The sequence below is a fragment of the Fundulus heteroclitus genome, unplaced genomic scaffold, assembly GCF_011125445.2.
Source record: "Fundulus heteroclitus isolate FHET01 unplaced genomic scaffold, MU-UCD_Fhet_4.1 scaffold_42, whole genome shotgun sequence".
Taxonomy (NCBI): domain Eukaryota; kingdom Metazoa; phylum Chordata; class Actinopteri; order Cyprinodontiformes; family Fundulidae; genus Fundulus; species Fundulus heteroclitus.
This window is the reverse complement of record NW_023396835.1, coordinates 216,519-288,337: the sequence shown is the minus strand read 5'-3', so window position 1 is coordinate 288,337 and position 71,819 is coordinate 216,519. Positions and strand designations below refer to the sequence as shown.

Sequence of the window (71,819 nt, the reverse complement as noted above, 5' to 3'; positions counted from 1 at the left end):
GATAATCAGACTGAATATCCATCCCCGGCCACCGACACCAACGATGGCCACAGCCGAGCTGCGGCGTCTCTGAGGGCTATGAATGTCTGACTCAGTGTCCCGCCCCTCTCATGCTATGATTGGCCAGCAAGTTACCATGAGCCGTTGATTTGATTGGTTAAATTGTATGATTGACACATCAAAAATACTACTAATAGGACGATGGCCACTCCGAGACAAAAACCCCCCCAAAAAAACAAAAGACAGCTTTCAGTCCAGGGCGGGCACAGCTGGCTCACAGGGCAGGCACGGCCCCCCAATGCCCGGCCATGCCGCCGGGTCTGGGAGGGGGTACTGGAGAGAGGCCCTCGCTGCACGTTTATCAGACATGACAGTTTCCAGAATCAGCTTGGGTCTTTTCCCGGGAATTATGGAATATCTGTGATGATACGTGGCAGAAAAAAGAAAAACAAAAGGATAAACAGGAACAAATACTTGAAAGTCATTAACTGTCAGATGCAACCTGCCACAGAGACATCATCAACCACCAAATGATATAAACTAGGTTTATTAAACATTAGATCTCTGTCAGGAAAATCCCTTTTAATTAATGACTTTATTATTGACAACAATCTTGATGTTATGTTTTTAACAGAAACATGGTTACATGAATCTAATGAAGAAGTTATACTGATGGAGTCAACACCTCCAAACTACAATTTCCTTTGTGAGAGCAGACAGCAAAGGAAAGGTGGAGGAGTAGCAACATTGTTTAATGATTCACTTAAGTGTAAAAAGGTGTTTTTGGGAAAATTTGACTCTTTTGAACATTTGGCTCTCAAGGTAAAGAGCCCGGTACGAACTATGTTTCTGAATGTTTACAGGCCTCCTAAGTCCACATCAAACTTTTTTAAGGATTTTAGTGACCTCTTGTCTGTGATACGTGTTGATTATGACTGTTTAATTATTGTGGGAGACTTCACCTTTCACGTCGACAACCCTGAAGACAGAAGTGCAAAAGAACTGTGTGACACACTTAGAAACTTTGGTATAACTCAGAATGTTAAACAGCCAACACACAAACAGGGACATATTTTAGACTTGATCATCACTAAAGGTCTAAACATTTCACAGGTCAATGTAACTGATGTTGCCCTATCCGATCACTTCTCCGTTACCTTTGAATGTATCATTACCAGTGACTCATTTAGCCGAAGGGACATCATAAGAAAACGCACCTTTAAGGACAACAGTCTAAAGTCTCAGACATCATTGACTGCATTGCTCCAGTCAAAGTGAAGGTTTTTTCCGGGAAGAAAAAATCTCCTTGGAGAAGTGCTCCAGCAGTTAGAAGTGAAAAAAGGGAATGTCGGAAAGCTGAATGCAGGTGGAGAAAGAACAGACTCCAGGTTCACCATGACATCTATTAAGAGAGACTCTACAGATATAACTTACAACTGAAAAATGCAAGAGAATCTTTCTTCTCTGAGATCATTAAGAAAAACATTAATAATGCTCGTGTCTTATTTGCCACAGTCGACAGGTTAACAAATCCTCCTGTGTCAGTGGCTTCCGAACTCCACTCCACCAGGGCCTGCAACGAATTTGCAAACTTCTTTACTGAAAAAATCCAAAAGATTAGAGGATCAGTTTGTACATCCATACTAAGTTCAGTACCAAAGTTGTCTCCTACCAGAATTGATTTTGACCAAATGTCCCAATTCAGCCAAATAAACTCCAAAAGCTTAGAGCAGATCATTCAGCAGCTAAGTTCCTCCTCATGCTGCCTTGATGTTCTCCCCACAGCTTTCCTTAAGAAAGTTTTACCTGTCATAGCGTCTGATTTGACTCAGATAATAAACGCGTCCCTTCTGTCAGGTGTTTTCCCCCAGTCCCTAAAAACAGCAATTATCAAACCACTGCTGAAAAAGAACAATTTTGACAAACTTCTACTCCAGAACTACAGGCCCATCTCAAACCTCCCCTTTATCAGTAAGATCATTGAAAAAGTTGTATTTCAACAATTAAACACCTTCTTAACTACGACCAGCCGCTTAGATGTTTTCCAGTCAGGTTTCCGTGCTCACCACAGTACAGAGACCGCCCTTATCAAGGTGTTTAATGACATCCATATAAATACAGACTGTGGAAGAACCACCGTGCTGGTTCTATTGGACCTCAGTGCAGCATTTGATACTGTCGATCACTCCATTCTGTTAGAACGCCTGGAGAACTGGGTCGGCCTCTCTGGTACAGCTCTCAACTGGTTTAAATCCTACTTAAAGGACAGGGAACGTTTTGTATCAGTAGGTAACTTTACATCAAAGATGACAAAAATCACATGTGGGGTTCCCCAAGGGTCCATCCTGGGTCCCCTCCTGTTCAACATCTACATGCTCCCTCTAGCTCAGATAATAAAAAACAACAACATCAGCTACCATAACTATGCAGACGACACACAGCTCTACATCACCATGTCACCAGGTGACTATGAACCCATTCAGGCACTGAGTAAATGCCTAAAAGAAATCAATAAGTGAATGTGCCAACATTTTCTTCAACTGAATAAAAACAAAACAGAAGTAATAATATTTGGACCAATAGAGGCGAGATCAAAAGTTAGCACACAGCTTCAGTCGCTTCAGCTAAAAACCACTAATCAGGCCCGAAATCTGGGAGTAGTGATGGACTCAGACCTGAACCTTCAAAAGCATCTAAAGACAATTACAAGGTCAGCTTTCTATCACCTGAGGAACATTTCTAGGATTAAAGGATTGATGTCTCAGCAGGATCTGGAAAAACTAATCCATGCGTTTATTTTTAGTCGAATTGATTACTGCAACGGTGTTTTCACAGTTCTTCCTAAAAAGTGGATCAGACAGCTGCAGCTGATCCAGAACGCTGCTGCCTGCGTCCTCACTAATAGTAAGAAAGTAGAACACATCACCCCAGTTCTAAAGTCCTTACACTGGCTCCCTGTATCTCAAAGAATAGACTTTAAAATACTTCTGTTAGTCTATAAATCCCTAAATGGCTCAGCACCTAAATACATCACAGACTTGTTATCGGTGTATCAACCCTCCAGACCACTAAGGTCTTCTGGCTCCACCCTACTCTGCATACCCAGAACCAGAACCAAACATGGAGAATGTTACTGTTTCACCGTGCCGTGTCTACGGTGAAGCACCCTCGGTGGACCCAGTTCGTTTTACCCAGTCAGGCGACCCCCACTTACTTATTACCTTGAATGTAGGACGCATAAAACAGACAAGTATGCTTTTAGTTATATTTTATCTAGGTAAAGACAGAGAAATAGTTACAGTCACACCAGCGCTGATGGGCCCCTGATCGGCAGGAGGCCCCGAGTGCTCATCACACAAACATTATAAAGGGATCTCGGGACACACCCATACAAGGGCGGTACACATCCAAACTGTGACATCAGCAGGGAAGCTGTGTCACCTCCGGGGTGGTATCTGATAGATATGTGCCGGGATAAACAGCTCGTTCCACTTGACCTTGTTGATATCCTAACAAGAAGCAGCATTTAGTTACTATGCTCCACTTATCTGGAACAAACTTCCAGAAAACTGTAAAGATGCGGAAAGCCTTAGTTCCTTTAAATCAAGATTAAACATACATTTGTTTAAAATTGCCTTTAACTGTCCTAGTTAACTGAATCACCACTTTTTTGTTCTATTTTCTATCTATATTTTATTCCTACTTGCTTTTATTCTGTTTTATTTTGCTATATTTTAATCATGTAAAGCACTTTGCATTGTCTTTGTACTGAATTGTGCTATATTTATATATAAAAAAAAAAAAAAAATTAAACCATATGAGTTATAAATTCCCTCCAAGATCCATAATTCTGGATCTTCCTGCGGAGAAATTACACCTTCTACAGCCTTTCTGGCTTTTTCTAACGACCACGGACAGAAAACTAGGATTGTTTGAGGATGCTGTGTTCCTACATTAGCATTTGCGGCCTGCACCATAGGATACAATCCTTTGGACCGGTCTGTAGATAACGAATGATCTGATTTACTCAGTCCATCCAGGTCTGGGTACAGATCTGAAATATCCCTGGGGGGGTTTAGGAGATTATACGGTGGTGGTCTGCCTTCTTCAGTTGCTACCATAGTTTGCGTTACTTTAGTATTGTTCTGGCAATTTCTTTTCATTTAGAGCCTAATTTTGTGGGAGATCAACAGGTGATGGGGGAAGGTTGTCAGCCAGACGCGGCGGTGCTGCAGTCACCGCCGTTCCATCAGCCAACCCAACCCCTCCTGCTGCACGAGGCTGTCTCTCATCCTGCCTATTTTGTGCTTGAATTAACTTACAGCGCGCAACGTCAAGCCCTTATATAGCTATAAATATATTTATATACATACATACACACAGGGTCCGAAATTAACACTCGCCAGTCGCCAAATGCGAGTAAATTTCCCGTTTGGCGAGTGAATTTCAGAGGGCTAGCTGCCACATGGCGAGTAAATGTTTGTACCAAATAAAATAAAAGTAACATAAAAATAACAAAACCCATACGATCTGTTCACAGCTCTGTCCATCCAGAGCTCAGTCTAGACCCGCCTTCTGCGGTGCTGGTTCAGCTTCTTTCACATTCAGAACCAGTCATGGCTGCACGCTGGATCAGAAAACAGATCTGCTAACCAGATACAGTCTAAAACGCCAATTAGTCTGTTTATAAGTTTCGTTCTTATTAATTCGGATTTTTTTTAACTACCTGCGCTGCGGCTCTGTGCTTCACCGCTCTTACTGCGCCTCCCCCGCCCCCTCTCGGAGCAAGGTGCTTTTATCAGCGGCCAGCCTTCAAAACGTGAATCGCTACGTTTAATGTCCTTCCACTCGTACCAAAATGTCCCAATTAAAGTCAGTAGGAGAGTCGGTAACTGTTTTTCATGCTCTTTTGTTTTTAACGACACAGGACCAGCGGTGCTTCAGTGCGCAAAATTATGTTACATGTAACCTGTAACATCGGGGGCGCAGCGCACAAGGGTAAAATCCAGCAGCGAGATCAGCGTAAAGACGCAGCGTGAACCCTGAGTGCTTTAAGTGTTGCAGCTGAGGGGAAAATTTTGAACCATACACAGGGGCGGTTCTGAACAGGGGCCAACAGGGGCCTATGCCCATGTAGAACTGTTCCTGGCCCCTGTTATGGCCCCTGTACTAAAAACATGATGTTAAATTTCTTAGGATGATAAATGCTGACAAAGATAACGTGACTGACTGGTCATTTGGATCAGTTGCATTTTTTTCGTTTATGGTTTTACCCAATAATAAAATAACAAAATAATAAAAAAAAATATATTAAAAAAATAACAATAATTAAAATCAAGCTGTTTCACGTTAAGCTCCCGCTGTATTGAGAAAAGATCAGGGGTCTGCAACCTGCAGTTCCAGAGCCACAATTGGCTCTTTGGCTTACTTAATATTTTAAACGATGAAATGTTGACCTGTTAAGTTCCCCCCCCCCCTCCCAAATCTTTTGTTCTGTGCCCCTGTGAAAAAACACTGGCCCCACCCTGACCCCCCCTGCTACATTTGGTCTAGAACCCCCACTGACCGTACAGGCTTGATGAAACTCTGCTTCATTCACAAATAAGGCCAACATGGATAGAATAATGATAATCTGTAGTGTTTTTTATCGCCTGGATGTGAATCTGATAATTCATATTGTGTCTTTTATAATCAACTACAATATATATATTTTTTTAATTCAGGAAACAAAGATTTCTCTTCCAGGTTCCAGTCAGCCACGCCCCCAACCACGCCCCCCCATAATTAACATAATTTCACTCTTAATTTTTATAAAAGTTGAGGTCTGGTCAAAATTAATATTTTGGCCGGTAAAAAATATGCCTGGCCGGTTGATTTTTACATCTACCGGCCAACTTGGCCGGTGAATAACAAAGTTAATTTCGGACACTGCATACACACATAGACATAGACATACACACACACATTTTTTATTTCCCCTCTTTCTTTCTTGGCGCTTATTTTTAGCCGGCACACAACGTTTTTCCATTGATTCACCTTCAACACACCATCTGTTTTATACTTTTTCTTCCACTTCTCCAAGTATTTTTTAATATTAAGCAATATATATGATAATATTTATTGTAATAACATTTAAATTTACTTGGATACACAAACTTTTCATCCCCTCTGGGATTTCCCCTTCTACTTTGTCCTGAACTCATCCTAATTACTTTTGCGTTGTGTTTATCTACCTTCCAGGACCTTAATCCTTTTTTTTTCTTTTAAGGTACCGTTCAAGACTTTAACCTGAGTTTTTTTTTTAGCTACCTTTAATTCTACGACGGACTGAAATCCGGTCGTATTGCTTCGAGGGACTCAAACCTCTCGATTTAACTTTTCGGGGATTTTTTTTCTCACCCGTTACAAGGGACTAAAACCGCTTGCACAACTGTTCGGGGAACTTTTAATCACCCGAAACCCTGAACGATGGACTTTAACCGGTCGTTTTGCTTCTTACTTGCTGTGGTGTGCTATTTCTCCCGGTCGGATCCCGTCAATCCCTCGTTGGCGAAAGGAGTTAACCTACGACGCTGGCCCAGCGAGGAAATTACCTCCCGGGACTTTCGACAGGTCCTTGACTCAGACCACCGGTGGGTTTCAGCGTGTCCGCTCCTCTCGTCAGCGAGCTGATATGTTGGGATCCGGGTCACGGCACCAGGCTGATAGGGTTATTAAAGATAACCCCTTTTATCCTAGAATGAAAAGCACACAACGCAAGTTTCAGACTCTTCTTATTGAAGAGGACAGAGGATGACCCAAACGGAGAACTGCACTCCCTGAAAGTTTGGTATCGTCTGCGCTGGGTCATTTCTGTCCTCTTGCTTTTATTTTCACACATCAGGAGAAAAGGGTCAGGGGGGTTGGGTCAGGAGGTTACAACATGAGGGTTGAAAAAGGGTCAGGAGGCTTCAGGAATTTACAACATGGGGGTGGAAAGGAAAGAAGGGAGCAAGGGATTCCTTATCTGAGATAATTATTTGTTATTCCTGTCTAAGGTTAAATACAACAGAACCTTCCTGAAAGCAAACTCTTAAAACAAACCAAATACCTGTAACTTGATAGAAATAAAATGATTACATTCACATATATTTATATTTAGGAAGTTTGTGGGTGAGGTTTCCTTTGTTAAAGTCACCAAGGACAATAACTAAAGAGTCTGGATTTCTCTGCTCCACATTCAGTATCTGGTCTGCCAGCGTGCGCTGTGCGACCTGCACGTTTATGGAAAGCCGATTGAGCATTTATTCTGATATCTTGATATCAGGCATAATTGTCATGTACATGTAAGCCATTTTAGTCAACTAGGTAACTAGTGATCCATGTTTCTGTGAACTAGTTAACTAGTGAGGGCCAAAATATGCACACTAGTTCACTAGTGGGAGCCAAAAGGCTCACTAGTTAACTAGTGAACACATTTTAGCTTCACTAGTTAACTAGTGAGAGCCAGAAATGTCCACTAGTTAACTAGTAAAGGCCAAAATGCATACCAGTCAGCTAGTTGAAGGCTTTTGGGTCTCACTAGTTAACTAGTGACAGCAAAAAATGTGCACATGTTTACTAGTGAAGGCAGAACACCTCACTACTTAACTAGTTGCAGTAGGTCAATGTAACTAGTAAACTAATGAACCATGGCTTACTAGCTAGCTAGGTGATGGCAGTAGGCTCACTAGTTAACTAGTTAATGCATCATTTGTCCAAACTAGTTAACTAGTGAGGTCATATATGTATTCTAGTAAACTAGTTCAAGACAAAATTCACACTAGTCAACTAGTGGCGCAGAATTCAAATTAGGAGGCAGAGAATTCTGGAAATTGAGGCTTTCTATTGGCTCCCTATGTCCAAATAGAACATGACAACCAATCACAGTGCAGACTTTCACGAAATCCCACCCACAACATTTGCATGTGGCACACAAGTTAACATGCTGGCCAAAGGTACTCTAGCTAGTAAACTAGTGGCTCCAGTGTGACACTTACATGTAAACTAGTGAAAGCAGAACTGCCCACTAGTTAACTAGTGAGGTCTAAAAAGTGTCACTAGTTTACTAGTGTGCCCCAAAATGCCCACAAGTTAACTAGTGAAGGCCATTGCAGCCCCACTAGTTAACTAGTGAGATGCCAAAACGCTCACTTGTTAACATGTAAAGGCCAAAATGCCCACTAGTTTACTAGTGAGGGTCTTGTGGGCCTTACTAGTTAACTAGTGGCATGCATATTTTGTTCACTAGTTAACTAGTTACTCCTAAAAACACAAACAAGCTGACCATTTATGTCCACTAGTTAACTAGTTGAACAATGATTGGTTGTCATGTTCTATTTGGACATAGGGAGCCAATAGAAAGCCTCAATTTCCAGAATTCTCCGCCTCCTAATTTGAATTCTGTGCCACTAGTTGACTAGTGTGAATTTTGTCTTGAACTAGTTTATCAAGATATCCGAATAAATGCTCAAGCGGCTAGCCAAATTACATAGAAGTTAACAAGTGGGAATGTGACATTCAGAAGTCAGCTACTAAACATTTTTGTACCTTACTAGTTGACTAGTAAAGTACAAAAATGTTTAAAGACTAGAAGTCTTTAAACTAGTTAACTAGTGCACATTGCAATGTCCACTAGTTAACTAGTGAACATGCAGAGCATTACTAGTTAACTAGTAAGATATGAAACATATGAACTAGTTAACTAGAGAGAATTTGGGCCTTACTAGTTAACTATTGGGCATTTTGGCTGTCACTAGTTAAGTAGTTCACAAAAAATTGGCTCACTAGTTAACTAGTGGGCAGAAATGGCTTGCATGTATGTGACAATTATGCCTGATATCAAGATATCAGAATAAATGCTCGATCGGCTTTCCATACAGCTGCCTTATAAACACGCCAGTCCAGTACACATGAGAGAGCATGAAAGCCCCTAAAACCACTGGATGGCTACAATTATTTTATATCGGGACATACGCACCAGCAACCCCCGCAACCCAATGAGGGATTAAGCGGGTCAGAAAATGGATGGATGGACATTCAGACATGTTTGTCTAACAGCAGAAAGCGGAGTCGGACACAGACAGCGCCTCAGCAGAGAGGAAGAAGCGCCGGTAGGTTAAAAAAAACATTGTTCACTACGGATTATTTTGGTGTTTTTGTCTTATTAAAATGGGTGGGGGTGTCGGCGACGTTGCAGCGTAAACACAGACGTACTAGCGCGCGTGAAGGGGGGGTGTAATGGAGCCCTGATTATGACTCCTTACCGTACTGCTAGAACTGTCTTCTCAGAGTCTTCTGTTGGCAGAAAGGTGCCGTCTCCTTTAATCTGAAAGCAATAACTCACAGGAAAAACAAAGTGTTAGTAGCATGCAGTCAAAATCTGAGATTAGAATTAGAATTTAACCCTTCAGAAGCTCGCTTTATTTTATTTATTTTATGCTGATATTCTTTTCGTGCCGTAACTGGATAACATAAGATGATTTTGTAACTGACGCGTTTAATGTGGCCTTCTGATATTTTGACGCTTCTCAAAATTCCTCTTTAGCTGATTCAAATTCTAAGTGAAAAGAAATAAACTAAATTAATACAAAACCCTTAGAAAAGCAATTCATATTTAGTTCCATACAGTTTTGTACAAAGCCAAAGCACAGTTTGTTTTACACCTATTTAAATCAAATATCATGTACATCTAAACTTCTTTTAAATGGACTGGTTTGTGATGAATCATTATTGTTACAAGCAATAACATCTCAGCAATTTTATATTACTTTAGGGCTAAAAAAACAAGTGGTAAGATCTTTCCCAAATTTTGTAAAACAGTAAACTCAACAAGCTTTATGTATGGCTTATTACCAGTTCCAATTCTGTAACATCTCACGATGCTGTCTCGTCTTCTTGTATTTCCTTTTCCTGCATAAACCTATAACAAAGTTCATCTGCAAGTCGCAGAATGAACTTTCGTCGACTGTCTTTAGACCCTGTGCCTTCCTTGTACAAAACATGCATGTTTGTTGCAGCCATGTAAAGTTGGTTGTAAAAGACAGCCACGGGCCATCTCAGTGTTCCTGCACGCACTGAGTAAGTCTGTAATTTCTGGTCCATAATGTCCACACTACATTTCAAGTGGTTATAGTCAATAACAGTGTTTGGTTTCTGTTTTTGAGTCTCCCTAGTCTCCACTTTCTGATGCATGGCGCTCAGCAGACAAACAGATTTCTTCTTTTTTGTTGCATACACTATCAGTAAGGTACTTCCAGATGTGAACAGCTGTGTAGAATACAGCTGGCTTCCTGAAGTTTCTTTTGCTGTTGCTGGTAGCTCCTGCCGAATTCTGTTCATGGTGCCAAGAAGAGTTGTGTTCCTCTGAAGGAGCCTGTTGGCCAGAGACAGAGACGTGAAGAAATTGTCCATAGTTGCAGTCCTGCCCTGGTCCATAAATGGCTCCATCAGTTTCACAACAACATTCTCAGACAGCCATTCTCCTGTGGGGCGGGAGGGATCCTTTCCCAAATAGGGGATAGCATTACACATGTATTTTGTGTCCAGATCCACTGCAATCCAAAACTTAATCCCAAATTTATCAGGCTTGGATGCAATGTATTGTAGAAAGGGACAACAAACCTTTGATGGAAAAACTTGCTCATCAACAGTAATATGTTCAGAATCAGAATCAAGTTTAATCACCAAGTAGGTTTGCACATACAAGGAATTTGACTTGGTGTTGATGGTGCAGACAAAAATAAGAATACAATAAAATAAAATTGAATAAAATGGATATTTATACAGAATCAATATACATTCAGTAAACTGTGCGTTAATGTAACACAGAAGCTTGTAAGCCTGAACGGGGGAGAAAGACAGTGTCCAGTGTCACAGGCGGCTTTTGGCCTTGTTCATCAGACCGGTAGCAGATGGAAAAAACTGTTCTTGTGGTGTGAGGTTTTGGTCCTGATGGACCGCAGCCTCCTGCCAGAGGAAAGTGTCTGAAATAGTCTGTGACTGGGGTGCGAGGGATCCGCCACAATCTTCCCTGCACGCCTCAGAGTCCTGGAGGCTACAGGTCCTGGAGAGACGGAAGATTGCAGCCAATCACCTTCTCTGCAGACCTGATGACACGCTGCAGTCTGCCCTTGTCCTTAGCGGTGGCACCAGCGTACCAGATGGTGATGGAGGAGGTGAGGATGGACTCAATGATGGAGGAGTAGAACTGCACCATCGTTGTCCTTGGCAGGTTGAATTTCTTCAGCTGCCGCAGGAAGTACATCCTCTGCTGGGCTTTCTTGGTGAGGAAGTTGATGTTCAGCTCCCACTTTAGGTCCTGGGAGATGATAGTTCCCAGGAAGCGGAAAGACTCCACAGTATCGATGGTGGAGTCACAGAGGGTGATGGGGGTAGCTGGGGCTGAGTTCTTCCTGAAGTCCACAACCATCTCCACTGTTTTTACAGCATTGAGCTCCAGGTTGATCTCCCTGCACCAGGTCACCAGATGGTCAGCCTCCCACCTGTAGGCAGACTCGTCACCATCAGAGATGGCTGATGAGTGGAGTGGACTGTAAGACAACACACAGTTCTGTACAAACTGTTGCCAAATGTTTGAAATTGCAGCAAATTGTAATATTCTGTCTTGGTTCCTGTTTATGTTTTAGGTTCTGGGGTTCTGTCATAGTTGGAGTTCTGTCTTAGTTTTGGTTTGTGTCTTAGTGTGAGTTTTGAGGTTTCTTTTACAAATATTGTTTTAAGTGTGGTTTCTGATCTGGTCTTCTTTTGAGCCTCAGCACTGATGCCTGGTCTAATTACTTACTCTGCACACCTGCCTTACTCCACCCCTCCTGCAATCACCTCTCACCGGTTTCACCTGCTTCCAACTCCATATAAACTGTTGAGGCCAGACATCAGTGCCAGGTCGTCTTGTTGAGTTATGGGTGTGCCTCCTCAAACAAGGTTCTGTTTATGGTTTGCTTTTGGATTTTTGAACCCCTTTGTCTCTAGAAACCTGAGCCATCCTGTTCTGTCTGTTCCTGCCTTGTCTGCCCTGCTAATCTGTTTATTTTTTGTGCCGTCTTTTGGTTTGACAGTCTATTTGGCTTTTTTCTTACTTTTGATTTTTGTTAATAAAAGAAGAACCTGATCTGAACCTCTGCTGGTCTGGCTGAATTCTGGGTCCCCTGCCTCTGATCGTTACACAAATTTGTCAGTTTTCACACGTTCCAAATCAGTGTCTTTGTATTCGAAGCGCAGATATTTCATTATATCTTGAAACTGGTTTCGAGGCATTGTGGCTTTGATGTGTGAATCCCCAAAGTCTTTGGACCACAAATCCCGCATGGCGCCAACACTCCCCTGTGCTGCCTTCATAAACAGAATTGCAATGAAAGCCATCAGCTCATACATACTCATTTTCCAGCCCTGTTCTGTTCTGCGACCCAGCTGGGCTGTGCAGTCTCTGATTCTCATCAGCATACGAATATCCACCAAACAGAGGAAGCTTTGGAGGTGACTTGTAGTTTTCCGTCTTGAAAACTCAGTTGGCCCTCCAGTCCCGCTGAATTTCATCTGCGTGGTTTGCTGAGAGGTGAAGTCCTGAACTTTTCGCTGGAACCACACACTGCCATCTTTTGCTTTCTCTGTGTGTTCTGGTGTTGTGTCCATATTGGAAACCTTTTTGCTACCAGGAGAGTTCTAATCCTCATCTGATGTAGCCTCCTCGTCTGTGCTGTCCTCCTCAAAAACAACACAAACTTTCCTGCTTTTTCTTGGAGAAAGAGGAATATCTGTTGCAGGAGGAGCGGTCACATTCTCATCAAATGAAGATTCTGCATCTGTGAAGTGTAAAGATCAGTTATCAGCTGATCGCTGTGCGGGTGGCTCCTCTGTCTGAAATCATTCCGGTTTTTCAGACACTTCCCTGTGCTGCATTCATAAACAGAACTGCAATGAAAGCCATCAGCTCATACACACTCATTTTCCAGCCCTGTTCTGTTCTGCGGCCCTGCTGGACTGTGAAGCTTTGGAGGCGACTTGAAGTTTTCCATCTTGCAAACTTAGTTGGCCTTCCAGTACATATATACGCACGCGCGTGTTTGTGTATGTGCACTCCGCTGTGGAGGAGAGATCGCGCTGAAGTGACTTGAGTTATATTTGCCCCCTAGTAAATATGGCAGATGGTCATTATTGTATAAATATTCTTGCGTTCCCTCTCTACAGCGTTCCAGCTCATGCAGTTATTTTCATTGTACAGATCAGTTGTCGTCTGATCGCTGCGCTGGTGGCTCCGCTGTCTGAAATCATTCCGGTGTTGGCGACACTGATGACGTAGACCTAGTTATATTTAATTACAAATATGATATTTTCCCCCCTGCTCTCAGGTAAAACACTCGTCAACAGAGGCTTGAGCTGAAACCGAAAGGGGGGTGGAATGGTTCTCGACAGCGCTAATGGGGCATTTACATCTGAAAAGGGATTCATGAGTTGTGAAGTACTGTTGGGGGACTGGAGGCTGACGAAAATTCTCGTATCTCTGGGACTTCTAGTGTTAATCCAATCATTTATGCATGTCATGCTTCTACGCCCCTACCTTTCCAGCATGAAATCGAACGTCTCACCCTGGGGCAAGGCTTGACCCTGGTAACTCTGCCTTTCACCCATTATAATGACTACTCAGACTTTCTTTTTTTATTATTTTTAATTTGTCCTCCACGAGATCAACCAACTAAATGAAAGGCCTCATATCTGATGATCGTTTAGATATAATGGGCGAGATCTCTTCTAAAATCTACATACGTCTAAATAGAAGTCAGGCACTTCAGCATACCTTCCGCTCTCACCCATTACACTAGTGGGCAGCCTCTGTCCAACCTTGACTAGAGGACTTCCATTGACCAGCTGCAAATCGCTCAGCCCGGTTTTCTGTTCCCCAGGTAAAAATCATTCTGCCCCTCCTCCTCCCAGCATGAGAGTCCATATTTTAGCTAAAAAACATATTTTAATTAATTTTGAATGTTAAAACCTTAGTCAACTGTTCTGTATTACAAATCCTGTTTGATTTGCCTTTAGGATTAAATATAATTTATTATTTCTACCGGCTTTTACTTATTACTACCTATAGGTTTACAGTTTTATTTTGAAATTTCTTGCGGTATTCTTTAAATGGGGTTTTAAATTTTAAAAGCTTGCAAGCATTTTTTGAGCATTTGATATTTTAAAAAGAGTTGGAAAATAATCCCCTTACCGTCTGATGAAAGAAAGGTTCGGATCTTCGCGCCGATGCCCCAGAGATGCTCTGAGACCAGGAGCTCCTCCACATCCCTTCAACCTTCGGGGTACTAGAGGCCGTATAACTTCTCCGGGCCGGCCAAAGCTGCACCTGTCTCTGGACTCCCCGGCTTGTCGGTCGGAGATTCTGTTCATTGATGCCAAATGTGAATGGAATTCTAAACAATAATACTGAATTCCCATCTTTAATAAATGAAGAGACTGCGGTGATGAAGTTCCAGCACCTTTATTGAGAAACCGAGCAGAGATCCTATAGATGGAAAGTAATCGCACCCCACGGTCCCTCTGCAGTCTGCGTCTGCCCTGTCTCTGCCCATCTCGCTTTTTGGCTCTCCCTAATACTGCACAGTGGCCTTGGCATGAGACAAAACAGAGACAGTCTATCCTAGACAATAGTGATGGGTCCGGCAACACCGATGCGTCGGCGCATGTGTCGAGCTCATAGAGCAAAATCCGTGTTGATGCGCGTATCGACACGGGAAAGTCACGTGACCGATACAGGAACTGTTTCGAACTGACTGACGCGGCAAACTGTTTCTGTTCCCTCTAAGCTGCACGCGTGTGCATTTGCGCACAGCAGCGCGCACAGCAAAGCTATGCTGCTCAGTAAATAAAATCCAAGCTGAACTGTAAACAAAATAACGGTTAATAATGGTTAATTTTTAACCATTTTGCAACTCTGGTGTGATGGTGTACCACAGTCTCGCTCTGTGAGCGCCAGGTGCTGATCGGAGCGCACCACTGATGGATGGGTTTGGCAGACGCCTTTATGGTTAGGCGGGTTGCGCTGTGCGTCTTTGTTCTGAGCGTCGTTTCAGAAAAAACGGCTGATCTACCCTTAGTAGAAAGCTGCTACTCTGAGTAGTTCTTCCTCCCTTTGTCATACTCAGCATGTCCGATTTCAGAACAGATGATATCAGTCAGGTAACTAAACACAGCGCCCGATCAACCATTTGTAAAAAATAAAAAAGCCAGTCCACAAGCATCCTCCTTCACATTATTTATTGACTGTATCAAAAAAAAAAATCAAATATATGTTTAATTCAAATGAAAATATAAAATAATACAATGCAACATACAATTATTGAAATTGTATTTTGTACTTGGTCATTAAATCAGTGTCAGTTAACTCTGTCAACCAGGTTGCCTGTAGGGATTTTTAAGGTCCAGCAGGTGTCAGTATTCAGTGACACAGTATCGGCACAGTATCAATACAGTTTGGCAATGTGTCGAAACGCTTCATGACGCCCCATCGACCCATCACTACTAGACAATAATCATTCTACGCAGCATGTACGCAACATTTGGCTTTGCAATCAGCAAAAAGTGGATCTTATACACAGCCATCATGTCCGCAGGCCTCCTATGTCTGAGTGGTCTGAGGCCATAGTGACTTCAGAATAATATTTTTATAACACCATGTCAGAGCCAGAGGAGATGATTTGCAATGCTCTACCTAAGAGGAAACAGTAGTATGCTTTAGTTTATTGGGGAAAGAACAGGTTTTACATGTTTCTCTATAAAGTTGAATGACAGCCTGTATAGGTCTAAAGGTTTTTGACTAATTTCTGTAGAAGCAGGTGTGTCTCATCAACTCTATTTATGAAAACAGGTACGACTGTGAATAATTACACAACTTCTCGAAAAAGAGACTTTAATAAAGAGAAAAGAAAATGAAGTGGAGCAAAAAGTTTTCAAAACAGAAAGGTTATGAGTAAATACAATCTATAGGACAGAAAGTGTTTTCATAGAAAGGGTTAAAAATTCCTTGATACCAAAACACTTACTGATATTTATGATATTTATGCATAGCCTGTTACCATAAATTAATAAGGAGATAATATTGAAAACAAACACTCAAAGTTAAAAGCTGAATACAGACTATACATTTTAAAATGTATAGTGTGTAGTCAGGCCTCATCCACAGCCTGTAGCCAGGCCTCATCCACAGCCTGTAGCAAGGTTTCTTCCATTGCTGAGTCCGAGTAGAGGTAGTCGGGCTCACCTCGACGCATGGCTCTAACTCTGGAACCAGTCTCCTTGAGAGGGGCTGGACATTCTTCCACTCTGGAGTTGCCCTCGGTGAGAGGCGCCGAGCTGGGGCGGGCATACTTGTTGCCCCCCATCTCGGTGCCTGTACGTTGGGGTTCTCCCCGGTGAACGAGAGGGTGGCCTCCCTCCTCATTCGTGTGGGGGGGGGGGGTTCTGACTGTTGACTCCCACCTCCAGGAGAAGTTTGAACACGTCCCGAGGGAGGCGGGGGACATTGAGTCTGAATGGACCATGTTCCGCGCCTCTATTGTTGAGGCGTCTAGTCGGAGCTGTGGCCGCAAGGTTTTCGGTGCATGTCGCGGCAGCAACCCTCGAACCCGCTGGTGGACACCAGCGGTGAGGGAAGCCATCAAGCTAAAGGAGTCCTATTGGGCTTTATTGGCCTGCGGGACTCGGGAAGCAGTTGGTGTGTACCGGCAGTCGAAGCGGCAGATGGCTTGGCTGGTTACCAGGGCCTGGGAAGAGTTCGGAGAGGCCATGGAGACTTCCATACGGCTTCGAAGAGATTCTGGTCCACTATCCGGCGTCTCAGGAGGGGAAAGCAGTGCAGTACCAACACTGTTTATGGTGGGGGTGCTGTGCTGCTGAGCTCGACTCGGCACGTTGTGCTTCGGTGGGCGGAATACTTCGAAGACCTCTTTTTTTTTCTTTTTTTTTTCCCAGTGTCCTGTCTAGCAATATGGCAATAGGAATTGATATCTCAATGCCAGATAGAGCTCGACAGATTTTGCTTTTACAAGTGGAGCAAACAGCTTTCGCCATAGTGCTCCACTTGATTTATGCTTGTAAATAGCTTTATTATGATTCCTGCAAGGAGAATTTCAAATTATATGGACATGACAATGGGAGAGTAAAGGAAGAACAAAAAGTGAAAGAAAAGAAAAAAAAGAGTAGAGGTGAAAGAAAGAGGAGATAAAAGGAAGAGAGTGATAAAACGTCCTCTGTCTGCTCCATCACCTGGAAAGAGACACAAAAAGAACAGCACAACCAACAGACATAAAGCAACAGATACACTCGAATAACACCTAGATGCCATTGCTAAATCATATATATTATTATGTAAGCTGACATGTGTAATGTGATATTTGAAAAAAGAAAGTGAAAAAAACATAAATAAATAAATAAATAAATTATAAGATTACTGTATATAAGTGAACACTTAATACCTGGGACCCAGCACCTGTGGGAGATGTGAAAGTGCACTAGTTTAGGTGAAGATTATCCAGAAATAGCTTGATAGTGATTGTGGAGAACCGAAGACCCACCTTCCCCGAGCACAGAGGCAGGCGTCAGGGGACCCGTAACCCCAGACTCCCAAAGGGGTCCCTAAAGCAGGTCGCCCAGGAGGGGCCGACACAGGATATCTGCAACCCCCCCCCCCCCCCAAGGAAGGAGCAGAGACGACCCCGAGGAAATCCCCCAGCCACCGCAATGCCGACGCCCTCAAGAGCCGCGGAGACGAGCCCGTGGGCTCCGCCGGCAGCTAGCCCCGCTGAAGTGGTCCCGGCCATGGGCCCTGAGGGCCAGAGGCCCCAGGGGCGCCCCGCCCCCGCGACGAGGGCCCCGGCCGCCCCCCGGGGGGCCAGGCCCCGCGAAGAGGCCGCCGGGAGTGGGCCGGCGCACGCCCGGGAACCCGCCCCAAACCCGAAGCCAACCAATGCGCCAGGGGGCCAAGGCGCCCGCCAACGAAGTGGAGGAGGGCAGGACGTGGGGGGATGGGCTCCGCACCTATCGGAGACTTGCGATGTTCTTGGGAGAGGGAGCGGACCACACCCATACCTGGAAAAAAAAAAAAAAAAAAACTCATTCACCCCATCCCTCCCTTGTGCCCCACTCACCACACACAGAGAGAGAAAAAAAAAAAAAAAAAAAAAAGTGGCAACCTCCAGTAACGCCCCCTCCCTCATGACCTACATGTGTGGCGGCGTGATGGAGCAGGCAGAGGGAGGAGTCCGGGGATGGGGAGCAAATGACTGGGAAGCCAACCCAGGCAGCCAGCTCCCCTACTGACTCCAATAGGCACCCCCGCTCCCCGAAAGCCCCACCCAGAGAAGGGGGCCTCGCCAGCGGCACCACCGTAGCCCGGGGGCCAGGGAGAGGCCGCAGGGCCCGCCAGCCAACCACCCACCAGGACCAACACCTCAGCCCCCCCCAGCCCACCCACCAAGCCTACTTAAACTAAATAAATAAATAAATAAATAATAGTTAATAATAATAATAATAATAGTTAATAATAATAATAATAATAATAATAATAATAATAATAATAATAATAATAAGAGGGGGGACCCTGGCCAGCCGGCCCGCACGAGCCATCCCAAACCCCACCCCCCAGGTGAAACCCGCACCGGAAGACGACACAGACCAGGACCGGGACAGGGGGCCGGACACAAGCCCACCAGAACGTCAACCCCCCCCAGAGGTGTTAATGACCATGCCCCCCTACCAGCTCAACGGGCCCCGAGGCCCCCCAGCGCACCAGAGGCCCAGTGCAGGGGCGGACACCCGGGCGCGCGCCGGCCCACACCAAAAGCGGCACACCCCCCGGAACCGGAACCCCCGAGGCCCCGCCGGGGCCCGCGCCCGAGGGCGGCGTGCCCCAGGGACCCCAGACCCCCAGACCCACCCCGGCCCCACCCAGCGGCAGCACAGCTACCAGGTCAGTAACCCACGTCCGTCAACACGCAGCTCCCAAAGAGCGCCGCAAGCGGCGCTGTGGGCCACCCGTAGGCCTCCCAAACTCCTCCCAGATAGGGGCAACAGACCCCGGAGCCGGATCCACCAGGCGCCCTACTCCAAGTGCCCCCAGGGCCCCAGGAACCCCTCCATCCAGCCACTGCGCCCTGCAGGAAGCAACCCACCGCCCCCTATTCCACTAAGTGATGGTGTTGATCAGAGGAGCCCAAAGAGACCAATCAGATGTGGAAGCAGATGCTGTCTCTAGATTAATATGATCCAACAAAAGATCTCTATACTGATTGATACTGAGATTTTGTTTACTTTTCCAATTCATGAGGATAGTTTTCTTTGCGATGCATAAAGCAGTAAAAACCATGTAAACTATTTCTTTTTTCAGAGGACTTTCCTCAAAATTACCGAGCAGGCAAACTGATGGGGATGGTGTAATTTTACAGCTCAAGCACCTTGATAAGTCCTTACATATCTGTGTCCAGAACCTCTGGACTGGTGTGCATAACCATAACGCATGAAAATAATTATCAGGATGATTGCCTATGCAGTGTGGGCAGATATTAAATTGTGCCAGACCCATCTTGAATAATCTTTGTCCTGTGTAGTGTACTCTGTGAAGGATTTTGTATTGTATTAGTTGTAAGTTGGTGTTTCTAGTCAATTTGAAAGTTCTTAGACATGTCTGAGCCCAGAAATTTTGTTCAAAGGTGCCCGATAAATCTTTTTCCCACTTCATTATAGGAAGAGATATCGAATCATCTATTTTAGTCAGTGTCCTGTATGATTTAGACAGTAGTTTGGGGGGGGGGGGGGGGTTAAATCTAAGAACTCTATTATATTAGTTGGGACTTGTAAACCACCATTAATATGCTTATATTTATTTTTAATTATAGATTTAAGTTGTTCATATTCCAGGAATTTATTTTTACTAATGCCATATTGCATATTTAGTTTAGCAAAATTGATGAACTCGGTTCCGTCAAGTAGATGTTTCAGATATTTAATACCTTTATTCTTCCAGTATGTAAAGTTTATCATTTTATTATTTTGTAGGATATCAGGGTTATTCCAGATAGGTGTACGACTGCATGGGATAAGGGATGACTTTGTCATTTTGAGGAACTCCCACCATGCTGTCAGAGTAGAACTAATGTTGATATTTTTGAAGCATGTATGCCGTTTTATATTTGAGCTTATAAACGGCAGATCTGAAATCATGATATTATTGCACATTTCCTGTTCTATATCTAACCAAGGCTCATCTAAAAGACTATTTTTATCCATTTAGAGATGTATTGTAGCCTATTTGCTAAGTAATAGTTATGGAAGTTAGGCAGATCTAATCCTCCCCTGTCTTTAGTCTTCTGTATTGTCTTTAAGCTAATACGTGGGGGTTTATCTTTCCAAAGAAATTTAGAAATGGCAGAGTCTAGAGATTTAAACCAGTCAGATGATGGTTTATTGGGGACCATTGAAAATAAATAATTAATTCTAGGTAGGACCATCATTTTTATTGAAGCTACCCTACCCATAAGTGTGATTGGAAGCGATTTCCATCTTTCAAGGTCCTCTTCTATCCTGTTTAAAAGTGGGGCATGGTTAAGTTTAAGTAAATCTGTTAATTTATTCGACACAGTAATACCTAAATATTTAATATTTCCTGATAGCATTTGTAAATTTAGGGAGTTTCCGAGAGAGCAATTAATTGACAGTACCGTAGATTTAGACCAGTTTAACGAGTAATCTGATACTTTAGAGAAAGATTCTAGTATTCTAATTACTTGTAAAAGAGAATTATTTGAATGCTGGAGATAAAGTAACACATCATCCGCGTACAGACTAATCTTGTGCTCTATTTTCATGAATTTTATACCTTTTACAGCTTTTGTTTGTCTGATTGTTGCTGCTAGAGGTTCTATAAAGATGGCAAAAAGTGATGGAGAAAGAGGGCATCCTTGCCTGGTGCCCCTCTGTAGACAAAAACTGGAAGATATTTGATTATTTGTCCTGACACAGGCTGTTAGAGAATTGTATAGAATTTTTAACCAATTTATGAATAAATCGCCAAAACCGAATTTATGAAGAGTAGCGAATAAAAATTTCCAATTTACTCTATCAAATGCTTTTTCTGCGTCTAAAGACAATATATTGGTTTTAATGTTTTTACTGTAGGAATAATCAATTAAATTAAGTAATCGGCGTGTATTTGTGGATGACTGCCTTCCTCTGATGAAACCAGTTTGATCTGGATGTATTATGAGAGGAGTTACTTTGTCTAATCTTTTTGCTAAAGCTTTACAGATTATCTTAATATCCACATTAATTAAGGATATGTGACGATAACTAGTGGGCCACACAGGATCTTTGTCTGGCTTGAGCAGAAGGCTGATGGTGGCAGAGTTCATATTAGCTGGAAATCTACCTTTTTCCTGTATTTCCTGCAACATTCTGTGGAACGTTGGGGCTAGAATATTCCAGAACTCTTTATAAAACTCAGTGGGGAATCCATCTGGACCTGGAGCCTTTTTATTAGGCATGCTTTTAAGAGCTTCCTGGGTTTCAGCTGTTGTCAGCGGGGAATCCAGTGTCATTCTTTGGTTATCTGATAATTTAGGAAATGTAATATTATCCAGAAATTGCTTAATATCCTTCTCTGATGGATTTATCTGTGGTGTGTATAAAGATTTGTAGAAATCGCGGAAGGTATTATTTATACACTCTGGTTCACTTACTGTATTACCAGTTGAATCTGTAACTGCAAATATAGTTGTTTTCTCCTTATTTATTTTAAGCTGATTAGCTAGAAAGCTTCCTGACTTATTGCCATGTTCAAAATTTTCTATTCGGAGTCTTTGTATTAGAAATCTATTTTGCTTTTCAATATAGTGGTTTAGTTCTAATTTTACTTCACGGATTTTACCTAACTTCCCTTCTTCTTGAGATAATTCTAGTAACTTAAGTTTTTCTTCTAATTCCTGAATCTTTTTGTTTTCTTTTTTCTTTTTATGAGATGAGAAAGAAATTATTTTACCTCTCATCACTGCTTTTCCAGCTTCCCACAATATCGATGCCGATGTACTTGGTTGATCATTGTATTCTAAGTATGAAGCCCACTGTTCTTTAATGAATTTTATAAATTCTTCATCTTTAAGCAGTGATGTATTAAATCTCCAGCTTTTGTTTTGTGTGGTTATTTTTTATTAATTAAGGTGAGAGTAACAGGAGCGTGATCACTGATAGCAATAGGATGAATTACCGTCTCTGAAACAACCGACAGCAGTGAGCTACTTATTAGAAAGTAGTCCAGATGAGAGTACGAATGGTGAACATTTGAGAAAAAAGTGTATTCTTTACTAATAGGATGAAGAGAACGCCATGCATCGCAAAGACCAAAATCACTCATGTATTGTTTGACTACACTTACTGACTGCCAACTACGCTGAGCCCCTGTTTTATTCAACCTGTCTATATCGTTATTTAAACCAAAGTATAAGTCACCTCCTATAATTAGTGAACAATCCCCGTGTTTTGAAAGTGCAAGGAAGAATTGGTGGAAAAAAGAGGGGTCATCAACATTTGGACCATATATACTGACAATACATAGCTTCTGGTTATGGATAGCTATTTTAATTATTATGTATCTACCTTCAGGATCTATAGTTTTATCTAATATTTTAAAACTAACGCTTTTGTGGATTAAGATTGCTACACCTCTCTGTCTAGAGTTATAGCAGGCCGCAAACACATTAGGGAACTCAGGTGAATTAAGCTCACTTGCATTTGTAGCTGATTTGTGGGTTTCTTGCAATAATACAACATCTGCCTTTAATCTAGTAAGCTGGTTAATGATCTTCATTTTTTTCTCTCTGGTGCCAGCCCCATGCACATTCCATGTCACAAACTTTATATTCGCCATAGATGTGAGTGAGAAGTTAGAAGGTGCATGCCCTTGAGAAAATAGTCATACATAGACCCAGGTAGCATCATATGATGTGCTTGTGATTGACTGATGATCAGGAAAGAAGCAGACAAATAAGATAGAAATACACAAAAAAATAAAAAAGTGCAAAGAGTAAGAGAGTGTGTAAAGGGATAAACCATAGCCCGTGCCTTCTGTACCCAACCGTGAACACCAACCATACCAACGTGCTCTTTAGCTGTGCGTGTATTTAATTTATCACCGTGTACCGATCTGTGCGTCTTATTTATTTTATTTATTTATTTTAAATCATTGAAACATGCTTTAAGTCCACCTGTGGTGTAACTAATAAAGCCAAGGGGTGATCTTCTGATCCCTGAACAACTGTCCATTAATATAAAGTCTGTCAACCGATATGGTGGCTTTAACGCCGTCCATCATGTATTTCTTCCTGATTGGGAACAGCACTCGCCTGCGATCTAGGATTTCCTTAGGAAACTGATCATTAACACTAAAGTCTGTCCCTCTCAGTTCCCTGCCGCAACTTCTAACAAATTCTTTTTGTTTATAATGCTCAAATTTAGCTATGATCGGGCGAGGACGGGTTTTGTCGGGTTTCTTACCTCCGAGCCGGTGGACTCGATGAAAAGTGATGTTTTTTACCTGATTCGCCGGGATTTTTAGCTTCTGCTGGAGAAAGTTCCGGACCGTTTCTTCTGCTATCTCTCCCTGCTGCTCCTGGATGCCTGCAAAGACGAGATTATCTCTCATACTTCGCGACTGTATGTCCAGAATGGATTCCTTCATTTTCTTATTTTCGGCGGAAAGCTGGATAATCCCTTCGGTCAGCTCCGTAACCTTCCCCCTCAGCGCGTCGTTCTCCGCGGCCATAGCTGTTAGCTGGGCTTGGCTAAACTCCACCGACTCCCTTAGAGACTGAAACTCTTTGTGTAGAACCTCTACCAAGGCGAGACGCGCGTCAAGGCTGGTAAGCTTCTTGTCGATGGATTCCAAGATGTCGCTGAAGTTCCTGTCTGGGGACAAAGTGGATGAAGAAGAAGCACTGGTGGAATTAGAACGAGTGCGCTTAAGTGACGGTGTGCTAGCAGCCGTAGGCTTCTGGGCCTTCCCCATCACGATGCTATCAAAACACTCGTCCAGGTAGCACTCCAGGCTCGTCACGGTCTCTTCGTCCAGTTTGTTCCCTCGTAGAAAATAAGACAGTTGTAAATGTTTGGGCTTTAACTTTGTATTATTTTCAGTTATTGGTTCGTTCTTACCTTAGCTTGTTTGATTTGAATTACATGAACGCCTCCATTTTACTTACGCACAGCTCTCGCGAGATCTCAGCCGCTCATCTCCGTCTCCTTCGAAGACCTCCTTAATCCCACCAACACGTCTGAGCCAGAGCCTGAGGACTCTGGGTTAGGCTCTCCCATCTCTGGTGCTGAGGTTGCCGAGGTTGTTAAAAAACTCCTCGGTGGCAAGGCCCCGGGGGTGGATGAGATTCGCCGTGAGTACCTTAAGGCTCTGGATGTTGTGGGCCGGTGTTGGTTAACGCAGCTCTGCAGCATTGCGTGGACATCGGGGGCAGTTCCCCTGGATTGGCAGACTGGGGTGGTGGTCCCCCTATTTAAAAAGTGGGGCCGGAGGGTGTGTTCCAACTACAGAGGAATCACACTCTTAAGCCTCCCTGGTAAGGTCTATTCAGGGGTTCTGGAACAGACAGTCCGTCGGATAGTCGAATCTCGGATTCAGGAAGAGCAGTGTTGTTTTCGTCCTGGCCGTGGAACACTGGATCAGCTCTACACCCTCAGCAGGATCCTGAAGGTGACATGGGAGTTTGCCCAACCAGTCTACATGTGTTTTGTGGACCTTGAGAAGGCATTCAACCGTGTCCCCCGAGGGATCCTGTGGGGGGTACTCCGGGAGTATGGAGTACCGGGCCTTTTAATAAGGGCTGTCAGGTCTCTTTATGACCGGTGTCAGAGTCTGGTCTGCATTGCCGGCAGTAAGTTGGACTCGTTTCCGGTGAGAGTTGGACTCCGCCAAGGTTGCCCTTTGTCACAGATTCTGTTCATAACTTTTATGGACAGAATTTCTAGGCGCAGCCAAGGTGTTGAGTGGATCCGTTTTGGTGGCCTTAGAATTCGTCTTTGCTATTTGCGGATGACGTGGTCCTATTGGCTTCATCAGGGCGTGATCTACAGCTCTCACTGGAGCGGTTCGCAGCCGAGTCGAAGCGGCCGGGATGAGAATCAGTGCCTCCAAATCTGAGACCGTGGTCTTGAACTGGAAAAGGGTAGAGTGCCTCCTCCGGGTTGGGGAGGATGTACTGACCCTAGAGGAGGAGTTCAAGTATCTTGAGGTCTTGTTCACGAATGAGGGGAAGATGGAGCGGGAGATCGACAAGCGGATTGGTGCAGCGTCTGCTGTGAAGCGGGCGCTGTACCGATCCATTGTGGTGAAGAGAGAGCTGAGCCAAAAGGCGAAGCTTTCGATTTAGTGTTCGATCTATGTTCCTACCCTCATCTATGGTCACGAGCTTTGGGTCCTGACCAAAAGAACGAGATCCCGGATACAAGCAGCCGAAATGAGTTTTCTCCATAGTGTGTCTGGGCTCTCCCTTAGAGATAGGGTGAGGAGCTCAGTCATCCAGGGAGGACTCAGAGTAGAGCCGCTGCTCCTTCACGTCGAGAGGAGCCAGTTGAGGTGGCTCGGGCATCTGGTTAGGATGCCTCCCGGTCGCCTCCCTGGTGGGGTGTTACGGGCACATCCCACCAGGAGGAGGCCCAGGGGAAGACCCAGGACACGCTGGAGGGACTGTATCTCTCTGCTGGCCTGGGAACGCCTTGGGGTTCCCCCGGAGGAACTGGCCCAAGTGGCTGGGGAGAGGGACATCTGGGCCTCCCTACTGAACCTGCTACCCCCGCGACTCAACCCTGGATAAGTGGAAGAAAACGGACGGACGGATGGGTGTGATAGTGTCATGATAAAAAAAAAAAAATTATTATCCTGGAATGAAAACCAAACAAACACAAATTTAGACTTCTCTTCAGAGCGGTGGCAGACGGGTCAGACGGAGAACAGCGCTTCCTGAAAGTCTGGCTCATCTGCCCGGGTCACCTCTGTCTTTCTGCCTTTATTGTCAGACATCAAAGAAGAACAGGAGGATTCCGGAGTTTCACAACATGGGGGTTAAAAAACAAAAGAAGGGACAAGGGGGTTTTACAACATGGGGTTGGCACACACAAAGGTGTAGGATCAACATACACAGCAATACAAGACATTTCTCGTCTGGGAGGAACATCTGTTCTTCCTGTGTGAAGCTAAAACAGTAGAAAATACCTGCAAGCTAGCTCTTTAAAACAGACTAAATGCCTGTAACTTGATAAAAAGAAAATTATTACATTCACATTTCTCTAACAGGGTGAAACTGTCAAACCCATGTTTTATTTTACTTTTTAATAAAATCAAATGATTTAGTTAATCACTCGGTTATTGCATTTATTTTTGTTGTGTGAGAAATACAAAGTTGGCAAGTGGTACAGTTTCCATTATTTTACATTTAAAATGTGGGTTTGCTTTCATCTAAAAGTGCACTCAAGTTGAGGAAGTTAGTAAGAAAGTCCTTGCCATAACTACAAAACAGACAAATGCCAAGGATTTTCCCCATTGTTATGTAAATATATGTTCTTCCTGGTAAAGTTGCTGAGCCACATACTACTGTCTTAAAGATGTCAGAGATGAGCTTCCAAATATTTAAAAGTAGAGCAGAATTTTTCCAGTACATTTAGTTGTCATGAACTTTTTGATTCATCCTGAACTTAAATCAACTGACTAACTTTTAAAATTTTAATTTATACAATGCAAAAAAAAAAAAATAAACACTGTGTACAATCTTAAACATTCTCATGCACAACTGAAACCAGTGTTGTTAGAAACACCCATAATTCAGGACTGAATACAAACAATACATTTTAAAATATATTTGAAACGGGGGTTGAGGGAACCAAATATTATTTATTTGAACCTTTCTTGTACTTGTACACTTTCCATTTCACAATATTAGATTTTATTATAATCTAGAAAACTACAAACTTGCTTTAATCCCTCGTAAAAATGAGTCCTAAATCCTTCTGCATTTTGTTTTAGCGGCAGAAACACTTAATATTTATTCAGTTCTGGAGGGTAGATCTGAAGCAAAAGCATTTGTCTTTTCCACTGATGTAGCTCTGAGCCTATGCCAGTGCCCACACCCATTTTTGCACTATAGTTGTGTCTTCTCACTTTAAAAAATAGGTCCTGGTACTCAAAAACTGGTCAGAGTTGAGCAACGCAGAACACATGGTTGCAGCAAGAACTGCGATGTCACACGTTGCTTTACCTGTGGACTGGACAAATAAATTCCTCAATCTTCTACGTGGAGTTGGCACTGCATACCAGTGAAGTTGGCAGCTGAAGTGCCACTGCTAGATGTCGCTGCCGTGGAACACTGCTAATGCATCCTTATTACATTCTGTAATAAGGATGCATTAGATGAAAACAGGCAGTGATAAGACGCTGTACTGTAGTTCTTCCATTGTTGGCCATGCCGTTTCTGGGAAATGGGTCATTTGTGCTTCAGCTCTTCCTCCCAGCTCTGAATATACATGAGGAGGAGGTTCTCCCTCACTGAGAATAAAAGCATGGAAATGAAACTCCTGGGTCAGGCCTCAGACACACTTCAGCTGTAAGTATCCTCCTTTCTTCTGGTGATTTTCATCTCTTTAAAACAACAACGCTGAAGAGTTTCTGCATTCCTGTAACGTTCTGTTGTGGTTTAGGTTATTTTCAGTTAGTCAACTTTTCTGTTTTAGGATTTATTTCTGTGTTGTGTTGTTTTTGATGTGTTCATTAGTCTTGGTCTTACTTTCTTTATTAGTCTGTATGTTCCCTCTATTGCTTTCACCTGTTTTGGTTAATTGGTCCCGCCCTTCTCACCTGTTCCATTTTCCTATTTAAGCCTGCCTTAGTTGTTTGTTTGTTGCTGGAACGTCTTGTGTGTATCCCTCGCGCCAGTCTGCGGTAAGCCCTCTCCAGCCTCTGATTATTTTTGTATCCATCCTGCCTGTCTGTCAGTCCGTGCCTGTCCTGTTTTTTGAGTCTGCTTTTTGCCACCTGGATTTTGTTATTAAAACCCTTTTTTTAAGTTCCAGCTCAGTGTCCGGCTTACTTTTGGGTTCTCTCATCACAAATCATTACATTACGTTCCAGCCACAAGAATGAACCCAAAGCCGACACGTTATTTCCGTTCAGGAAGAGCTATGCTTATTCAGGCTAGCACTCCACTCACCCTTCAGCGTCCAGATGTCCTCTCACCGGACGTCCGCTGTCAGTCCTCCCCTGCTCCGTTCGTTCCAGACCCAGAGTTTTTTATGGAGGTCGACGCGGAGGTGGTGCGGGATTTGCGCCCGGATCTTTTCCCGGAGCCGGCTCTGCTGGAAGCGCCATTTCCGCAGCAAGTCTCTCAGCCATGTCGTCGTCGTCGGAGACGATGGGCTGCGGCTTCTTCCTGCTCGGCGGGCCGGCGTCCTCCACCTTCCGGAGCTGTTGCTCCCACAGCTCCTCCTAGTGGTGCCACAGTTGATGATCACAGTTTATTGGAAGACAAAATAAGATCCTTTGCCCCGGTGATTAAGCGTCTTAGGGAGGCTTTATTTGCCCAATATTCTGAAGAGCTGGAGAAGAAATTAAAGGAGGTGGAGGAACATTACAGGTCAGCCCTCCGGTCATTTTACAGCCGACCAAAGTCTGTCCCCGAGGGTCCGGAAGACGCCTCGGCCCCTGAGTCTGTCCCCGAGGGTCTGGAAGACGCCTCGGTCCCTGAGTCTGTCCCCGAGGGTCCGGAAGACGCCTCGGGCCCTGAATCTGTCCCCGAGGGCCCGGCCGACGCCTCGGCCCCTGAGTCTGTCCCCGAGGGCCCGGCTGACGCCTCGGCCCCTGAGTCAGCCCCCGAGGGTCCGGAAGACGCCTCGGCCCCTGAGTCTGTCCCCAAGGGCCTGGCCTGATGCCTCGGCCCCTGAGTCTGTCCCCGAGGGTCCGGAAGACGCCTCGGCCCCTGAGTCAGCCTCCGAGGGTCCGGAAGACGCCTCGGCCCCTTAGTCAGCCCCCGAGGGTCCGGGAGACGCCTCGGCCCCTGACTCAGCCCCCGAGGGTCCGGAGGACGCCTCGGCCCCTGAACCTGTCCCCGGAGGCCCGGCCGACGCCTCGGCACCTGAACCCGCTCCTCAGAGTCAAGACGGAGCCCTGGAAGGTCCGTCCCCGTCCAAGCATTTCAAGGGGGTCCAGGAGATCCCACCTCTGTCCAGCCCCTCTGAGGGGGTTCTGAAGGGTCTGCCTCCGCCCAGGTCCCTAGAGGGCGTCCGGCAGGACCCGCCTCCGCTCAAGACCCAGGAGGGTCAGTCGCCGTCCTGCGACGCAGCGATCCAGGTGGATCAGTCACCGTCCGGCGACGTGGAGACCCAGGAGGGTCCTCTGCCGGCCCATGTTGTGTAGACCCAGGAGGATCAGTCACTTCCCCACATTGGTTGGGTCCAGGGGGGTCGGGGCAATCGCGTTCCCCGCCGAAGCAGAAGAGGACGCGTACATCGCCTAACTCCTCGAAGGGTTGGTCGACCCCTAGGGTCTCGGAAGAGGGCTAAGAAGTCAAGATGCCCTCAAGACCTTAGAGTCTCTGGATCTCCACATAAGCATCCACCACCAGCCTCTCCACTCACCCTATGTGACAGTCAGCTGTCTGAGTTTTTATACTGGCTGTCACTCCCGGAGCCCCTCCAGAGACTGATTGGGCGATGATTATTTTTCAAAGGACTGGCTGACGCCTGTAGCCCGAGGCCCCCGGAAGCCTGTAGCCCGGGGCCTCCTGAAGCCTGTAGCCCGGGGCCTCCTGAAGCCTGTAGCCCGGGGCCTCCTGAAGCCTGTAGCCCGGGGCCTCCTGAAGCCTGTAGCCCGGGGCCTCTCGAAGCCTGTAGCCCGGGGCCTCCTGAAGCCTGTAGCCCGGGGCCTCCTGAAGCCTGTAGCCCGGGGCCTCCTGAAGCCTGTAGCCAGGCTCCCACCTTTGCAGCCTGTAGCCAGGCTCCCCCTTTAGCAGCCTGTAGCCAGGCTCCCCCTTCAGACGCCTGTAGCCAGGCTTCCCCTTTAGCAGCCTGCAGCCAGGCTCCCACCTTTGCAGCCTGTAGCCAGGCTCCCTCTTTAGCAGCCTGTAGCCAGGCTTCCCCTTTAGCAGCCTGTAGCCAGGCTTCCCCTTCAGTCGCCTGTAGCCAGGCTTCCCCTTCAGTCGCCTGTAGCCAGGCTTCCCCTTCAGTCGCCTGTAGTCAGGCTCCTTCGGTAGTCGCCTGTAGCCAGGCTCCTTCGTCGGTCGCCTGTAACCAGGCTCTTTCCTCCGTCGCCTGTAGTCAGGCTCCTTCGGTAGTCGCCTGTAGCCAGGCTCCTTCGTCGGTCGCCTGTAGCCAGGCTCTTTCCTCCGTCGCCTGTACTCAGGCTCCTTCATTAGTCGCCTGTAGCCAGGCTCCTTTTTCAGTCGCCTATAGCCAGGCATCCCTCTCAGTCGCCTGTAGTCAGGCTCCTTCGGTAGTCGCCTGTAGCCAGGCTCCTTCGTCGGTCGGCTGTAACCAGGCTCTTTCCTCCGTCGCTTGTAGTCAGGCTCCTTCGTTAGTCGCCTGTAACCAGGCGCCGCCTGTAGCCACTAACCAGGCGCCGCCGCCTGTAGCCACTAACCAGGCGCCGCCGCCTGTAGCCACTAACCAGCCGCCGCCACCTGTAGCCATTAATCCGGCGCCTCCTTTAGCCTGTAGTCCGGCGCCCCCTTTAGCTTGTAGTCCGCCGCCCTCCTCAGCCTGTAATCCGGCGCCCTCTTCAGCCTGTAGTCCGGCGCCCTCCTTAGCCTGTAGTCTGGCGCCGCCCGTACCCTGTAGTCTGGCGCTTTCCGTACCCTGTAGTCTGGCGCCTGCCTTAGCCCGTAGCCCGGCGCCTGCCTTAGCCCGTAGTCCGGCGCCTGCCTTAGCCTGTAGTTCGGCGTCCCCCGTAGTCTGTAGTCCGACGCCTCCCCTAGCCTGTAGTCCGGAACCCGGTTCTGTCTTCTCTCCCTTCAGGAGTCGGGGTCCGAGGTTCCTGCTCCGCCGACGGTCTATGAGGTTCCTGCTCCGCCGGCGGCCTCCTGAGGTCCTGACTCGCCTGGGCCGTCCGCCGGAGAACCTGTCCCGCCGGGGCCGTCCGCCGGAGAACCTGTCCCGCCGGGGCCGTCCGCCGGAGAACCTGTCCCGCCGGGGCCGTCCACCGGAGAACTTGTCTCGCCGGGGCCGTCCGCCAGAGAACCTGTCTCGCCGGGGCCGTCCGCCGGAGAACCTGTCTCGCCGGGGCCGTCCGCCGGAGAACCTGTCTCGCCGGGGCCGTCCGCCGGAGAATCTGTCACGTCTGGGCCGTCCGCCGGGACGACCGCCGGAGAATCCGTCACGTCTGGGCCGTCCGCCGGGACGACCGCCGGAGAGTCTGTCACGTCTGAGCCGTCCGCCGGGACGACCGCCGGAGAATCTGTTACGTCTAGGCCGTCCGCCAGGACGACCGCCGGAGAACCTGTAACGTCTGGGCCGTCCGCCGGGACGACCGCCGGAGACCCTGTCACGTCTAGCTGGTCTTCCGGGATGACCACCGGAGATCTTGTCTCGCTGGGACTGTCCTCTGGGACGGTCACGTAGACTGTTTTGGACTCTTTATTTTTTGAGGCTCGCCCTTTGTGGGTTGTTTTTTTTTTTTTTTTATTGATTATGTGTTCTTTTTCGGACTCTGGCCCTCCGACCTGTAGCCCCCTCCACCCGCCCGGTCTGATTTTATTTTTCTCTAGACTTCGGAGGGCGTCTGGAATCCGCCCTTGAGGGGGGGGCTCTGTAACGTTCTGTTGTGGTTTAGGTTATTTTCAGTTAGTCAACTTTTCTGTTTTAGGATTTATTTCTGTGTTGTGTTGTTTTTGATGTGTTCATTAGTCTTGGTCTTACTTTCTTTATTAGTCTGTATGTTCCCTCTATTGCTTTCACCTGTTTTGGTTAATTGGTCCCGCCCTTCTCACCTGTTCCATTTTCCTATTTAAGCCTGCCTTAGTTGTTTGTTTGTTGCTGGAACGTCTTGTGTGTATCCCTCGCGCCAGTCTGCGGTAAGCCCTCTCCAGCCTCTGATTATTTTTGTATCCATCCTGCCTGTCTGTCAGTCCGTGCCTGTCCTGTTTTTTGAGTCTGCCTTTTGCCACCTGGATTTTGTTATTAAAACCCTTTTTTTAAGTTCCAGCTCAGTGTCCGGCTTACTTTTGGGTTCTCTCATCACAAATCATTACATTACGTTCCAGCCACAAGAATGAACCCAAAGCCGACACGTTATTTCCGTTCAGGAAGAGCTATGCTTATTCAGGCTAGCACTCCACTCACCCTTCAGCGTCCAGATGTCCTCTCACCGGACGTCCGCTGTCAGTCCTCCCCTGCTCCGTTCGTTCCAGACCCAGAGTTTTTTATGGAGGTCGACGCGGAGGTGGTGCGGGATTTGCGCCCGGATCTTTTCCCGGAGCCGGCTCTGCTGGAAGCGCCATTTCCGCAGCAAGTCTCTCAGCCATGTCGTCGTCGTCGGAGACGATGGGCTGCGGCTTCTTCCTGCTCGGCGGGCCGGCGTCCTCCACCTTCCGGAGCTGTTGCTCCCACAGCTCCTCCTAGTGGTGCCACAGTTGATGATCACAGTTTATTGGAAGACAAAATAAGATCCTTTGCCCCGGTGATTAAGCGTCTTAGGGAGGCTTTATTTGCCCAATATTCTGAAGAGCTGGAGAAGAAATTAAAGGAGGTGGAGGAACATTACAGGTCAGCCCTCCGGTCATTTTACAGCCGACCAAAGTCTGTCCCCGAGGGTCCGGAAGACGCCTCGGCCCCTGAGTCTGTCCCCGAGGGTCTGGAAGACGCCTCGGTCCCTGAGTCTGTCCCCGAGGGTCCGGAAGACGCCTCGGGCCCTGAATCTGTCCCCGAGGGCCCGGCCGACGCCTCGGGCCCTGAGTCTGTCCCCGAGGGCCCGGAAGACGCCTCGGCCCCTGAGTCAGCCCCCGAGGGTCCGGAAGACGCCTCGGCCCCTGAGTCTGTCCCCAAGGGCCTGGCCTGATGCCTCGGCCCCTGAGTCTGTCCCCGAGGGTCCGGAAGACGCCTCGGCCCCTGAGTCAGCCTCCGAGGGTCCGGAAGATGCCTCGGCCCCTGACTCAGCCCCCGAGGGTCCGGAGGACGCCTCGGCCCCTGAACCTGTCCCCGGAGGCCCGGCCGACGCCTCGGCACCTGAACCCGCTCCTCAGAGTCAAGACGGAGCCCTGGAAGGTCCGTCCCCGTCCAAGCATTTCAAGGGGGTCCAGGAGATCCCACCTCTGTCCAGCCCCTCTGAGGGGGTTCTGAAGGCCCCTGAACCTGTCCCCGGAGGCCCGGCCGACGCCTCGGCACCTGAACCCGCTCCTCAGAGTCAAGACGGAGCCCTGGAAGGTCCGTCCCCGTCCAAGCATTTCAAGGGGGTCCAGGAGATCCCACCTCTGTCCAGCCCCTCTGAGGGGGTTCTGAAGGGTCTGCCTCCGCCCAGGTCCCTAGAGGGCGTCCGGCAGGACCCGCCTCCGCTCAAGACCCAGGAGGGTCAGTCGCCGTCCTGCGACGCAGCGATCCAGGTGGATCAGTCACCGTCCGGCGACGTGGAGACCCAGGAGGGTCCGCTGCCGGCCCATGTTGTGTCGACCCAGGAGGGTCAGTCACTTCCCCACATTGGTTGGGTCCAGGGGGGTCGGGGCAATCGCGTTCCCCGCCGAAGCAGAAGAGGACGCGTACATCGCCTAACTCCTCGAAGGGTTGGTCGACCCCTAGGGTCTCGGAAGAGGGCTAAGAAGTCAAGATGCCCTCAAGACCTTAGAGTCTCTGGATCTCCACATAAGCATCCACCACCAGCCTCTCCACTCACCCTATGTGACAGTCAGCTGTCTGAGTTTTTATACTGGCTGTCACTCCCGGAGCCCCTCCAGAGACTGATTGGGCGATGATTATTTTTCAAAGGACTGGCTGACGCCTGTAGCCCGAGGCCCCCGGAAGCCTGTAGCCCGGGGCCTCCTGAAGCCTGTAGCCCGGGGCCTCCTGAAGCCTGTAGCCCGGGGCCTCCTGAAGCCTGTAGCCCGGGGCCTCCTGAAGCCTGTAGCCCGGGGCCTCTCGAAGCCTGTAGCCCGGGGCCTCCTGAAGCCTGTAGCCCGGGGCCTCCTGAAGCCTGTAGCCCGGGGCCTCCTGAAGCCTGTAGCCAGGCTCCCACCTTTGCAGCCTGTAGCCAGGCTCCCCCTTTAGCAGCCTGTAGCCAGGCTCCCCCATCAGACGCCTGTAGCCAGGCTTCCCCTTTAGCAGCCTGCAGCCAGGCTCCCACCTTTGCAGCCTGTAGCCAGGCTCCCTCTTTAGCAGCCTGTAGCCAGGCTTCCCCTTTAGCAGCTTGTAGCCAGGCTTCCCCTTCAGTCGCCTGTAGCCAGGCTTCCCCTTCAGTCGCCTGTAGCCAGGCTTCCCCTTCAGTCGCCTGTAGCCAGGCTTCCCCTTCAGTCGCCTGTAGTCAGGCTCCTTCGGTAGTCGCCTGTAGCCAGGCTCCTTCGTCGGTCGCCTGTAACCAGGCTCTTTCCTCCGTCGCCTGTAGTCAGGCTCCTTCGGTAGTCGCCTGTAGCCAGGCTCCTTCGTCGGTCGCCTGTAGCCAGGCTCTTTCCTCCATCGCCTGTACTCAGGCTCCTTCATTAGTCGCCTGTAGCCAGGCTCCTTTTTCAGTCGCCTATAGCCAGGCATCCCCCTCAGTCGCCTGTAGTCAGGCTCCTTCGTTAGTCGCCTGTAACCAGGCGCCGCCTGTAGCCACTAATCAGGCGCCGCCGCCTGTAGCCACTAACCAGGCGCCGCCGCCTGTAGCCACTAACCAGGCGCCGCCGCCTGTAGCCACTAACCAGCCGCCGCCACCTGTAGCCATTAATCCGGCGCCTCCTTTAGCCTGTAGTCCGGCGCCCCCTTTAGCTTGTAGTCCGCCGCCCTCCTCAGCCTGTAATCCGGCGCCCTCTTCAGCCTGTAGTCCGGCGCCCTCCTTAGCCTGTAGTCTGGCGCCGCCCGTACCCTGTAGTCTGGCGCTTTCCGTACCCTGTAGTCTGGCGCCTGCCTTAGCCCGTAGCCCGGCGCCTGCCTTAGCCCGTAGTCCGGCGCCTGCCTTAGCCTGTAGTTCGGCGTCCCCCGTAGTCTGTAGTCCGACGCCTCCCCTAGCCTGTAGTCCGGAACCCGGTTCTGTCTTCTCTCCCTTCAGGAGTCGGGGTCCGAGGTTCCTGCTCCGCCGACGGTCTATGAGGTTCCTGCTCCGCCGGCGGCCTCCTGAGGTCCTGACTCGCCTGGGCCGTCCGCCGGAGAACCTGTCCCGCCGGGGCCGTCCGCCGGAGAACCTGTCCCGCCGGGGCCGTCCGCCGGAGAACTTGTCTCGCCGGGGCCGTCCGCCGGAGAACCTGTCTCGCCGGGGCCGTCCGCCGGAGAACCTGTCTCGCCGGGGCCGTCCGCCGGAGAACCTGTCTCGCCGGGGCCGTCCGCCGGAGAGTCTGTCACGTCTGGGCCGTCCGCCGGGACGACCGCCGGAGAATCCGTCACGTCTGGGCCGTCCGCCGGGACGACCGCCGGAGAATCCGTCACGTCTGAGCCGTCCGCCGGGACGACCGCCGGAGAATCTGTTACGTCTGGGCCGTCCGCCAGGACGACCGCCGGAGAACCTGTAACGTCTGGGCCGTCCGCCGGGACGACCGCCGGAGACCCTGTCACATCTAGCTGGTCTTCCGGGATGACCACCGGAGATCTTGTCTCGCCGGGACTGTCCTCTGGGACGGTCACGTAGACTGTTTTGGACTCTTTATTTTTTGAGGCTCGCCCTTTGTTTGTTTTTTTTTTTTTTTTTTTATTGATTATGTGTTCTTTTTCGGACTCTGGCCCTCCGACCTGTAGCCCCCTCCACCCGCCCGGTCTGATTTTATTTATCTCTAGACTTCGGAGGGCGTCTGGAATCCGCCCTTGAGGGGGGGGCTCTGTAACGTTCTGTTGTGGTTTAGGTTATTTTCAGTTAGTCAACTTTTCTGTTTTAGGATTTATTTCTGTGTTGTGTTGTTTTTGATGTGTTCATTAGTCTTGGTCTTACTTTCTTTATTAGTCTGTATGTTCCCTCTATTGCTTTCACCTGTTTTGGTTAATTGGTCCCGCCCTTCTCACCTGTTCCATTTTCCTATTTAAGCCTGCCTTAGTTGTTTGTTTGTTGCTGGAACGTCTTGTGTCCCTCGCGCCAGTCTGCGGTAAGCCCTCTCCAGCCTCTGATTATTTTTGTATCCATCCTGCCTGTCTGTCAGTCCGTGCCTGTCCTGTTTTTTGAGTCTGCCTTTTGCCACCTGGATTTTGTTATTAAAACCCTTTTTTTAAGTTCCAGCTCAGTGTCCGGCTTACTTTTGGGTTCTCTCATCACAAATCATTACAATTCCTTTTTAAAAGGGACGAAGAGGAATTGTATTTTTGAAAGATTATGTTTCATTGTCATTATTACAATATATTTTAGATAAAAGTTTATTATCAAAGTTTGCAAATAGTCTTCATTTATTTCTCACCTCGTTTCTGATCTAGGAAAAAAGATGGACTCTGGAAAAGTGAAAGAGGTGGCCCGTCTGGGCAGACCATTCAGCCTTGATCAGAGGGTCATTCCTGGTAAGGAATAGCAATTTATTCTACATTATGATTTTTAAAAATAACACAGTTCCTTCTTTACTCTTTGATATATATTTTTTTTATTTCATTCACTGTGTTCAAATCAAATAATGAAACCTAAAAACAAACATTCTAAAGTTCTGAATGAAAGGGAAGAGAAAGAAGTATAATCTCATGTTACCTTTACCAAAAGTGATATATTCACAAATAACTTAATAAAGCATATACAACACAATAAGCATCAAATGAAATGTCTGTCCTCCAAACTGAAATACACATTTTACTATAGGTTGATTTTCTGTATTTTAATAAAGGTCTTCACTCAGAGAAACGAGAATTTGGACAACTTGCTGAAGATCTGATAGCCAATAGCAAGAAAACAAATTCAAGTACTCCATCAATTTATGAATTCCGACTGAGGGAGGATAAGATGTACATAGATGGCTGCAGAAGGTTTACATTTGGTGAAAGAAAGTCAAAGACCCAACCGTACCATCATGCTGCTTGGAGCAACTGGATCAGGGAAGTCCACTCTTATCAATGGAATGATCAACTACATGGTTGGTGTAGAGTGGAGCGACAGTTTCAGATTTCAATTAATCAATGAAGATTCATCAAGATCCCAAGCTCACAGTCAGACCTCAGAAGTCAACGTGTATAAAATCTACCACCAGGATGGCTTTAAAATTCCTTACTCCCTGACGGTTATAGATACTCCAGGCTTTGGAGACACCAGAGGCATAGACAGAGACAGGGAGATCACACAGCAGCTCCAAAACCTCTTCACTAGCGAGGACGGGGTCAGTGAAATAGATGCTGTGTGCTTTGTAGCTCAGGCTGCTTTAGCCCGTCTCACACCAACACAGAAATATGTCTTGGACTCCATTCTCTCCATCTTTGGCAAAGATATAGCAGAGTATATCAGGATCCTGGTGACGTTTGCAGATGGTAGGAAGCCACCGGTTCTGGAAGCGATCATAGAGTCAGGCGTTCCTTGTCCTAAAGATGAAAAAGGTCAGCCGGTTCACTTCAACTTTAACAACTCTGCTCTGTTTGTGGACAATAAATCCTCTGCAGCAGACAAACTGAGCGAGGACAGTGATGAAGAAAACTTTGATTTGATGTTTTGGAACATGGGAACAAAAAGTATGAAAAAGTTTTTTGATGCTCTGAATAATGTTAAAACCAAAAGCTTGGTTCTCACCAAGCAGGTCCTGAGAGAAAGAGAAATGCTGGAGGTTTCAATTGAGAATCTGCAGGAACACGTTAGACTTGGTTTAGCCAAACTGGAGGAAATCAGGAAAATGAAAGAAAAAATTAAGGAGAATGAAGCAGAGATCAGTAGAAATGAGAACTTTGTGGTTGAGGACGAAGTTCAAAGGAAAATACAAGTCCCTATTGGTGTTTCTGGCATCTACGCCACCAACTGTCCAACATGTAAGTCCACCTGTCACCTTCCTTGTGCAGTACCATATAATAAGAAAATGTGTTCGGCCATAGACGACAAAGGTGTCTGCATTATTTGCATTGGCCATTGTAACTGGGCTGTCCATAACAATGAAATGTACAAATGGGAAGTTAGAGATGTTTTAGAGAAACGAACAGTGAAAGAGCTGAAAGAAAACTTTGAAAAAGCCACAGGGCAGAAGATGACTGTTGAGGGACTGATGAGGAAACTAGAGGGTGAATACAATGAAATGGAGAATGAGGTGAACAACTTGATGGCGAAGTCGGCCAAGTGTCTGAACAGACTGAAGGAGATAGCGCTGAAGCCAAATCCTCTCTCCACTCCAGAGTACATTGAGATGTTGATTAAAGGAGAGAAACAGGAGGCCAAACCGGGCTGGGTAAAACGGGTCGAGTCACTGATGAAAATGAAAGAAAAAGCAGAGTTCATGGCTAAAGTGGAGAAAGGAGAAAAACCTCTTAACCATTAAGCATCAGTTGATGCTTCACGGCCTTAATTCAAGAGGTCTCTGTTGATTTTCTTCAAAGCAATTATTTTAGCTAGAAAGAGAAGATAGATAGATAGATAGATAGATAGATAGATAGATAGATAGATAGATAGATAGATAGATAGATAGATAGATAGATAGATAGATAGATAGATAGATAATTAAAGTTGAGAAAATAAAAGAGATAAAACTCCGTTTTTATTTCCATTGAGATAAATTGTAGTTTTTTCTTAATGAAAGGCAAAGAGTACCAAACTAAATACGTAATTTGTAGGTCCTCCTGATACAATTTTAATGATAGAAGACTTGCTCTGTCCACTTATAGTCATTGGCTGACAGATATTCTGTTATGTTTCTCTCTTCAAAATAAAACTCCCAACTTAATGAAAACTGGGATCCTTTCATTCATTATAATTGTTTGCATATTTAACCCATGTGTTCTGTTAAGGGGCTCTGTTAAGGTTTATTTAATATAAAATGCTTCTTGTTTTTGGTTATTTGATTTCCTTTAGTACAGGATCTAAATGTGACGTTTGGACCAAGAATATTTTGAAGCAGCACATAAAAGGTTTCTTAGATTTCGGTGTGAAGTTGTAAAAGTTTATTATGTGAGCGTTTGTTAAGGAATAATTTTCTGTATCCCTTATCACCTACTGTTTGATGCTTTTAACACATTTTTCTTTTTGGGGGCTAAGGTGAAAAGTTTCTTTTTTGTCAATTTATGAAAATATAAATTCAATTCAATTGAAGGAATACAATCCTTGTCATCCTTGTGTATCTTAAATGAAATATGTTCGTGTTATATAATACACTTTTTAATTGCTCCTGTGTGAATTTAAGCGGCACTGTTTTATTCACCTAATTGCAGAAGTAAAATAAAAATCTCAATTAAAAATATAACTGAGAAATGTGCTTTTTTGAGTATCCACCATATAAATAAACTTAGGAACAATGCACATAGCCTTCAGCTACAATCTTTATTTTAATAAAAAAAAATAGAAATAAAAACCACTAAAGCAAGAAAATCAGGGTTAATGTGGAGTCTGGGAAAGTCTGGCAATTAATTTTCCATATCTGGCTAAGCCTTAAAATTTTGACGTATATCCAGACATGTGTACTTAAAAAGGCAAAAATGTTATTTTATTTTAAAGCCTTCCACCCATTTATCTGTCTGTAAGAAATATGACAGAGATTTAAAGTGAACCTTTGTAAATAGTTTACAAAATTTGGTTTGGAGGCATCCATAGTTTCTTCTAAAGAGACTTAAAATTCTACCAGCCACGCCACAGGTAAGACAAGAAAGAAGTACTCTCAGAGTTAGTACAGGTAAATGATGCTGTAAGAAACTGGCCAGTGTAAAGCAGTCATATGAAAAAGTGGAAGAAATACAAAACAAGAAACAGAAAAAATAAAAGCAGAAACGGAACTTAAGAGGCGCAGCATTGCGCTGGTGACACGTTTTAGTAAACAATGGACAAATGCTTGTCTCATCGAGTCGAAGAAGAATAGCTAAAATAACAGTGAAACGTAAAAAGGGAAAGGGGTCCAAATCGGCAGCAAGATGAAGAGACTTATCCTTACAGAGCCAAGACATTGGGCAGCCACTGAGTCGAACAGTCAAAGCAGTGGGACATTTTTGACCGCCCTCACTCCCCATCTGAAGAAACAGTAGCGCATTGAATGATAAATAAAACTAGAACTGCAAGCAGTTATTAACGGGTTCCAAGCCCACCCACGCCCCGCCCCTTTGAGCATGCTCCTGGACTTCAGTTCAGCGTTCAACACCATCATCCCACAGCATCTGGTGGAAAAACTGGAACATCTGGGCTTCAGCACACCCCTTCACAACTGGCTGCTCGACTTCCTCACCAACAGACCTCAGTCTGTCCGGGTCGGACAGAACACCTCTGATGTCATCACCCTCAGCACGGGTTCCCCTCAGGACTGCGTCCTGAGCCCCCTGCTGTTCACCCTGATGGCACATGACTGCGTCACCAGGTTCACCACCAATCACATCGTGAAGTTTGCGGACGACAACAGCCTGATCCTGAACGTGGAGAAAACAAAGGTGATTATTGTGGACTTCAGGAAGAACCAGCCTTGCCAGGCTCGACTGCTCATCAACAGCTCAGCTGTGGAGGTGGTCAGCAGCACTAAATTCCTGGCGGTGCACATCACAGACAACCTCAGCTGATCTGTGAAAACCACGTCACTGGTGAAGAGGGCACAGAAGCACTTGTACTTCCTGCAAAGGATGAGGAGAGCCCACCTGCCGCCGCCCACCCTCACGACCTTCTACAGAAGCACCATAGAAAGCATTCTGACTAGCTGTCTCTCTGTGTGGTGTGGAGGCTGCAGCACTTGCGACTGGAGGAACATGAAGAGAGTGGTGAGGACAGCAGAAGGGATCATCGGGGCTCCTCTTCCCTCCATTAAGGACATTTCATCCCAGCGCTGCATGTCCCAAGAATTGTTGGTGGGCTCTATACATGGTGCTGTTTTAGTAAGTTTTAATTCATGTTTGCTCTAGTTTAACTACCTGATTTAGTCCTGAGTTTAGTCCATCTTTTGCCCACAACTTGAATAAGTATTGCTCAGTCTAGCTGAATAATGTCATGTTGGAATTTAGGATTAATTAAACCAAAATGACTACCTGAATTGTTAAAAATTTCAGGTATGCTTCACAAACCAATTAGATGCCCACCAAAAAGAAAAAGGGACCATTGCATTTTATAATTCAAAAGATCAGCCACCCAAGAAAAGGGCCTCATATGAGACAGAATTTCAGAGAGGATGTGCAGAACAAAACATGGATCCAGAATAATAGATGAGAATGAGGAGGAACTGCAGGGAGAACTCATAGATCAAAATGACAGGGAGGAAGAACCACAGCGAAAAGAGGGACCAATTTATTTAATCTGTAGCTCTTTGGTTTATGAAGCAGTTTTGTAAAACAAAATACCTAATACTTTTGGCCTAAAAAAAATGTTGATATTATATTCTTACCACATTGCCCACCCCTAAATACAGGTGTGCCAGAAGTAAAACTTCTGCCATTATTAATGAAGCACTGGCACCCATTTCATGACCAAGTTGGTGGTAGAAATGAGGACAAGACCATTCACCCAAATAATCGACGGATCCAATGACAGAGGTATTTCCCTTCTTTGCATAATCTGTAATGATTTAATTTTTAACCATGTTTGTCTTAGATGACTTAATTGTCTCATTGCAGGAGTTGAAAAGATGAACCCCCTCCCCTCACTACTGTTTTACTTTTTTTAATGTTCTTTTTTGTTTCTACATTCTATCCCTACTTGCTTTTATTCCTATATTTTAATCATGTAAAGCACTTTGCATTGTCTCTGTACTGAATTGTGCTATATAAATAAATTTGCCTTGCCTTGCCTTGCCTCACCGTACGGATGTTTGTGAAAGAAAAAGTTATTCACAGCTTCTTTGGGATGTGCACAAGTGGGAAAAACGGTGGATCTGCAGAGGCCATCCTCACCAAAATATCTAAAAACTTTGGAAGAAAAGGACATTGTCGTGTTGTGTTTACAACTGTTTTACATTTGTCAATATTGTTAAGGATGCTTTGCAGACAGGGGAACTGACAAAAAAAAATCTTGAAAATTGTGGTGGAGCATAAGGGTCTTTTACAGTTCAAGTGGAGGTTAACTAGTTTTAAGAAGATATGTTTAATCTGATTTAGTCCTGCACTGTCACTGTTTAGGCCTGGATAATTCCAGTTAAATCTAAATTATTTCCTGGTTTAGTCCTGTCTTGGACTTCAGGTTGGCTTTGCTTAATGTACATCTTTATTCTTAGATCATACAAGTTGCTATATATTAGAATGTTCATATATTATTATGACCTAAGGGGAACAAAATTAAAATTTCAATGACAAAGTGAATTTTTAAGGCTTTTTAGCACAAGGCTCTTAAAAAATTTTGCGGCGCGTGTCACGTGACCGATGACGTAATTCGTTGACAAGCGCTGATCTGTTTAGATGGCAACAAATTACTTCCTGCTTGCAAACTCGCTTTTCTCAAACACAAATAGACGGATAAAACATTGTTAAAAAGTGTATCGTGTATGGTTGCTCAAATACCAACAAGGATAATGTCTCCTTACACACATTTCAGAACCTGAAGAGTCCCTGGGGTGAGAAAATCCTCGCTCAGTGGAATCACCAAGTAGCCGGTAGCCTCTAAACTTTCCTTTCAGATGCACCGTTGCCTCACGAGTCCTGAGCGGAGTGTCTGTCCCACTCCAGCCGAGACCATCCCTGAGCGGCCTGAGCCCAGAGAAGCTCTCTGCCCTCAGCCTAGGCTCACTGACGCTGCAGCTCCTCTTCCTTACTCCTCACACAAGTGGGAGCAGAGGAAACTCGGCGCATCGGCAGCCAGCTGATAAAAGATATTTTACCCATGCTGAAGTGGTATTACGTCAGGTGGAGCTGCTCTTTTTGAGCAGGCTGGTCACAGAGAAGCCACCTGAGCTCAATTAAAGCCCACCGAGCTCTCTGCTGATGTCTCTTTGTCTCCTCTCCTCCTCACTCATCACGCCGCGGGAGCGGGGAAACCCGGCTGTCATCACAGCAGCCTGCTGTGAAGCGACGCGTTATCCACACCTCCTCTCAGCACTGCCTTGCTACCCCACAAAACCCTGAGGCGTTTAAAGCAGTGGTGGGGATAGACCCACAGCCCTTTCGGTTCGGACAACCCCCCACCCCCCAGGAGAATACGAGCGCCACGGCACAACAAATAAATGCGCGTCCACTCTCAGAGCGCTCACGTCTAGATTATTAAGTAAGATTCCGGGAACCGGTGGATTTTAGCTGTCATAAACGATGGCAGGCAATCGGGCTTCCACGAGTTGTTTCCGTGTTTACATCCAAACTGTCAGCCAGAACCGCGATTATAAGCCCCAATTCCAATTATAAACCAAAGTCCCTTTGCGTTTATTCTCCTTAAATAGTTTTCTCAAACTTACCTGAATCGTAAGAGATGCTTGCGCTGTCTTTCGTGTTAAATTTATCACTTTATGAATCCGCATTTGAACTTGTCGTTGTGTACTCCATTGCACTCTCTGTAGCGTAGCCTGAGCTACATCAACGAACTACGTAAACCACGCGACCCAAATTGTGGATTTTCCGCCGAGCAGTCGCTGAGGGGCAATTTTTAGTCCTTAAAAAAAACTTTAACAGCGCAATCACGATCTTTATGCCACATTTTTGGAAAATATGGTCACAAATGCATGTATTTCCGAGTTGGTCGATCGCAGAATAAAGAAGTACTTTAAGCCTGTGTTATTTACTGGTTAGATACTACATTTTGTGGTCTAGGATTTTCTTTAGTAATAGCATTAGGAGGAGTGTTGGCCTAGTGGTTAGAGCAGCGAGCTTGCACTCAGAGAAGGACGCAAGTACGCGGTTCGATCCCCAGCGCCTGCACTCTGGGTCCCTGAGCAAGACCCTTTACCCCCAATTGCTCCCCGGGCACCGCATATGGCAGCCCACTGCTCCCCCAGGGTGATGGGTTAAAAGCAGAGAAGAAATTTCATTGTAATGTATGTTTCAATGACAATAAAGATGATATTATTATTACTATTACTATAGTTCAAATTTACTGTTGATTTTAATATTCCTTTATTTATCCTTATTTGGTCCATATAATGTATTTAAGCACTTAATTTCCATCACATTTTACAAAATTAATAATCCAGAAATGTCCTGTCTTGTGTCATGGTAATTTTGTTTCTAGATTTTATAGTTCCTAAAAGGTCTGAATTAATTAACTCTCATATCAATTATAAATAATAATAACATTAATGGGTTGATATATTTAATCTTTAGCCTAATAACAAATATTCATTTACTGGAAGTGGTGTTGTAGAGATTAGAGAGGCTGGTCTGTGTTTCTTGGAGAAGCCCTGTAGGTCGGTGGTTTAAAAGGTGGTCACTCTGGGTGCTTGAGCAGATTGCCCCAGATTGCTTCCCGTGTGCCACTCAGTGTCGGCAGCATACTGCTCCCTCAGGGATGGTTTAAAAGCAGATAACAAAGTTCCCCTCTGTGGGACTAATAGGGGAAACTATTAATATTTATCAATACAGCATGGTTTGCACTGGTTCCTGTATTAGTGCCAGTAATCCAGAAATAACTTTTTTGTGCCACTTTGTTTATTTTAGTTAAACTGCATGAATTAATAATTAAACAGAATTTTCAAATTATTTCTGTAAAGTATATTTAAGTTGTAAATATTTTAGTAGGGGCCATACTTTCATTTACTTAATTGTAAAATCCTCTGAAAATCCCCAGAATACAGAACAAAATGTATGTTGTGTCCCCGCCTCTCGCCCAGTGAACGCTGGAGATAGGCACCAGCAACCCCCGCGACCACATGAGGGATTAAGTGGGTTAGAAAATGGATGGATGTATGTTTTGTGGAAAATGTCCTACATAACCACAGATTACTTATTGTTAATCAGTAATATTTACTGTGCTACAAAACATTCCAACTTCTAACCTCTTTCTTAAGCTTACACACTGTTTAACTAAACCATTTTTTTACTAAACCCAACACCTCACCTTGATTCAACTGTGTTTCCTCCAATGTAAATGTCTCCTCCACCTTTTGTTTGCGCTCAGAGGGCGTTCCTCCGTTCAAACTTTCCTGCGCTTCAACAAAAGCCATAAATGCATCAAAGTTTTTTCCCTATTATTTCAAGAGCGCACAGTGCCAGTCACTTTTACAAATATTCTGGCCAAATTCTCCCTTTATGAAGAACGACTCCACACAGTACTTTTCCACAGTAAATACCACACACTGCAAGCAGATAGTAATAGTAATAGTAATATCATCTTTATTGTCATTGAAACAAACATTGAAACATACATTACAACAAAATTTGTTCTCTGCTTTTAACCCATCCCCTTGGGGAGCAGTGGGCTGCCATGTGCAGCGCCCGGGGAACAATCAGGGGTTAAGGGTCTTGCTCAGGGACCCAGAGTGCCGGCACTGGGGATTGAACCAGGTACTTGCATCCTTCTCTGATTGCAAGCGCGCTGCAATATCTGTGGAAGAGCCGCGGACTCAAGCAGTCTCTTCTTTACTCATTCAAACACAAAGGATCCATATTAACCGACACAATATGTTGGACAACATAAGACAAAGAAAATATATCAGACAGACAGCTTGTGCACGGAGAGTCTTCTGCGACTCTTCCTTTCTGCGGAACCTTTAAATACCCCCTTGTCCGCTGTGTTTCCAGAAACCACCTCTGGAGCTGAAAAAATAACCCAAACTGTTTCTCTGGAACCCCTTTCACCACCGTCTCGTCATTTAGTAAAGATGGGAACTCAGTTACTATTGTTTAGAATTCCATCCACAACTCCCACAACATTTGGCGTCACGAACAGGATCTCCGAACGACGAGCGAGGGAGTCCAAGGACAGGAGCTGCTTTGGCCGGCCCGGAGAGGTTATCCGGCCTCTGGTACCCCGAATGGATTTTCAAGGGATGTGGAGGAGCACCTGGTCTCGGAGCGTCTTTGGGACGCTCAGAGACGGTAAGGGGATTATTTTCCAGCTCTTTTAAAAACAAACGCAATTGTTCAAAAATGCTTGCAAGCTTTTAAAATTTAAACCCCATTTGAAGAATACCTCAAGAAATTTTAAAATTTAAAACTGTAAACCTAAAAGGTAGTAATAAGTAAAAGCCGGTAGAAATAATCGATTATATTTATATAAGACAGGATTCACAATACAGAACAGTGACTAAGGTTTTAACATTGAACTAAAATTCAAAATTTAATTAAATACGTTTTCAGCTGAAATGCGGACTCTCATGCTGGGAGGAGGAGGGGCAGAATGATTTTCACCTGGAGAACGGGTGACCGGGCTGAGCAGTTTGCAGCTGGTCAATTAAAGTCCTCTTGTCTTGGTTTGCACAAGAAGCTGTCCACTTGTGTTGCGGATGAAAGCGGCAGGAATGCTTAAGGTCCTGACTTCTGCGTAGACGTACGCAGATTTGAGAGTGGGAATCCCGACCATTATACCAAAAAGGCGACTGTCAAATGTGAGGCCTTTAATTTAGTTGGTCGATCGTGCTAAGGACAAGTAGAAAATAATAATAACATTAAATAAATAAATAAATAAAGTCTGGATGCAGAAGAGTCCGTATAATGGGTCAAAGGCAGAATTCTCAGGGTCGAGCCTTGCCCTAGGGTGAGAGGTTCAATTTCATGCTGGAAAAGTAGGGGCCCAGAAAGCATGACATGCATAAATGATTTGAAATGATTTGATTAAACATGCAGATTTCTCATATAGGGATTATTATTATTATCATTTATTTAATTTTATTGCAGTACTGCTACTAAATAATAAAAATAAAATCAAGAGAAAAAAAAAGAAAAGCGAAACTTTAATAAAATGAATAAAAACAGAAAACGGAAAACGGAACTAAAAGGATGTTGCACCGGGGAAGCGTTTACAGGGGAACTGACAAGAGACACTTCCGTTATGGGTAAAAGTGTTCTGAACTGCTAATAACGACGTATAACTTTCAAAAATGGGTAAGCGTCCAGGTTTCTGCGAGACAAAGAGTTGTATCCATGCGGGACTGAAGTGTAAAACCGCGTGTGGACGAAACATTCGGGGGTCGTAGCCAGCGCACGCTCTCCCCCTTTTAAACTAAGCGGGAACTTAACACGTTGAAAACATCTTTCGGCGTTGTCATAGACGTTTAAAAAATATGAAAAACACAGAACTAAGATAGTGAAGAAAACAGGCCTGCGTGTGTTTGTCTGTCTGAATGTCATCGTTTGTATGTAACTGTACGTATGTATGTATCGCATGTAACTAAACATTCCTCTGTGTGAATTAATTCGATTAAAATTAATGTTTATGGTTTCAGAATGTTCATTTGTTTTGGGAGAACTGCAGCTTCGTAATTCAAATGACATTTTAAGCATGGACTATGTTAACAAAAAGGTAAAGGAAAAGAGAGACTTCAATAACGTTTGTTTTTTTCACATTTAATATCCGGACCAAATTAAATTGATACACGGTGAGAATAACGTCTTGAACGAAAATATTTCAGCTTTGTTTGAAAATTGGAACTGCTAATAAGCTTTACATAAAGCTTGTTCAGATTACTGTTTTACAAATTTAAGCAGAGATCATATCACTTGTTTTTTTGCCTAAAGTAATTTAAAATTACTGAGATCTCATTGCTTGTAATAATAATGATTCATCACAAACCAGTCCATGTGAAAGAAGTTTAGATATAAATTATCTTTGATTTAAATATATGTAAAAAAAATGTGTTTTGGCTTTGAACAAACTGTGTGGAACTAAATATGGTTGCTTTACTAAGGGTTTTTATTTATTTTATTTCTTTTTACTTGAAATTTGAAAGCAACTAATGAGAATTTTGAAAAGCGTAAAAATATCAGAAGGCCACGTTACACGTGTCATCAGTTACAAATTCATCTGATGTTATTAGTTATACTGAGCTGAGGCGATCCTCAGAGGGACAGTTTAACCTGAAGCAGGACAAAAGATATGATAAACAAATCTGACCATGATGTAAACATCTGAATGTTTATGGCGAGGCTGAGTCTGTGTGTTCTGGCCTGGGAGCACGAAAACTATGTCAGAGGGAAAAAAATAAATAAAGCCAGCTTCTAAAGGGTTAAACTCTAATTCTAATCTTGGGTTGTTTTAGGTAGTCTTCTCAATGTGCTGAATCACGGGGAGAACTCTTGTCATTTACAGAAAAACACTAGAAGCTCAAAAACCTAAAAGAGAAAATCATTGCTTTAAAGTTTCACCCTTGACCAATTAAGATTAAAAAGTTATATATGAATAAAAGTATTACTAATAGCAAATACACATGGTCAAAGGACCAGAAGGATATCAAAAAAGTTTGTAATAAGTCAAAAACCTATGTCATATTGGAAAATACATAATTGTGCTCCTTGGAAGACAATTTTGTTTTAGTTTTTCATTGGTTCTTTTCTTTTCTTTTCTTTTCTTTTGTTTTTTTTTTGTTTTCTTTCTGTTGGAGGTGTTTTGAACAGAGTTTCAAAGGAAAGGTGAGGAATAGATCTAATTTCTTAGGATCAGCAAAACATCACGTTAAAGTGACACTAAGGGGACCAGGGTTTTAACTGCATGCTATTAACACTCTTGTTTTTCTCTGAGTTATTGCTTTCAGATTAAAGGAGACACCACCTTTCTGCCAACAGAAGACTCTGAGAAGACAGTGCTAGCAGTGTGGTAAGGAGTCATAATCAGATTTGGACACTGAATTATACTTAGTTTTAACCAAGCCAGGAGATCTTCCAGCGGGAATGGTGGTGTCTTAAAATTATTTGTTGCTTTCTGCTATTAAAAGCTCTATCTTTCTGCTTTTTTTTCTTTGCAAAGAAACCTGGTCAATATGATAGGAATGTGCTAACATGGAGATTTAGTCTCATTTTAGACATTCTCAGATGCGAGAGAATACAGAAACAGTGTTGCAGTGACACGGGGGCTGATCCTGGGGACAAAAGAGAAAAGGTGATGTCATTGACTTCAGCCAGATCCAGTTTGAGTTTTATTCTGTCAGAGACAAAGTTTTATTTATTTGTTTTTATATCCTTTTATTTCTTTTATGTTTGTCATGTTAGAGGGAACATTGTAGTTAAAATGTTTGTTTGTGACTGTTTTGCTGTTATTTCTTTTCTACCTATGGAGCGTTTCTTTGGCAAAAAAATGCTGGCAGAATTCATTCTGTTTCCAGGCGTGAGGACTGGAGGATGGACTTGAAGGGAAGGAGAATGTTGTGCTGCTGAACTCAGGCATTGGACTGAAAATGGACAATGAAGGACTATGAAAGAGGCATCGGACAACCTTCGACAAAGCACAGATGAGTTCTGCAGACACGACTTTATGCATTTCACTTCAGATTTTGTTGTACACAATTAAAACAAAACACACATTACGAAACACATTAAGAATATGTAAAGGTGAAAACTTTTAAAGAAGCAACTTCATGGAATCATAGAGCAACTTAATAAATTAAGTGGGTATTATATCAACAGTTTGTATAGTTTTCACTATATAAATAGAGTAATGTGAACTTTTAAATAGCATTTCATTTAATGAACATCTTAGAGTAAGCTGATTTCTGCTACTCTGGCAGGCATCAATAAAACGCAAAGAAAAGATTACTGGCTAAAATGGATAAGGTTGCAATAAAAATTAGCATAATGACACATCCTACTAACTAACTTGGGTAAATTTAGGATTAAAGCATCGGTGTACAATGGTTACAATATTTATGGAGATTTAATATCTCTCGACTAGAACAAATAACTTAATAGTCTTTTTAACCAGTTAAACATCCTAAGGGAAACACATAACACTGAGTTTTAGGTAACTGTTAACCTGAGGGCTTTTAGATCAGGATAATTTAATGGTTAAGGTCTTACATACAGAAAATAAGTAAGATTAATTTAATTAGATTAAATTATGGGGACATTTTGGATCTGGTCAGGATGGTTGGGGGGCTGTGATGATAAAAGGGTAGCAGCTTGAAGGTGATGAATGAAGGTTTTCTCTGAGGAACATCAAAGCAGCAAAGACACCCCACATTGGAACTCCTGTTGTGTAAAGAACATCTTGAACGGGACATAAGGTGAGATCCTTACAATGAGAGACGTTCCACACGGGGAGGGGGGGGGGGGGGTGGTGGAGACCCCTGGGGCATAGCACCCAGGAGGAGCTGCTGTGGTTTGAAGCTGTTGTGGACTTGACACAGCTGGTGGAACCAGAGAGACGACGAGGTGGTCCCACATGTTACCTGACACCTAACACTGACTGTAAAGGGGTCTGGGTTTTCAGGGTTGCTGAAAACAGAAAGCTTCAGAGAACCTTTACCACTTCCTGACCAGGCACTCAAGACATACAGATCAGATTACCGAGGCCTAGACAAATAGGAACGCAGAGACGCGTTCATCCAAGAACTTCTTAGTCAAAGTGCTCAATCCTCAGTTTAAGAAAATAAATAATCACAAATAACCTCATGTATGGCTTACTTTATTTTAGGATTAAATTGGGAACTAATTCTGATTTGCTTAACTAGCTTTAGTTGTTCAACAATGTTAGAACGTTTTCGAAAAGCTCTTGTTCTCTCCTGCTCACTGCTTTGTTTTGTAGAACCTTGGCGTCATTGAACAGTAACAGCATGGTATAAATATTTTTGTCTTTTCTGTGCAGAACAGTGCCTCATTTTTTTTCTTAAAAAAAGAGAGAGAAAGAGAGAAAAGGCTTTCACATGGAAAGGCTTTCTTTTTCTCAGTTGGGTTTTCAAAATACAATGGGAAATGACATGAAACAAATATGTTGATGAAATTATGTTGCAGAGAACTTCAACTGTCAGACAACAACAGTTAAGACACACATTAAAAGCATTCTGTTAAGAATTATTATGAATTTACTGCAGATACATTTGAACTTCAAGATTACTCTTTTAACTAATAATTAAATTGCAGAACTCTGGGAGCTAAAAAATTGTGCACAGAAATATCTTGAATGTGAAAGTACTTGGAGAATGTTTTAATAAATGACACATGAATGGGGTTTTTGATAAGAACACTAATTACACCTTGTTTCTGTTCCCCGGTGGAAACAAGGACTCGTGTCTGCAGACCATCTTCAAAAAGTGTTTTATTAGAGAGAAATGCAAAATGAAATGCTCAGTGCCCCATCCAGAACTGAACGCTTATTACCATCCAGCTCAATCATCCAGCCTGCGAGGGGAAACCAGAAGAGGACTGGGGATGAAGAAGCCAGAGAACTCTGATTCCTTATTCTTCAATGGGAGGAGCTGCCTCAAGAGACCCTAAGCGTGATTAGATTAATTTCTGCCTTGTGCCATGAATGGCCTGAAGGCTTTCTTAACTTTGCGGTCTTGACGTTTCAGACTCTTCTCATATTTTGTTACTGTTTGTTTAACTGCTCTGTTCCACTAACTCACACGTTTGACTGTTGGTGTGATGACATCTACACTAATGTTGCATCATGTTGATCAATATGGGTTTATGAAAAAAAATGGAAACTGTTTGCTTCAGACACACAAAGATCTATGGTTTATGCACCCTTTTGATTTGATATAGGAAGAACCAGGATCTGTTTGGCTCTAAAGATCCTTTAATATTAGCTGGTAACGTTAACACTTAGATTCAATACAGGGTTTTCAGGCTCAGATTGGCCGAGAGCAGATCTCCCTGGGAGGGGGGCCTTGCCAGTTTTTACTACCCCTGGGGGGGAAGCATTTTCTGGGGTTCCCTTGCCCGCACTGAACCTCTCCTGCCTTTGCTCCTGGTGTTGTAAGTTTGGAGTGGTGGATTATTGTCCATCGGAGGGGTGAGTGGAGAAAGGAGTAGGAGGGTATTGAACAGGTTTAGCTTATCTAGTCTAATGTAAATTTAAAATAATGTGCGCATAGGTACCTAAAACAGGCCTTACCTAATTAGATGAATCCTAAATTGTAGAAAAAAGCTAAACCTTTGATCTTGTGTGTTAAAGCTCTATAAAGCATTCATGTTGATCTGTATTAAAGGTTCCAGCACTACCTGGTTCCAACACGGGAACCCTTTGGGTCCCACTTTACGAGTTTACAGAAATGGTTCCTCTGTGTTTGTTCACATTTTCATGTGATGGGTCATCTTGTTTGTTTTGATGGCGACGACGTCTTCATCAACAAAAAAAAAAAAAAGAGAGAGAGGAATGTTATAAGAATTATTATTCTGAAGTCACCATGGCCTCACACCACTCGGACATTGGAGGCCTGGAGACCTGATGGCTGTGTATAAGATCCACTGTTTGCTGAGTGCAAGGCTGAATGCTGCGTAGAATGATTATTGTCCATGATAGACTGTCTTTGTTATGTCTCTAGCCAAGGCCACCGTGCAGTATTAGGGGAAGCCGGAAAGTGAGACAGACAGAGACAGGGCAGACAGAGACTGCAGCGGAACCGTGGGGTGCGATTACTTTCCATCTATGTGATCTCTGCTCTGTTTCTCAATAAAAGTGCTGGAACTATATCACCGCCGTCTCCTCATTTACTAAAGATGGGAACTCAGTTACTATTGTTTAGAATTCCATCTACTACTCCCATAACAATATTGTAACCTGTTGTGGTATTGAACCACTTGATGTGTGTGTGACCATTTGTATAGTGGTGTCAACAGTTCTTGGTTGGTTTGGATTATTAGTTGCCACTTGTGGTATTGTGTGGTACCTTTGCTTATTACACTTCGTGTAATAATCCATTTGACTGTTGTGTTCCCTTTTTGGGTCACATGTTGCCATCATCTAAGTCATTTGTGTTTTGTCTTAATAGGCGTTTTTTTTTATTACATCAGGTTAATTGTTTTTTTAAACAATTTGTATCCAGTTTTGTTTCAATAGTTCAGCTCCTTCTGGTGACAGAGGCGAGGCTGCCTTCTGCTCCTTTGATTTCAGATGATGATGGATCAAACATAACAAGGAAAATGTTTACAGAGGTCCTAGTTAGGATCCTGTGTTTTAAAGGGGCGGGGGGGGGGGGGGGTAGGGCTGCAGTGGGTCTCTGCCTAATTTTCCTTGTAGGGTTCGAGAGACAGGCCTTCTGCAGGTGTTATGTATTGCCCTGATTGTTGCTCTGCTGCTTTAAAGCTACTCTGCAATCAGTAGAGGGGAGGCTCTCTTCCTGCTCATCATATCTCATGGTTGGGTTTCGTTAGGTTTGTTTTGCATTTGCTTATTTCTGGTTAGTTATTCAATTCAATTCAATTTTATTTATATAGCGCCAAATCATGAAACATGTCATCTCAAGGCACTTTACAAAGTCAAGTTCAATCATATTATACAGATTGGGTCAGATTATACAGATTGGTCAAAAATGTCCTATATAAGGAAACCAGTTGATTGCATCAAAGTCCCGACAAGCAGCATTCACTCCTGGGGAACCGTAGAGCCACAGGAAGAGTCATCTGCATTGTACATGGCTTTGCTGCAATCCCTCATACTAAGCAAGCATGAAGCGACAGTGGGAAGAAAAACCACCCATTAACGGGAAAAAAAACCTCCGGCAGAACCGGGCTCAGTATGAACGGTCATCTGCCTCGACCGACTGGGGTTACAGAAGACAGAGCAGAGACACAAGAAGAGAGACAAAAAAGCACAGAAGCACACATTGATCTAGTAATCTGTTCTACATTAGATGGTAGTAGCGGGTGAGCCGTCTTCTCTGGATGATGTCACAGTTAACAGAACGCCAGACCAGGTGTATCTACTATGAAGAGAAAAGAGAGAGAACAGAAAGTTAAAGCAGAAATGACAACACATAATGCATAATTGAAGAACAGTAGAACTCAATATAGTGAGAAAATTAGATCCTGATATACTCCAGTAACCTAAGCCTATAGCAGTAAAACTATAAAGGTAGCTGAGAGTAACATGAGTCACTAGTTATAATTTTTGTCAAAAAGAAAAGTTTTAAGCCTAGTCTTAAAAGTAGACAGGGTGTCTGCCTCACGGACCAAAACTGGGAGTTGGTTCCACAGGAGAGGAGCCTGATAGCTAAAGGATCTGCCTCCCATTCTACTTTTAGAGACTCTAGGAACCACCAGCAGACCTGCGGTCTGAGAGCGAAGTGCTCTGTTAGGAACATACGGGGTAATCAGAGCTCTGATATATGATGGAGTTTGATTATGAAGGGCTTTATACGTTAGAAGAAGAATTTTAAATTCTATTCTTGATTTAACAGGAAGCCAATGAAGGGAAGCTAAAATTGGAGAAATATGATCCCTCTTGTTGATTTTCATCAGAACTCTTGCTGCAGCATTTTGGATCAGCTGAAGGCTTTGAACTGCATTTTGTGGAATTCCTGATAGTAAAGAATTACAATAGTCCAGCCTTGAAGTAACAAATGCATGGACCAGTTTTTCAGCATCACTCCTGGACAGAATGTTTCTAATTTTGGCGATATTCCGGAGGTGAAAAAAGGAAACTCTGGAAACCTGTTTAATATGGGATTTAAATGACATGTCTTGGTCAAAAATAACACCAAGATTTTTTACTTTATTACCAGAGGCCAGGTTAATGCCACCCAGATTAAGTGATTGGTTAAGAAGTTTATTTTTTGAGGACTCTGGCCCAAAGATTAAAACTTCGGTCTTGTCAGAATTTAGATGCAGGAAATTTAAAGTCATCCAGCTTTTGATGTCATCAAGACATGACTGCAGTCGAAGTAATTGATTGGATTCATCAGGATTTATGGATAAATATAGCTGAGTATCATCAGCATAACAGTGGAAATTAATCCCATGCTGTCTGATAATTTTGCCTATCGGAAGCATATATATAGTAAAGAGAATTGGTCCAAGGACTGAACCCTGTGGTACTCCACAGGTGACCCTAGAGTTTGAGGAAGATTTATTATTAACATGAACAAATTGGAATCTGTCTGACAGATAAGATTTAAACCAGCCTAATGCTTTCCCCTTAATCCCTACAGTATGCTCAAGTCTTTGTAGGAGAATATTGTGATCAACTGTATCAAACGCAGCACTGAGATCTAACAGGACAAGTATAGACACAAGTCCATTATCTGAGGCCATGAGAATATCATTAGTGACCTTCACTAGAGCTGTTTCAGTGCTATGATGAGCTCTGAAGCCTGACTGAAACTCCTCAAGTAGGTCATTACGTTGTAAATGTTCACAAAGTTGATTAGCAACTACTTTCTCAAGAATTTTAGATAAGAAAAGAAGATTAGATATAGGTCTGTAATTTACTAACTCATCTTGATCAAGAGAAGGTTTCTTAAGTAAAGGTTTAATAACAGCTACTTTCAAAACCTATGGTACATATCCATTTACTAAGGATAGATTAATCATGTCTAAAATAGTGCCACTGATCAAAGGGAATATGTCCTTAAACAACTTGGTTGGGATTGGGTCTAACATACAGGTAGAAGGTTTAGATGAAGCTAAAATTTTAGATAGCTCAGAAAGCTCTACTGCTTCTAAACAGTTCAAACACTGCGCAGATTCTAAAGATTCCTCCAATGCTGCCTCACTTACTGAGGACGAGGGTAATCATGTTTGGGAGGATGCCAATTATTTTATTTTTAATGGCATCAATTTTATTTATGAAGAATCCCATAAAATCATTACTACTGAGAGCTAAGGGAATGGATGGATCAACAGAGCTGTGGCTCTGGGTAAGTTTGGCAACTGTACTAAAGAGAAATCTAGGATTATTTTTATTCTCTTCAATTAATGATGAAAAATATGCTGCTCTAACTCTGCGGAGGGTCTTGTTATACAACAATAGTCTGTCCCTCCAGATTAAGTAGGATTCCTCTTGGTGTGTAGAGCGCCATTTTCTCTCCAATTTCATAACATTGTGCTTCAAGGAACGCAGCTCTGAATTAAACCAAGGAGCCAGCTTCCTGTGAATAATCACCTTCTTTTTCAAGGGAGCTACATTGTCTAATGCAGAACGCAATGAGGAAGTCACATTGTTAGCAAAGGTATCGATTTGTGAATGGGAAGAAACAGCAATGCTGCCATCTACAGGGCATTTCTGCAATACTGAGGATATTAAGAAGGGGACAGACTCTTTAAGTTTTGATACAGCATTATCCGATAAAAATCTACTATAATGGAACCCTCTTTTGGGGGTGGAGAATTCAGTTAGATTAAACTCAAATGTTATTAAAAAATGATCAGACAGGACAGGGTTGTGAGAGAATACTGTTAATTCTTCACAATCAATGCCATATGTCAGAACAAGGTCTAAAGTATGGAGCCGAGAGTGCGTCGGTTCATGCACATTTTGAGCAAAACCAATTGAATCTAGGATAGTTTTAAAGGCTACACTAAGGTTATCACATTCAGTGTCAACATGGATGTTAAAATCACCCACTATAATAACCTTATCAGTATTTAACACCAAATCAGATAAGAAATCTGACAACTCATCCAAAAACTGAGTGTAAGGGCCTGGTGGACGATACAAAACAACAAACAGAAGAGGTTTTATTGCTTTGCAGTTTGGATGAGGGAAACTGAGGGTTAAATAGTTATAGGTTTTGAATTTATCTATCTTGTTTTTTCATTTCAGGTATTCCCTCTTCAGGTTTTAGTTCTTTAGTATAATTTAATAAATTCAATTTTAATTTAAGCAGAACATCCTTCTGTGGTATCCTTTAATGTTACCCCACCAAACGAGCCTTGTGGACATAACAAACTTTAACCAACTTAAGCATCAATTGACTATATTCAACATGTGCATTTAACAATGTGTAAGTTGATGAAACAACTGATGTGTTTATTTATATTTTTGCTAGCATTTTCTTCCAACCATCCTTTTAAAAAATTAGGTGACACTAATTTTCTTGTAAGTGTATACTTTGTGCCAAGCTCACTTTATATTAACCATTTGCTTTTATTTTGGAAAGTAGTCTCAGGCATTACTACCATAATGCATGGTGCTCGCATGACCTTCAAAACCAAGGGAGGGCTGGCATGACTGCCGTGTCCCCAGTGGCGGCTGGCTTGACTGCAGTAAACTCATTTATGTTCATTGGAAAATCGCCTCACTTTTCTTAGAGAATATGGTCCTACGTCCCCTCTCACCTGGGATATCTGCACTGAGATTTGTATGGATGACAAGCCTTGCTTTGTCGTGTCTAAAATCAAATCCGCGTAAGGTTCTTAAGACATTTTATTCTGAAAAATGTGGTGCTTTTGCAACGCATAAGTGACCACTTTCGGTCTCAGAAATGAACAAACGAGCCTCTTTTTTGTTTATGTTTTAAACCATTTTTGTTTTTTCTTACCCGAAATGTAAAATAAAATTTAAATCATTTTTCAAAATTCACTTTTCCCTTATTGACAATGAAAAAGAGAAACGCTTTGTATTTTGATTTTCTTTTGTGTATTTTAAAACGAAAATCAAACGGCCATTTGTTTTGGTTTTTTTAATTCCCGTTTCTGAAACAAAAATCCAATGACCAAAAGATACACGGACCCGTAATGCACCTTTTCCTCCCTTTGGCACCTTCTTTTGTTTATTGAACCGATTTGACACGTGAATTTCTCCACTGTGAGATCCATAAAGTCCAGGGGCGTAGCCAGAATATTTTTACCGGGGTGGCCAACATGGGCACAAAGCTAGCAAGGGGTGGCTAATAGAAAACCCCTTTACAAACATATATACTATACTATATACAGTACACAACCCAACCCCTTCTTGCTAACACATAACAGGAATAAGTAGGTTTAGAAAATAGCTGATGGTAATATGCCTGTATACATAAAATAATCGACTCAAATACTTGTTCACAAAAATGTACTTTATTTAAAGTTCAAAAACAGGCAGTCACAAAAAAAACATCAAATTGTGGCATGAACCAATAAAAAAGTAATTTTCTTAAGTCGTGCAGTAACCAAGACATTTTTGCTGTTATAGTGCTTGTGTATGAAATATTTAACAATATTTACCTTTCTTACATATTAACTATTAAATACACAAGTAAATCATTTATTTATCTTGAACATCGCTAGCCTCATTGTATAATTGACTAAGTCATATTTGAAAGCTTTTGGAAAAGCAAGGACAAAATATTACAGGAAGAAGCACAAATTTTATGTAACAGGAATTTCAGGGAAAACAGGGAGCAACAGTCATATTTTGACTACAAGGTTATACTGTATGTGTGAGAAACAGTTATACCTTTACTTAGTCTGCAACAAAAATAATTTCCCGGCAAAGATCCATGGTCTCTAACTCTGGTTACCAGACTCAGTTCAAGCCATTTATATGTGTTGTACCAGTCTTTAGAAAAGCTTCTTCTTCTGTTCTCTTGACAGGTTTGAGGGAAGATTTTTAGTTCTGGCTGCTTGGACCGCTCTACTCTAGACTAGGATATCTACAATGAAACAGGAGCGAAAGTCTGTTATTCTGACATTAAAATGATGATGACAATAACAAATAATAATACCAGCCTCCCCACAGTAATGATCATTTCTAGCTGTAATAATGGCCTATAGGCATTTCGATTCAGACAAATAAAACTAATATATATATATATATATATATATATATATATATATATATATATATATATATATATATATATATTAGGGCTGGGCAAGTTAACGCGTTAATTTCGCGTTAACTCATTAGACTATTAACTGCGATATTTTCTTTAACGCGCGTTAACGCATGTTGCTCACATGCTTTTATTTTGTGAAGGTCTGTTGCTGCGGTGTAGGGGTTTGAATCAGAACAGTAGGTGGCGATAATGCGCCAATAACCTCGCTGTCAGCCCAGCCTCAGATTCAAAGAGGAAGGAAGGTGCTGGCCGGAAAAAAACACAGCTGACATGCAGAAGGCGGTGTTTCCCGCAGGTACCGCGAGCGAGCTTAGGCGAGGCGAGGCGGTGAGTTGGCGGCCGGAACAAGTTTTGTGCGGAGCGGAGCGGGGGGGGGGGGGGGGGGGGGGGGGGGGTCTGCATCGACGCCGTCGGTGAGGTCGCTTCTCGTTCCAAAGTACCCATGTGTTTTTGCCTGTTTTTCCCTGCCATTCACTATATGCGCGCGAGAAAGCAACAACAAAAAACCGCGTGTCAACGTCAAATAAACGCAAGCAACGCAAGCATATTGAGTTAGCAAGCATTTCAGTTTAAAGTTCTTCCAGCATTGAATATGACAGAAACAAGTTAGTTGTAACCACTGCCAAGTTAAACTTTGGTATTGAACATAAAATGGTAATGCTGCTCCCTGCTGTTACCTAAGAAATTGCCTGTTTTTGGTAGATTTTTTTCCCCATAAAGAGAATTCCCTGTCAGTGGCAATAAGCTTTAATTTATTATTATTGCTATTTTTTGTTTTACATGTTTAAGTTGAGCTTTACACTAAATATGTGTTACTGATAAGTGCTACAAATGTTACAACACTTTTGTTCATATGGCAGCAGAACATTAAAATAAAAGTGCTCTTTACACTACTTTTGAATTCATTCTTGGAGTTTGTAAATACAATGCGATTAATCGCGATTAATCGCGATTAAATATTTTAATCGTTGCCCAGCCCTAATAATATATATATATATATATATAATATAGATATATAGATATATAATAGATAGATAGATATATATAGATATATAGATATATAAGAAATAAATAAATAAATATATATATATATATATATATATAAATATATATATATATATATATATATATATATATATATTTATTTATTTATTTATTTATTTTTTTTTTAAGTGTATATATTTAAGCTGTCTGATGTTGTTCCTCATCACCGTCCTCTACTAATGCTGGCTCTGTGTCCTATGTGCAATAACTACTGTGCAATTCTATTTAACACACTGTGCAATAACACTGTTTAATAATCCTGTTTTAATAAGTGACTTCAGCTGTAATGTTATCTCATTACTTCACTCTTGTTCTTACCTGGTACCACCTAATGTACGTCATTTCATTTGTATAAAAGTCACCTCAGTGTACATAAGTCATCCTAAATATCTGCTTTATTAGGCCCGAGCAGCGAAGCGCTGCGAAGGCCTATTGTTTCTGTGTTGTTTCTTCTTATTATTATTCTGCCCCCCTAAAGAGGGGCTTTTTGGGGGGCTTTATCATACTCAAAAACTCACCAAACTTGGCGGATGCAAGAAGACTGTTTAAAAATTTTGTATTTTAAGGTCGTCACAAAAATCAAAAGAAAAATGCCTCAACGGCGCCACCTAGCAATTTTCAAAGGACCCTTTGCTATTCACTTACTTTATCGTAGAGACATGAGATTTGGTACAGTGGTAGAGCTCACCAAGATGCTCAGAATTTACAATTAGTGTCATAGTGCAAATATCACAGGAAGTCGGCCATTTAAGATTGAATGTCTGATTTTGACCCCATTTTTGACGTTTACAGCATTGGTATTTGATCGAACTCCTCCTAGGGATTTCGAGTGAGCGGCTTGAAACTCGGTCAGTCTGATCATAAGGCATGGCCAATTAAAAGTTATCAAAACGGTGAGTTTTTAAGCATGTTGAAGGGGCATTAGCAGGGGTCAAATTTCACCTACTCGCCACAAAAAATAAAACTGTTTTATCTTCTACACAGAAACACAGAGGCACCAAACTTTCTGTGATTGATCATCATTGGGTCTTCTACAATATCCAATGGTCAAGTGATGACATCACTTAGGCCACGCCCCCTGACAACAGGAAGTGCCATGTTTTGCTGTAAACGGTCGCTATGTTACCCCTCTGAGCTAATCAACATGAAACTGAGTCCAGAAACAGAAGACATGTTGGTGTGTTGTGGATTCCAGCCCCAAGTGATTTCAATGGAGCAGGGGGGCGTGGCGGCATGGCAAAGTCACCTCAAATGCCTCTGCCATACGTTTGGCTCTGAATTCCACAGTTTTGGGCCAAGCTGCTTAAAACTCACTTGGATGCATCCTTATCCACCCCACTACAGGAATCCATAACAAACTTTGGTGGGCGTGACCTAATGCCTCAACGGCGCCACCTAGAAATTTTCAAAGGACCCTTTGCTATTCACTTACTTTATCGTAGAGACATGAGATTTGGTACAGTTGCAGAGCTCAACCAGACGCTCAGAATTTACAATTAATGTCAAAGTGCAAGTATCACAGAAAGTTGGCCATTTTAGATTGAAGGTCTGAATTGAGGTTGATTGAAATTTTTGACATTTACATCATTGGAATTTGATCAAAGTTGTCCAGCAGGTGGCAGCAAGAGACCATAAATAAACCACAAACCAAGTTATCTTGGTAAGTAAGTGATCTTAACTCTTTCGTTTCCAAATATATTTAAGTTGAACGGATATATAAATCCTGCTTGAAAACGGACAAACTCTTGTTCAATACATTTCAATTTTATTTATATAGCGCCAAATCATAAAAGATGTCATCTCAAGGCACTTTACAAAGTCAAAATCAATCAGATTATACACATTGGATCAGATTATACAGATTGGTCAAAAAAGTCCTATATAAGGGAACCAGTTGATTGCATCAAAGTCTTGACAAGCAGCATTCCCTCCTGAAGAGGTGTAGAGCAACAGGGAGAGTTGTCTGCATTGTCCATGGCTTTGCACCAATCCCTTATATGGAGCAAGCATGAAGCAACAGCGGGGAAAAAAGCTCCCCATTAACGGGAAGGAAAACCTCCAGTAGAACAGGGCTCTGTATGAACCTCATTTGCCTCGACCGACTGGGGGTTATAGAAGACAGAGCAGAGACTCAAGACAGACAAAAAAGCACAGAAGCACACAATGATCCAGTAATCTGTTCTACATTAAATGGTAATAGCAGGTGATCTGTCTTACCTGGATGATGTCACAGTTAACAGAACGCCAGACCAGGTGTACCTTCTATGAAGAAAAAAGAGAGAGAGAACAAAAAGTTTAAAGCTGAAATGACATTTCAATGCAATGCAATGAAAAACTGGAGAACAGTAGAAATCAGTAGAGTCAGAAAAATAGATCCTGATGTCCTCCAGTAGCCTAAGCCTATAGCAGCATAACTATAGAGGTAGCTCAGGGTAACATGAGCCACTCTAACTATAAGCTTTGTCAAAAGGAAAAGGAAAGTTTTAAGATTAGTCTTAAAAGTAGACGGGGCCTCTGCCTCACGGACCAAAACTGGGAGTTGGTTCCACAGGAGAGGAGCCTGATAGCTAAAGGATCTGCCTCCCAATCTACTTTTAGAGACTCTAGGAACCACCAGCAGACCTGCAGTCTGAGAGCGAAGTGCTCTGTTAGGAACATACGGGGTAATCAGAGCTCTGATATATGATGGAGCTTGATTATTAAGGGCTTTATACGTTAGAAGAAGAATTTTAAATTGTATTCTTGATTTGGTTTATTTTTTTGAGGACTCTGGTCCAAAGATTATAACTTCTGTCTTGTCAGAATTTAAGTGCAGGAAAGTTAAAGTCATCCAGCTTTTGATGCCATCAAGACATGCGTGCAGTCGAAGTCATTAATTGGATTCATCAGGATTTATGGATAAATATAGCTGAATGTCATCAGCAAACTCAGTGGAAATTAATCCCATGCTGTCTGATAATTTTGCCAATCGGAAGCATATATATAGTAAAGAGAATTGGTCCTAGGACTGAACTCTGTGGTACTCCATAGGTGACTCTAGAGTTTGAAGAAGATTTATTATTAACATGAACAAACTGGAATCTGTCCGATGGATAAGATTTAAACCAGCCAAATGCTTTCCCCTTAATCCCTACAGTATGCTCAAGTCTTTGTAGGAGAATATTGTGATTAACTGTATCAAATGCAGCACTGAGATCTAACAGGACAAGTACAGACACAAGTCCATTATCTGAGGCCATGAGAATATCATTAGTGACCTTCAACAGAGCTGTTTCAGTGCTATGATGAGCTCTGAAGCCTGACTGAAACTCCTCAAGTAGGTAATTATTTGGTAAATGTTCACAAAGTTGATTAGCAACTACTTTCTCAAGAATTTTAGATAAGAAAAGAAGATTAGGTCTGTAATTTACTAACTCATCTTGATCAAGAGAAGGTTTCTTAAGTAAAGGTTTAATAACAGCTACTTTAAAAGCCTGTGGTACATATCCATTTACTACAGATAGATTAATCATGTCTAAAATAGGACCACTGATCAAAGGGAATATCTCCTTAAACAACTTGGTTGTGATTGGGTCTAACATACAGATTGAATGGTTCAGTGGCTCAATAAAAATAGCAAACAGTGAGGGGGAAAGCGGGCATCCTTGCCTAGTGCACCTCTGAGATAAAGGCTGAAAGATGTTTGATTATTTGTCCTGACACAGGCTGTTGGGAAGATGTATAAAATTTTTAACTGATTTATAAAAATTTCCAATACCAAATTTATGTAGAGTAGCGAATAACAATGTCCAATTAACCCTATCAAATGCATTTTCTGCATCTAATGACAATATATTGGATTTATTTTTGCTGTAGGAATAATCTATTAAATTAAGTAATCTGTGTGTGTTTGTGGATGTGTAATGTTCTGTTCTGGTTTATGTTTATTGTTTTGGTTAAGTAGCTCTTTCCTGCCTCTGGGTTTATTTCTGTTTTGGATTCCAGTTTAGCCTTTTTACTTTGTTAGTTATTTGGTCCCTGTATTAGTTCTGATTTTAGTTCTGTGCTTTGTTATCTAGTGTCCTGTCAGCTCTCTTAATCACCCCACCTGTCTTTGATTAATTAGTTTCACACCTATCACCTGTCTGTCTGCTTATTTAAACCTGCTTTAGTTCTCTGCTCCCCGTCGGTTCGTTACTTGTCACCATTCCGTCCGTCCTGTCGTGGTAAGAACTCCCAGCACCTTGATCCTGTTTTGAAACCGGTTTTGACTTTTTCTGCCCAGTTCTGTTTGCCTGGGCATGTTTTTTAGAGCTTCCTTAACTTCAACTGTTGTCAGCGGTGAATCCAGGGTCATTCTTTAACTATCTGATAATTTAGGAAGTATAATTTTATCCAGAAATTGCTTGATGTCATCATCGGATGGATTTATCTACGATGTGTATAAAGATTTGTTGAAATCTCAGAAGGTGTTGTTTATACATTCTGGATCACATAATGCAGTGGTCCCCAACTCCCAGGCCGTGGACTGGTACCGGTCAGTGGAGCAATTGGCCCTTGGCCGCCGGCTGCCCTAGTAATAATTAATTGTTTCGGTTGTATTTTTTTCTTTGAGTCTGAATAATCTTTTATTTTATAAAATATAATAATTTAGCAAATGACTGGATTCTGTCTGTTACATTTCCGTCACTCAAGCTAGGGGTGGAGCTATGGGAGGAAAGGTACAGCCTGGAGAGTAAAGGTCAAATAATTTGATAAAAACCTTGGAACCCCATTTACATAACAGAAGAGGCCAGAAGAGCCACCCACATGTGACGGAGAATTGTTTATGAGTGCTAACACAGTAAGGACTCAGTGTGGTTTCTACAAACTGTAAAAGACTCACTGATTTTAGCCATGTAGTAGGTGTAAAATATTGAATAAACTGTTTTTCTGCATGACTAGCTTTATTTTCACTTTTATATTTAACTTTATGAAATCTCGCCGATATTTTCTCCAAGTGCATTTTAGGTAAAACTCTTCATCACCAACCATCCACCCACGTCATCTTCGGTAACTTGTCAACAGATTGTAAACTGATCGACACATTTTTAATGACTAAGCTGACATGAGCGCTTCATAAAAGCATAAAAGTGGAGTGACAAAGCGAAGTAAAAAGGAACAAAGAGAGCAAGGAAAAGCCAACAAAAACTGGACACATATTTTGTTCGCTGTCCAGGAGATGAGCCTGACTTATTTGTAGGCAGCGATTAAGCCCCACCTAAACTGCCAGCACAGCCAGGGAGGCAAGTTAATCACACGTAACCAAACTAACAATCGTTGGTGACTGTAAGTTGTAGCAGGATCTCTTTTTCTCTCTCTCGGCGGTATACCGGTGATGATGTCAGAGAATAAACAGTTGCTAGCTGCTCCACTGTAGAGCCAGACCTGATGGCTGGCAAGCAGAACCCCCTCCTCACCCGCGCTGAAGACTGAAAATGAAACAGCTGCAGGTCTCATCTAGCGACATCGGGAACAAGTAAATAATAAAACCAACATGTGGGCGTTCATTTTGTATGCTCTCTTTAAATTCTGTAATTATATCAATGCAGCTTATACGACGCAGACAATAGTTAGGTTACATTTCAAGCAGCCATATTCTAGCATACCTTCCATATCGGGTCATATGTGATTTGCCTTGATCACTGCCATACAGCAGCAGCTGACCGCCAACATGACAAGCCAGTTCTAATCAAGAAGATTGGGCAGAATGTTGTTAGGAGCGTCTGACACTTATTTACGCCACAGAGGCTGAGATCATTTATCGATGAGTATGTACCAGAAAAATAATGCGGTAATATAATGAGATCAGAAGCAAACAATGTGAATTAATGCTTTGAACATCCCCATGTCCACAAGAAAATTGGCTGATGGGTCTTAAGAAAAATCTGTAAAGCGAAGGGTCCTAAAAGTTGGAGCAGCAGTACAAAAAAATTACAACTAGCCATGCCCTGCCTTTAGCCTTTGATAAGAAAAAAAAATCAGACGCAAACCTAACACAAAGGTTAGAATGGTTTTATAACATATAACATTTGCTCATGCAAATTCTCAATTATCCAGGTCATGGCAACAGCAAACAGGCTGAAATCAGAGGCAACAGACCTTCACCTGTTTAAAAAGAAACTTAGTGTTAACAGGGGGAGAGCTTCTTGGAGGTGGTCTGGAGAGGCAGGTCCCTAGCTGATAGCCAGACCATCTGGCCCAGGCGGTAGTCAGGGGCCGGAATACGGTGACGGTCGGCCAGACGGCGATTGCGTTCGGACGTGTGCTGCAACGCGGCCCGGGCTTCCCTCCATACCCGGCGGCAGCAACGCAGATGTTCTTGCACAGAGGGCACCGCAACATCCTTCTCCAGCGAAGGGAACAGAGGTGGCTGAAACCCCATGGCGCAGGTGAACGGAGATAGCCCAGTAGCTGAGGAGACCTGGGAGTTGTGGGCGTATTCAATCCACGGGAGGAAAGTAGACCAAGAGGTGGGGTTTTTAGCGGTCACACACCTCAACGCGGCCCCAAGGTCTTGATTGAGTCTCTCTGCCTGCCCGTTGCTTTGTGGATGGTGGCCAGATGACAGGCTGACAGAAACACCAAGGGCTCGGCAAACTCCCTCCAGACCTGAGAAGTAAACTGGGGTCCACGGTCAGAAACTATGTCCAAGGGAATTCCCTGTAACCGAAAAACGTGGTTCACCAGCAGCTGTGCTGTTTCCAGTGAGGAGGGCAACTTGGGCAGGGGAACAAAATGGGCACATTTGGAAAAACGGTCCACGATGGTGAGGATGACTGTATGACCGTTGGAGGAGGGGAGTCCGGTGACGAAATCTAGGGCGATGTGGGACCAGGGACGACCAGGGACAGGTAGTGGGTTAAGTAGGCCAGCAGGTGGTTGGTGGGAGGATTTTGCTCTTGCACAGGTCTGGCAGGCCGCCACGAAGCTGCGACACTCCTTCTCCATTGACGGCCACCAAAAACGTTGTTGCAGCAGGAACAGCGTTCGTGCCATACCAGGGTGACAGGCAAATTTGCTGGCATGAGCCCACTGCAAGACTCGGGAACGGGCACCGGAGGGGACATACAGGTGGTTTGGGGGGCCGTTGCCGGGATCCGGTTCAGTGGACTGAGCACGACGCACCAGGGATTCCACTTCCAGACGACTGAGGCGATGAGGCAACTGGGGGGTAGGATGGGATCCGTGGAGTCCAAGGGGAGGTCTGGGGAGTGGATGCGGGACAGGGCGTCAGGTTTTATATTCTTCGATCCTGGGCCATAGGTGAGGGAAAAATTAAATCTAGAAAAGAACAGGGCCCAGCGAGCTTGGCAGGGATTGAGTCTCTTGGCCGTTTGGATGTAGGATAGATTTTTATGGTCAGTCCAAATAACAAAAGGCTGCTCAGCGCCCTCCGGCCAGTGCCTCCACTCCTCCAAAGCCAGCTTAACCGCCAGCAGCTCCCGGTCTCCTATGCTATAATTTCTCTCGGCAGGGGAGAGGCGGCGAGAGAAATACGCGCAGGGATGCGTCTTGTTATCTACTGGGGAGCGTTGGGATAGAGTAGCTCCGACCCCCAGTCCGAGGCGTCAACCTCGACTATACATTGGAGAGAGGGGTCGGGTGTAACGAGCACGGGTGCGGAGGTAAACATTTTCTTCAAGGTCTCGAATGCGGTGGTTGCTTTGGGAGACCAAACAAACGGAACTGACGCAGAGGTTAAACGGGTGAGAGGGGCTGCCACCGTGCTATAGTTACGTATGAACCGCCTATAGAAGTTGGAAAACCCAAGGAAGTTGTTTAACCGAGGTGGGAGCTGGCCATTCCGCGACTGCGCGGATCTTCTCCGGGTCTGCTCGGAGATGGCCCTTCTCGATAACAAACCCGAGGAACGGCAGAGTCGGGGCGTGAAATTTGCATTTTTCCGCTTTGACATACAGACGATTTTCAAGAAGACGCTGGAGGACGAGACGAACATGTTCACGGTGCTGGGCGGCATTCTCGGAGAAAATAAGGATGTCATCCAGGTAAAAAAAAACAAAGCAGTGTAGAAAATCGCGAAGGACATCATTAACTAAACACTGGAACACCGCTGGCGCGTTGGTCAGCCCAAAGGGCATGACCAAGTATTCATAATGGCCCAGCGGTGTATTGAATGCTGTTTTCCACTCATCACCGTGACGGATACGCAGGAGATGGTAAGCGTTCCGCAGGTCTAATTTGGTGAAAATAGTGGATTTCACAAGGGCGTCAAAAACAGAATCAAGGAGAGGGAGTGGATATTTGTTTTTTATTGTAATGGCGTTTAAACCACGATAATCTATGCACTGGCGGAGGGATTTATCCTTTTTGGGCACAAAGAAAAACCCAGCAGCGAGAGGGGAAGAAGAGGGGCGGATTATACCGGCAGCTAGGGAATCATGAATGTACTGTTCCATCGATTCTCGTTCGGGGCGAGACAGATTATACAACCTTCCCGGGGGGTAAGACGCACCCGGGAGGATATCGATCGCGCAGTCATATGGGCGATGGGGGGTCAGAGAAAGTGCCAGGTCCTTGCTAAAGACCTGTGATAAATCATGATACTCCAGCGGGACACTGGTAAGGTCCACAGGGGGCGGTGCAGGGGGAACTGAGATACCCGGGGAGCGAGCGGAAAGTAAACAAGACGCGTGACAAGCGGTGCTCCAGTTACGGACCATGCCGCTACTCCAGTCGATATTAGGATTGTGCTTAATCAACCACGGGAGTCCCAGGACCAAGGGAGCGTTTGGAGAGGAGATTAGGTGGAGCGAGGTAGTTTCACTGTGGTTTCCTGAGGTGACTAATGTTATGGCGGGGGTGCGGTGAGTGATCTCGTAGGAGGGATTCCCACTTAGGCCGGAAGAGCGGAGAAGGACGTCTAGACGAACAAATGGAATAGCGAGCTGACGGGTGACCTCTTTATCGAGGAAGCTCTCATCTGCGCCTGAATCTATTAGTGCGCCCAGCGGTTGGTCAATCCCTTCCCAAGAGATAGTTGCGTTTAATAATTTTCGGGGGGTCAGGGGAGAAAAACGGCTCACTCGAATCCCCACTGCTGCGGGCGAGCCTACTCTTTTGAGCGCTGCGGACAGGAGCGTAAATAATGACCGGGAAGGCCGCAGTATATACAGACACCCTCCAGGAAGCGACGCTCACGTTCGCGTGCTGACAGTTTAGCCCGACCCAGCTGCATGGTTCCTCAGGGGGGAGGCTGGAGCTCGGCACGGATCTTAACCCAGAACTTCGAGGAGGTGAGTGGCTGCAGGGAGGGGTTAACGCTGCAGGCCAAGGCGAAGGGAGACCAGAGGAATGAGCTGCTGGGCGAGCAGAGGGAAAAGTGCGCGTTGCGCGTTCTCTGCCTCGCTCGCACAAACGATTGTCTATTAATGTAGCTTTCTTAACCAGCTCATTAAACTCGGTAGGCACACCCTGAGCGGCTAGGTGATCCTTAACATCGTTACTTAAACCACAGAGAAATAGGTCCCGAAGGGACTTAGTGTTCCACCCGGAACGAGCGGCGAGAATGCGGAAGTCCACCGAATATTCCGCTACGCTGCGGCCGCCCTGGCGCAGCGCAACGAGGCGCGTCGGCGTTTCACTCTCTCTCACAGGGCAATCGAACACCTGCCGAAGCTCGGTGGCGAACGCCGAGTAAGAGCGTTGCCACGGAGCAATCCGGCGACGTAACACACCTTGGCCTCGTCGGTTTGAAACACCAGCTCGCACTGGACTAGAAAACCTTCGACCGTCCCCATATCCCCACCGAATTTATCTGGCATTGCTACGGGCGTTTCGGTGAAGGCTGCGGGAGGAACCGCGGGTGGAGTTGCGGGGAGTTGGGGACCTGGAGCGGGCGCGCGGAGGCGGGACACCTCGGCGGCCAGATCGCGCAGGGAATCAGTCATGGACTGGATGAGATCTGCCTGCTGTTGGAGGCGCGCCCCCTGAGACACGACAGCGCAGGCGATCTCATGCGCGGAGGGGGGAGTTGTGGGTGGGGGGGTCAGAGTGTGCTGGATCCATAGTGACCGGATCGTTCTGTTAAGGGTTAGACAGAACGGACCCACACGCAACCACTCTGAAATAGGTTTCTTTTAATAAGGGCAGGAAAAGGATTAAACACAATGGGGAATGCGGTAATCCGGAATAGGGAGCGCTGGAACGTGGACGGGGACGCGGAGCGGGAGGATTAACCCAGGTGACCAGGGAGCGACTGACTAAAGAGACCCAGAGGAGGAAGGCACCGACCGGCGAACACCCAGCCGCGGAGTTGAGGATGAGCCGCAGTGGCAGCGTCCGGGAGGGGAGGATCGGTCGCGGACCCAGCTGGCTGAAGATCAGTAAGGTGAGCAACTCTGGAAAGAAAGGCAAACTCAGAGAATGGGTTAGCACAAGGGGAAAACACCAGGGAAGTATTTTGCTTGATCGCGAGGAGTCTTAGGCGATTTAGCGGCACCAGGACTAATGCAGCAGACGATCCGGGGAAGAGTGTTGAGAAAGGCCGGGTTTTTATCTTGAGCTTGATGAAGATGAAGACCAGGTGTGCAGGTGGCAGAGGGTGGTGGTAGGAGGAGCGATGGTTCCAGAACGCAGGGAGAGAGAGAGCCGTAGGGAGGGAAGAGACACGAGGGGGATCACAAGACCAAAACAAATAACAGAAAATATTAGAACGAACTGAAGGAAAGCAGAACACTCACCCCCGCTGAGCTGCCACCGTAACACTTAGTTGATGTAGTTAGTTTTTGCCTCAACCTCTTTGGTTAGGATTTGGTTTCATCTACGTATCTAAATCTGTGAGTTGTTGCTTATTTACTTATCAGCACTAAGTGCTCTGCTCTCCACCTACTCCATGTAAACATTTGGCCACAGTGGGTGAATCTGGGGGGCCCGTGTCACACCCCTGTTTTATTTTACTATTTATTACAATCAAATAATTCAGTTAATCACCCAGTTATTGCATTTATTTTTCTTGTCTGAAGAATACAAATGTGGCAGGTTGTACATTTTTCATTATTTTACATTGAAAATATGGGTTTACTTTCATCAAAAGGTTAACCCACGTTGAGGAAGTAATTAAGCCAGAAGTACAAAACAGACAATTGCTGAGGATGTTCCCCATTGGTAAGTTATATGTTCTTCCTGGTAAAGTTGCTGAGCCACATACTGCAGTTTTAAAGATGTCAGAGATGATCTATCAATCATTTAGAAGTAGAGCAGAATTGTTTCAGTACATTTAGTTGTCATGAACTATTGATTCACCCTGAATCAAAATCAACTGACTAACTTTTAAAATGTTAATGTATACTATGGAAGAAAAGAAACACTGTGTACAATGTCAAACATACTTATGAACAACTGGAACCAGTTTTGTCAGCTAAACTTTTTCTACCCAGTCCCAACATTTGGATGTTGGTGCAAAAAGTCTTCCCCTGAATGGAATATTAATCATTGATAATGAATAGGAGTTAATCCATTGTTGATTTTATTCTTAACACTCTATCCCTGTTGATAAGATATTTTTGTACCGGGACAAAGATTAAAATTAGCCCAAACTGTTCTGAGCTCTCCATGTCAGAGCCAGAGGAGATGATTTACAATGTAGAAGTAGGTGTGTCTCATCAAGTCTGTCAATGAAAACAGGAACAACTGTGAAAAATGACACAACTCCCCCTTCTTTTCTCTGAAAGAGACGTTAATGAAGAGAAACGAAAATGAAGGTGAGCACAACCTGTTCAAAACAGAAAGAATATGATTTAATACAATCTATAGGACACAAAGTGTTTTCATAGAAAAAGTCACAAATTCCTCAATATCCAAAACACTTACTGACATTTATAATAATTATCCATAACCTGTTACTGTAAATTAATGTGGAGATTATATTGAAAACAAACCCTCAGTATTAAGTAC

General features: G+C 44.3%; 2 protein-coding genes across 2 annotated transcripts; both read left to right on the top strand.

The window, feature by feature from the left end:
• The first annotated feature begins 31,635 nt into the window (after window positions 1–31,635).
• LOC118560303 (fibrous sheath CABYR-binding protein-like) lies at window positions 31,636–34,119 on the top strand. Its single transcript, XM_036131216.1, has 3 exons — window positions 31,636–31,685; window positions 33,113–33,407; window positions 33,567–34,119. Exons 1-3 carry the CDS (start codon window positions 31,636–31,638, stop codon window positions 34,029–34,031), a joined length of 810 nt encoding a protein of 269 aa, XP_035987109.1. The 3' UTR covers window positions 34,032–34,119.
• A 3,044-nt stretch (window positions 34,120–37,163) lies between these two features.
• On the top strand, window positions 37,164–40,872 carry LOC118560302 (immune-associated nucleotide-binding protein 13-like). The gene is made up of 4 exons (XM_036131215.1): window positions 37,164–38,160; window positions 38,365–38,570; window positions 40,621–40,676; window positions 40,719–40,872. The coding sequence occupies exons 1-4, from the start codon at window positions 37,164–37,166 to the stop codon at window positions 40,870–40,872; spliced, it is 1,413 nt and encodes a 470-aa protein (XP_035987108.1).
• The last annotated feature ends 30,947 nt before the right edge of the window (window positions 40,873–71,819 follow it).

What these genes read in the sequence shown, in the direction of transcription:
- LOC118560303 (XM_036131216.1), top strand. Translation starts at nt 31,636, where the DNA reads ATGACCACCGGAGATCTTGTCTCGCTGGGACTGTCCTCTGGGACGGTC. An exon ending in CTGTCCTCTGGGACGGTCAC is followed by an intron (nt 31,686 to 33,112) that starts GTAGACTGTTTT and finishes TCTGTCCCCAAG; the next exon opens with GGCCTGGCCTGATGCCTCGG. An exon ending in CCTCTGAGGGGGTTCTGAAG is followed by an intron (nt 33,408 to 33,566) that starts GCCCCTGAACCT and finishes GGGGTTCTGAAG; the next exon opens with GGTCTGCCTCCGCCCAGGTC.
- LOC118560302 (XM_036131215.1), top strand. Translation starts at nt 37,164, where the DNA reads ATGGCTGCAGAAGGTTTACATTTGGTGAAAGAAAGTCAAAGACCCAAC. An exon ending in CGCCACCAACTGTCCAACAT is followed by an intron (nt 38,161 to 38,364) that starts GTAAGTCCACCT and finishes AAAAAGCCACAG; the next exon opens with GGCAGAAGATGACTGTTGAG. An exon ending in AGGAGGCCAAACCGGGCTGG is followed by an intron (nt 38,571 to 40,620) that starts GTAAAACGGGTC and finishes GGTTCCCCTCAG; the next exon opens with GACTGCGTCCTGAGCCCCCT.